Genomic DNA, 72,089 nt, shown 5'->3' on the forward strand with positions numbered 1-72,089 from the left:
CACGGGCTCAGGTGCCACCGAGGCCACCGGACTTTTGGGGGCGGGAAGGAGCATCTGGGCCCACCCTGCGGCTTGTCCCTGGCTCAGGTGTTTGAGCAGCAGGCAGGCAGCAGGTGGCAAGAGTAGATGGAGAATCTGGCCCCGGGCCAGATAGGTGAGGCATGCAAAACTTCTGCCCAGGCAGCACCGGGGCCGTGGAGTTGTGGTGGATTACAGAGCGCTGGCATCTGAGGCCTTGATGATGATGTGGGGGTCTGAGAAGCTGGCTGGGTACGGGATGCGTCTCTCTTGCCTCCGCCTGGCATGGGCTCCACTGCTCCACTTGCGGGGGGAGGGTAGGAGCTGGCCCAGGCGAGCTGCTTGCTGTTTGCCACCCACACAGCTCGTCAGTCCCCTATGGGCTTGGGGGAGGTGACCGGTCGGTCCTTTGGTCATCCTGGTCATGACAGACACTACCTTTTTATATATAGAGATAGCAAGATTAAACAATGAAACACAGAGGCATTCAACTTTTACACAAAGTGGTCAGTTCACAGATTTTTTTGTTTAATGTTAGAAAACATTTTAAAATCATACAATTGTCAAATCACAAACTAAATAAATGACTATTAAGTGAAAAACTACTCCTTTTGTCTTTATTTGTTTATTCATGTAAAATCTATAATTTTTTAAAGAAAGAAAAAAATAGCTATGCATGGTATACAGATTAGATATGATATGTTCCCTTGTGCTTTCTGTATTAATGAGGACATGTTATGATAATCTAAATATACACTCTCATTTTAAAATCTTTATTGTTGAAAGTATTATATATATCCCCTTTCCCTCCATTGACCTCTTCTATTAATACACATTCTTACATACAGGGAGAGCCTCAGTTCTCAAACTTAATTCTGGAAGGCTGTTTGAAAACAGAATCAATTTTTCTCATTAGAAATAAGGTAAATTGGATTAATCCAATCTAGACCCCCAAATGATTCACTGTTTTAACCTTTCCTATATACAGTGCATACCTAATGTACTGGTTAATCTTTAAATAAACACTTAAAAACAAAAAGGACATGAAATGCAAATTTAACAAAAAGGAAATGAAATGTATAGTAAAAATAAAAATTTAATAATAACAAGTAGCAACAAAAGCAAAAAACCACAAAATTATCCACAGCACAATTTCCTGAGATTAACAATGTGAGGTTTAATGGTAAACTGACTCATACTCACACATTCTCTCCTTTGTTTATCCCCTGAGAGATGTGTGACTGATCATATAGGTATCAACATAAAAGGGTTGTCAGATTGAGAATTGTTAGAAATAGGAAATATTCGAGAACCAAGGTTTGACTGTATAACAGAAGGTGTTTATATTTTCAGAATTCTCACATTTCTCTTTATTTACTCCATAATAATACAAATTGCCAATGGCAGGTCATTGAGATCAGTGATGTGTACTTTGATGTCATACGTTTCATCCATAAGTCTTTTATTAATTTCAGACTCCTAATACATGAAAGCATACTTTAGTCCATCCAACGCTATCCCATCCTTAGAGATATATATGGAGCAATGGGCATAGCATCCCGCATACCATTAACACATATGACTAGCAACTTTTGCTGTTAGAGTATGGTTTGCTCATGCATCTTGCAAATCTGGAGAGGAAAAAAAAGGAAACCATCTGCAGAAAAAGAAAAATTTCTTTCTGGAAAAGCACAGCCCGGGGCCCTGGTGATATGTCATCTAATTAGCTGAGTCATTCACACCTTATGATACTCAGACTTACCTACTTAAGTGTTGAATGCATTTGAGAAAATGAGGGCAGTTTTTCTGTACAGCAAAATGAGTAAGATGAGGAAGAAAGTATTTTAGAATCATCACTTGCTAAAATTATCCTTAGCTGCTGAGGAGGATGTAGAAAATAACCAGGTTGTTCAGGTACTGTCTATCTAAAGACTGGCTCAATGAAAAGTCATCTAATGAATACAGATGTCACGTGCTTGTTCTCCTAACATCATAATTGCCTACAAATCTGCATGCTTGCCATTTCACATACATCTTTTTTATTATACTGCATACTGTCTTTCTGACTCCAAATTGCATTTAAATAGACTAGAAATGGAGGTTTCAAAATCCAAAGAGTCTTGGTGTTCCATTAATTGACATTACCAGCAGGATAAGTCTGTGCAAGGAATTTGCTTTTTAACACAATAGCTAACCATCAACTCAAAAACAAAATGTAACTCCCCAAAATGGAATTTGATATGGGAATACCAGCAAATGTCTTTGAAGCTCATTGAAATGCTTTGTACACTCTTAAAAAAAAATAGGACTCATTTTGATGGAGGGCAACATGGTGGGGCAAGAAACAGAGCAGCCCAGGCATTGCCCTGTGTATCTGGCATCCTGCCAGAGTTTCTCTGCAGACTGCCTCCCTCACTAGTGTCCATCTTACCCACAGAAGTTTTAAGAAAAGAAGGGGCCTACTTTCATCAAGTGGTCTGGAGAGGAAACATTTGTGGGTCTTAGTCTACAAGCTACTCCAAGAAACTTTTCTAATTAAATTTACAAGAAGAAAATGTCGGCACTCTGTCCTCACTGGATGCTTGTTAGCAGCTCAGCCAAACCCAAGAAGCACAGAGACTCACTCCTGTCCTTCAGCTTATCAAGGGAAAATATGTGACCTTGAGCGACAGTGACACAGAAGAGCTGGCAGGTGGGACTTGATCCAGGTTGCATGGGAGGGGATGTCTCTCACAGCATGTGACTGCAGGTGCTCCTGGCTAGGGGACCACCATCCAGATTGAGAGGAGGGCGAGGGAATTTCTGGAAGAGGGCATCAGAGACCAGCACTGTGGGGAGTCTCTGGCCAGCCCACTTAGAAGCACAGATAGCAGCCTCTTGGGTCCTATAACCACATGATTTGTTTATCAATGACCTCCTCCATATGCTGGTGTAGGTTTACAAAATATGCAAAGGGGGCAGGCACTGAATGGCCAAAAGTTTGCTTGTTTGGACTAGTTGGAAAATAATTAAATATGTAAAACTTTGACTTTGGAGCCTGGGAGCTTTTGAGCTAACAGGTAGGTACCTACTGAAAGGTTGCATGAAGACAGTACACAGAGGCCATCTTTGGCTCATTCTTATAACAAGCCCCTTTCTCAAAACAATGAGAATGGCAGTCTTTAGTGCCACATCTTGAATTTGAGGACTTTTCCAGAGTGATACAATAAGAATCATAATGAACATCCAAAAGCATGGTATTAATACAAGTCCCAATCAGAGAATCACTAAGAGTCAGTGATTTAAAGAAATTAATTACCTTGTCTTTGACCAAGCATTTCACAGAAAGGTCTCTCATACCTGGTTATTTTTAGCTCATTATCATTGTTCTTAGAGTCACATCTGCCACCTCACACTTACTAAATAACTTACTTGCTTTTCCTTTTATTCTTTCTCTAGGTAGTGTCTCTGGAACAACTTTTCTCTCTCTTACTTCCAGAAGCTGCTCGGCATATATTCTCTTTAACTTTTGTTTCATGAAATCTCCAGAATAGTTTTCCTTTTCCTGCTCATAGTTGTTCAAAAGCTGCTCAGAAGAAGACATTAGAATTTTCTTTCTAATCCTTAAAACACACAGTGACTCTCCTGTGCATCCATTTCCCATCAACTAAATTCATCTTGCTTCATCACCAAACTGATGGCCTTTTCTGAAATTGAAGAGCACATATTAATACTGTGGCTCTTAGCCCTGGCTGGTGTGGCTTAGGTGGTTGAATGTCATCCCATGCACCAAAAGGTAGCTGGTTGGATTCACAGTCAGGGCACATGCCCTGGTTTCGGGCTTAATCCCCAGCAGAGGGCATGCTGGAAGCAGCCAATAGATGTATCTCTTCCATATTAATGTTTCTTTCTCTCTCTCTCTTTTTCTCTCTCTCCCCTCTCCTTTTCTCTCTCACTAAAATCTCTCTATATAAAATCCAGTGACCCAACTGCCATAATGACCAGAATGACTGGTCACTGTGACGCCCACTATGGCCAGCAAACTGGCCAGATCAGGGGGTGGGGCCAACTGACCAGCCTCCCACAGCCCCTCCCCCCAGCTGGCCCCGTCCTGATCAGCCTCTCCCACCCCAATTAAGGGTGGGGTGGCCGGCCAACCCCACCCCGCTCGAGGCCCTTACCCCAGCTGTCTTCGCCCCTGATCCCCCCCTACCCCAATAGGAGGCAGTGCCGGCCAGCCAACCTCCTGCAGCCCCTCCCCCTGGCTGGCCCTGCACCCAATGGGCCCCCACCACCCCAATTGGCCTGCAGCTCCTACCCCCGGCTGGCCCGACCCCTGGTTGCCCCCCCCCCCCATTCTAATAGGGGATGGGGCCAGCGGGCCAACCTCCTGTAGCCCCTCCCTCTACCTGGCCCCACCCCAGATCATCCCTCCCACCCAAGGTCTGCCGGCCAACCACCTGTAGCCCCGAACCCCAGGTGGCCCCATCCCCAATGGGCCCCCACTATGCTTATCGGCCTGCAGCCCCCCCCAGTCAGTTCTGCCCCCTATCAGCCCCCACACACACACACCAATCGGAGTTGGGGCTGGCTAGCCAACTCCCACGGCCCCTCCCCCAGCTGCTGACCCCCAATTGGCCCCCCACCCCAATTGGGGGCAGGGCCCACTGGCCAATCACCCTCAGCCCTTCCCCTGAGCCAGCTTGGCCATGATCTGGCCCTGATCGGGGGTTGGGGGGAGCACTGGCCAGCCAACCCCCCGCTGTCTCCTCCTCCCAACAGACCCAGACCCAATCTGCCTCGATTGGGGCCTGGCTGGCTGGACCCCATCAGTGCATGAATTCATGCACTGGGCCTCTAGTCAATAATAAAAAATATACTCTGGCACTTAGTGAAACACTATAATATACCTAATTTTCCTGAGCATTCCATTTCAGTAAGATGATATATAATAACATATATCATACACCCTTAACAAAGGCCCCAGCAACCTCATTCCTTAATACTTACTCAAATATAATGAAAACCTATAATCAAACAGAACCTCTATGTAAATGATTATAGTGGTTACATTTGTAATTGTTGAGAAAACAGAATACTATTCAGCAATTAAAAGGAATGAACACCAACTCTTGCCAGGTATCTCGGTTGATTAGAGCCTCATTGAGTAATTTAACTTGTACCATAGCACTTTAATTCTTAAGACTGTAAAGAACTTATTCTTAAGCTAAATTCCTAATTCTTCTTCATGTCTCATGAGACATTTTCTCTAACTTCCTTTGTCTTCTCCAGCCCTCCTCCCCACTGAGAGCATGCTGACCACATCTTACCCATCCCTGTGGAGTTTTGCAGAAGCTTAAACTTCACCCCCTGGGATGGCTCCCCTACACATAGGGAGCGAGTCTCTCCAATGTGTTTTATGCTCTGGGCACCCCTTGCTTCTCAAAGTCCTAACATTTACTGGACAGACGGGTAGTTCCATAGCTACTCATCAAAAACCCCCAAACCACATGCTTCATGACCTGTAAATGTTTGTCATCATCATATCCCCAGTACCTGACCCTAATACATAAATAAATAAATGATTTGAGTCTGGATGCAAATATATTAAGCTATTGAGATAAGCACTTCAGTGTTGGGAATCAGTTTGTCATTTTATACTTAGACAGAAAATATTATTAAATTCAGGAATTAATTTTAACCTCAGATACAATTAACTTACAAATGTAATAAATAATTGATTTATGGGGTAAAAAAGAAACTTTTGCAAGATCAGCATCTGACCACAACAATCGATTTGAAAAAGGAGCATTCCGCCCTTATTGAACTTTTCTGAGGCAAACGTATGATGCCATAATCTATAACCTTCTGGGTCCCAAGGCAGTCAGCCTGGACTCAGACTGTGGCTGGGATGGCCAGTAGAGGGGGTGTACAAGTTACCTAGCCTCCGTGCTTCCACTTTCTCTGTAACAGAGTAGAGAAAGTACAGAACAGGCTCATCACAAGAAGTTAAACACTTAGAATGGCACCTGGTACATGGTAAGCTTTCAATAAATGTTATTTATTTTCATTAGTGATATTAAATAGCCTCTGAGTGACAGAATTCTAATAGAGAGATGATGCTTTGTTTTTATTGTAATGCCTTCTAGGCAGTTTCTGAGCAGTTTTAGAATCTGATAATAGAGAGGAAAACTCTAGGTATAACTAGTACAATTAAGCTTTTAAAAGCATTTTAATGCTGTAAACAAACTAACATCTCCATACGTCTCCTAAATTTGTTATTATGAGTTTTCTGGAGGCATCCTTCATGGTAGTTTATAGTTCCCTAGTTCCAAGGTTGGGGATCACAATGAACACCGTGAATCAGCAAATCAAACTTCAAATGAGATTTGGCAAGGAATATTAAATTGTCATTGTAGCAGATTTGGGTTTATGTTTTAGATTTAAAATGCTGTTTTGTTAGATGCAAAATAATGAAACCAACTAACCATATATATTAATGTAAAATGAACCAGCCTTGGCAGATAAAACTTGTTCATTTAGAATGTTTCCTGGAGGAAAACATAAAGCCTCCAGCCCCAATTCCCCAGGTTACACTGTGGTAGAATTTACCACCCATTAGAGTGCTTCTTTTACCAATCAGAGCTTAACTATATCTGAAGTGACGAAGTTTTCAACAAGAATCAAGTTGACTGTGGTATCAATCACGCACATTTGTGATTTCTCTAATCCTGTCATGGTTGCCATTATTTTGCAACCCATCCAATTCCATAATCTATCACAATTGGTCACCACGACCTTCCTCTGCCCTCTATAGTCGCCTCTCTCTGTGATTAAAGATAACCAAAGATTACAAGATAAGATTTGGCTTGATTATTTATATAAGTTCAGCAAGAATGATAATTGACAATTGACAATACAGGCCTTTTTAAGTTTGCTTTGCTGAAACTTTCCTTAAGGAATCTCAGATTAGACTTTTGAAAGCTTATTGAGGCTAAAAAGCCAAGCTGAGAACTCACCACCACACTCAGCTGCAGCACCTATAGATTTGGGTGAATTCTTCTGTCCTTGAGGCCCCCAAGATAGTCTAAGTTTCCAGGGCCTGTCAAGAAGTGACCTTCCTTGACTGGGAACCTCATAAACAAGTTACCTGTAAGGCTGGGAACCTTATAAACCAGATACCAGGTACCAGACTAGTTTTTCCAATAGGTCTTTCTAAGAATTGGCTCCATAAAGACAACCTTAATCCCTTAAAACTGTCTGGTCATAACTGATTGCATGAACATTTCTCTCAAATATGACAGTCCAGTCAAAGCTTTGATTATAGAGCCATTTTTTTTCTAATTATTTCCTGTTATAAGGAGAATATATTCTTTTTTTTTTTTAGGAGAATATATTCTTATTGAAGTTATGTTAATAGTTATGTGGTAGGCAGTTAGACAGACATGAGTAGAGGGAGGATGATGGGCCAGGTACAGAAGGTCATCAGGGCAGAAAGTCCTGGGGGCCTAGCAAAGGACAATTGCAGGATGAGACCTCAGGGTGGCCTCCCCTCCCCTAGCACATCACTGATCATGTGGTTTGGAACCCCCGACCTTTCCTCCCTTGAGATAACATCTGTATCTCAGTTCTCTTTCACCTCCAGGCCCAGAAAAGCAGCAAAACCAGACAAGCAACAACACAACATGCCAGAGCAGACCTCAGAACCAGCTGCATTGAATAATGACCTCTGCCCTGGAGGTGCCAATCAATCAATCAGTGGAGACCCAGACCTTGAAAGGACACACCTGGGAAGCTGCTGAATAGTCTATTGAGATCTTCATCTGGAACCTCCCCTAAACTCTCCACCCTTAAAACCCCAAGAACTGAGGATCCAGCTCACTCTCCCTTCTGAGAACACACTGAAGCCTTTCCCTTCCCACCCACACTCTCCTATCCCCCAGGCAGGCCACTTTGACCTTCCTCACTTCTAAGCTCAAGGGCCCTTCCTTTACTTCTGTAGGTTGTTTCCTAAGCCCATTCCTTCTATGAGTTACTTCTTCCATCTCTGTAATTCTCTAAATAAATGTTCTCTTATAGTTTGAGTCTTGGCTCTGAATTCTTTCCTAGCCAGAACTCAAGTGCCGAGGTTGCTGAGCCCAGGTCAGTCTGCCCCCACAGGTGTAACACCTGATGCTGTTCCTGCTGCCCACAACAGTAGTACTTCATGACTCAGCAATCACACTTCTGGGTATTTATCCAAAGAAACCCAAAACACTCATTTGAAACAATAGATGCACCCCTATGTTCATGGTAGTGTTATTTATAATAGCCAAGATCTGGAAGCAGACAGAATTAGTGCCGTAGCAGTGGAGCATGCAGTCAGTAGGGACTGAGGAGGGGAGTTCAGGCAAGAAACTCCCATGTTCTCAATGAATGATGCTCTGCAAACGAAGAAGCCTGGCACTCTAACCCAGTCTCTGCGCCTTGTGAGTTCTCTCACCCAGTCTCTACATTAGAGACCTCAGCAGAGCCCACCCAAGAATTAAGAAAGTCTCAAAAAGAGCCAAGAAACCTTCCATCTATAAGGGTTCTTGTTCCAACAGTGCCTTGGACACTAAACCAACCTTGAAAATATACTCAGAATCTTAGGACTCAAAACTGTCCATGCTTCAGGGCACTGTATCTAATCCAGAGGACTGGAGTGTCATGTCTTTTTAAACTCACTTAGCAGATTCTTGCTACAATTGGGTTGGGGAAGCTTGAAGACAATGCCCAAGGTCAAGGCCTACTACGGAAAAGGGCTGAGAGAGCCTGCCCAAAGGTTTGTTGAGATAGTGTGACTTTCAAACCACTATATATTTAAAGTATCTATTTAGCTATCTATCATCTTTCTATCTATCCTTCTCATGAGTACATTTAAATCTCCATATGATTACCATCAATATGCTGTGATATATTTGTCCATACATTTATGTCTAATAAACAAAAATTATTTTATTTTCAAAATGTATATTCTTGGAGTAAAAGCTAGTTCATGACGATATGATGCCCTTTCTCAACATATGCAAGCAGGAAAATACCAGAGCCTCCTAGAGGACAGGGATGTAATAGCCTTGGCCCATCACCTTGTGTGCTGAAAGCCAGACAAGATGGGTCATGTACTATTGAGTTATAGGATCTCCTATTTGTTTTCTAATTGAGAAGTGACCACCAGGGTTGGCAAGATAAACTTCTATGATGCCCAGATACTGTCAATAAGCCACATGTTCTTAAAGTAATACCATTATGAAGAAATATTGATTACCAGTACCTTACAAGCCAGTAAGTTTAACTTCATAATATTTCATTTTAAACAAACCATCCTAAATAATTATTAGAAAATGATCAATATCTTTGATTAAAAAAACAAATTTTTAAAATCTAAATTTATTTTATGTACATTTCAGGTTTTGCTTAAATATCTTATTTCACTGAAAAGTTCAACATCCCTATATGTAATTGTTACATTTTTGGCTAATCTACCCTATTTTCTGCTGTAGCAAATAATGAAGGGTATTTTTAAGGCTTGTGATAGAGCCAAGCAAAGAACCCAGACAAATACTATTACAAAAATTTGCACCCACCTTTCTTAAAAAACATAATTTATTTACCCAAGAAGACCAAGTCTCATATTGTAAGTAAGTAAAAGTTGTTAAAGGTACCTTTGCCTTATCTTTTTTAATTGGAATTATACTTTTTTTAATAAAATGTACATTCAGAAAACAACAACAACAAAAAAAAGTAAACCCCCTTCTCTTCTGCTTAAAATATGAAAATATGTACTAGATAAAAATTCTTGGTAAAAAATATAGAAGCAGTAATTTCAAACGTAATCACTTTGCTGTGTCCACAGTCTTTAGGCTAATATGCTTTGAAAAAAAGAGAGGAAACAAAAAATTAGAAAATTATTATCAGACAAAAAAACATATTTGGAAACATCTTTAGTTTGCCTTTTTATTATCTAACTTCAAAAAATGTTTTCCTCTGATTAGAATATATTCAAGACCTTAAATCCAACCAAAGGCCACATACCATCTCTAAAATTTCCCTTTAATTTTAATTTGTTTTAATTTTGCTAATTATGCTTTCAAGGCAAAAGATCTCCCTGTCTCCAGGTTCTAAGAGAGTTCTCTAGCCAGAGGTTAAGCTTAAAGCTTTATAAACAACATTAAGGCAATTTTCTCAATTCAAGCATCACTTATTTTGCTTATTCCTTTCTTATACTTGACTTCTTAGGTTTTACTCTAGAATTCTAAAGAGACAGTGGCCTGTGTCCTTTATAAAATACTAGAGGCCCGGTACATGAAATCTGTGCACATGGAGGGTGGCATGTCCCTCAGCCCAACCTGAACCCTCTCTGATCTGGAACTCCTCAAGGGATGTCTGACTGTCCATTTAGGCCCGATTCCACCAGGATTGGGCCTAAACAGGCAGTCGGACATTCCTCTCACAATCCAGGACTGCTGGCCCCCAACAGCTCTCCTGTCTGCCTGCCTGATTGCCCCTAACCACTTCTGCTTACCAGCCTGATCACCCTCTAACCACTCCCCTGTCATCCTAATCAATGCCTAACTGCTCCCCTGCTGGCCCGATTGCCCCCAACTGCCCTCCCCTGTAGGCCTGGTCGGCCCCAACTGCCCTCTCCTGCAGGCCTTGCCCCTCCTAACTACCCTCCCCTGCAGACCTGATCAAAAGAACTGCCTTCCCCTGCTAGCCATCTTGTGTCTACATGGGGGTGGCCTGGCCATCTTGTGTGTTGGAGTAATGGTCAATTTGCATATTACCTCTATTATATAGGAGATACATTATTGTTGGAAAAAATGCACTATTCATATTTATATGTTTGAGTATTTTGAATTCATCTTTGCAAAGAGATTTGGCAAGAGAAATAAAGAAAAAAATGTTTCCATTATCATTTTCTACATGGGAATGATAACTACACATAGGAACAGCCTGAATATTGGTGTTTCTGGTATAAAAGGGTTAATAAATTTATAACAACAGTTGGCACATTTCTCTTATGATTACAGTAAAGCAGTTTTTTATGTTTGTAGAGTGTGAAGCTAAATTGTACATTTTTTAAACAATACATTAAATGGCAATAACTATGATGCAAACACTTATGACTAATCATAATATATATAGATTTCTTACAAAAGAACAAGGATTTTCACACTTCAGCACTCATTCTGAGATGCAGCTTAAAGCCATAGTTTGGAGAATAGGTTTTGAAGTTAGAAAGTCCAAGATTGGAATCCTATCTCTGGGATCCATATACTATGAGACCTGGACCATGCCATTTAATTGTTTTAAATCATATTCTCACCATCCGTCAAATGGTCAGAATGATAGTGTCAACTTTGCAGTGTTATTGTAATGACTAAATGGAAAGACAATTTTAAAGCACTCAACACTGCCTGGCACATATAAAGCTTGATATATTAAGGTTTTTCATTAATAGCATTCTGCCAATAGGATTCGGAATCTGAAATTTTTTTCCCCATAATTAGGAAGAAAGGACTCCATTTTTCATTGTAATGAAATTTTCATATTATGGCTTCTAGTAATAGACCTTTCGAGCATTATGGGAGATGACACTTGGAAGGACATTCAGCCCATCCTTCGTTGACACTCAGTTTTGTTTATGATTGTGTTTGAAAGCTATTTGAGAAACAAACAATGGAGAAGAAAACTAATATCTTGACTTCAACACATCAAGAAATCTTTCCAAAGTTTTCAAATTTGACAATTATGTCAATTTGCATTTCACAAATAAATAAATAAAGCCCCATTTTTTAAATTTCTATAATTTGAAGTGAGGGAATTCCCAGAGGCCTCTCTCCAGAGCTGTTTTGCATACTAATTACTTAGTGGCTTAAATCACAGCAGCAGCACCATCTATTGGGGAGTTGTTTCGTTTTCCCGAAACAAATGTTTGCAATTCTGCAAGAAAATATCACAACATAAATTGAGATTCATTTCAATTTTCCATTAAGATAAAAAGGAAAGCTTATTTTAATAAATAATTCCTTCTATCAACATACTCAGGAATATTATGTAAAAATTGCCTGCCATTCACTGTTTGGTGCAGCACATTTTGAGACATTTAAAAAAAAGGGAAAATTAAATATCAAAAGCAATGGGCCTTAGGGGAGAATAAGTCTTCCCTAATTATCGTAGTCTGATGTGTGCATGTTGTTTGCCTGCTAAGGACTGGGAGATGTGGCACTTTTCTTTTAAAACCTAGCCCCCTGTCACTCTCTTGTGCCAAGGTAATTCAGATGCAATGGATGAAGAGCAGATTAGGCTGAGATCCACTGATCATGAGTTTCTGTTGGATTTATAGCACCAGATGGCTTAATTATGCTCAACAGTTCTTAGTCTCTGTCTGTAAGGAAGACCAGACGTAATTTCTATCTTCTGGTGAAATAGATTCCTAAGACTGAATACAAGAAATAAAATATAAAGCATAGTCCTGCCAGGTGTGGCCCATTTGGTTGAGTGCCTTCCCAGGCACCCAGAGGTCACAGGTCCATTCAGGTCAGGGCACATACTGGTGTACCAGGCTTGATCCCTTATAGGGAGTATACAGGAGGCAACCTATAGGTCTCTCGCTCTCTCTCTCTCTTTCATCTTTTTCCCTCCATCTCCCTTCCTCTTTCTCTCTAAAATCAATAAAAAACCTATAAAACATAGACCAAATAAGTGAGTAAGAAGTTAGGAGCAATGAGTCAATGTACCTAATCAAAGGTACCTGGGTCCATCACTTTCCTAGTGCATGAGAGCTAGTTTCCAGTGATGGAATGAAAAGAAAATATCTAAATCCTGATCACTAAGGGATAAATTATTTATAAGTAATATAATTTTCTCTTTCCACTGACAGTTTACAATTTCAGAGCAAAACCTGTGCTATGACATCCAGACATGCGCTTGGTAATATGAAAAAAAGACAGGGTCATATTTTGAGGTCCTACATTTTTTGTCAGCAATAGACTGGTCTCTGAAACTATATATATATATAACATGAAAGTTACATGACTGCAAAAAATGTTACCAACTCAAAAATAAATATTAATATTGATTTTAAAGCTAGTAGGAATCTGTTAAGACCCATGTAAAATGTTGCAAATGAGGGGTTTTAGTATTAAGAAGAAATTGCCAAAATTTTCCAGTTAATTTAGTTATATTTTTAGGTATATTCTTAAGTCAGTTCCATAACAACAATGCACTCAGAATAACAATAAATGTCCATTTATAGGACAAAGCCAAGGATTCTCTATAGCCTACAGGAGCTCAAAAGCATAAGAGATTGATATAAGTACTGTAAAGTGAATAAAGTGAGAGCAAACAGACTTAAGCAAAATACTCAGGAGTTCCACATGCCAATGTATTGCCAACCTTTTCCAATAATGTTTCTCACCACCTGCAATGAATTCAGGAGATATCAACATTCTCAGAGAATGTGAAGGAACAAGATAATACAAGCCAAGGCGCTGCCCCTCAGGTTGCAAGGCTGGCTCATTCGTAAATAGCTTCCCTTCTGTGAAGGTAGTTCTAGTGCAAAGCAGCACTCTAACCCCGGGGAGTCCTGCCACAGGCATTCTAAGAGGGAATGAAGATTTCTTTTCCAAATTAAGTTGTCAAGGAGCTCATTTACACTACACAGTGAGTGTATGTGGGCCAGCTGATGAAGATGATGATTTATGAGGCCACAGACCCTGATTCTGGTGATGGAAATCCACAGCAAAATCCACTTAGGAAAATAAAGCAGAGCTCCTGTTATCCGTGGGAGGTAAAAATCACATGGCTTCTGCCCTTAAACTTCAAGTAACCCTACTGGGTTTGGGAATGGAAGGAAAGCTCATTTACTTAGAATTCGGGTTTGGGTATAATGTTATTATACAGACTCACACACATGCCATTTATTAAACAGTTTATATTCATTGAATCTATCTTAAATGATTTTGACAAGGCTTTTTTTGTGGGGGGCAGTATTTGTTTATTTTGAAGGTATAGGTGAGGGTTGGATCTGAACAAATAGATCATGGATTGCTATGTCACATTAACATTTGAAACATCTAAATATGGGTAAATTGTAGTGCTCTACCTGCACAAGCAGGAAATATAGTATTTTGGTGAAATATATCTGCAAAAATGTTTTAAAAGGCTGGGAAAATATGTAAACAGACTTGTTTAATGAATGTGGCCACCATCAGTTACATTCTTCAGAGCATCAGTTAAAAAAAAATTTTAAGCTCGAAAACTGTTAAATGATAAAACCGAGTTTCCAAAATGGAAATTGTATTTTAACTTATTTCCTTGTATTTGCTGTGCTTGCTCCTTAAATGCCAAGAAAATCAATTTTAAGAGTCTTGTAAGAATTTATAGGCTTTGATCTTAAAATGTAAAATATGTTTGCAATATCCCATTTTAGTATCAAAGTGTGAGTCCCAGTGACAATTAACCAGCCACATAAACAAGGCAAAGAGCAAAAAGTCATTGTAGTTCTATGGTTAAGGTAGTTTTATGTTTTGTACATGTGTTTTTTACAGATGACTCAGTAAAACCTATAGAGCGATTTGGTGTAACTGCCTCTGTGAATTCCATCAAGTGTTGGCACTGTCTTAAATGTAACAGAGCATTTTATTCATGTGCATCTATGCATTAGGTTATTATATACATCCTAGGCTGTAGAAAATATAGACACTATTTACTCACAGCTACATTATCTTATGTCATGTTTATTTCCTTGTAAAAGATTGCAAAATTATGGAGACATACATTGATGGGACACTCTGCTCCTTCTGGTATAGGTAGTATATTGGAGCAACCCATAAACAGTGATAAACAGTGATTTATCAACTTTTCCTCTCACATATTTCTAGAGTCCAGGAGAATGTGGCCAATCTATGTATTTTATTTTATGTCTCTATGATAAAAACCACATGTTCAGGTGTTTGCAGGCAAACAATATATATGGAATAGTTACTATGTATGTGACTTGATATCAATCAGTTCCCTTGATAAGATATCAAGGAAATAGTACAAATATTACAAATAAATGTAAGGATACAGCAGAGTTTTCAGTTTGTTTTGTATAACTTTTTAACTTTTCTGATGCTTGATATAATTAGATTTAGCTTAAACATTTTTTTTTCCAAACAAGTAAATATGTAATCTATACAGGGTTCCATGAGTTTTCAGGCCAATATTCAATAGGCTTTTATAGCTTTTGCTCTTAGCGGTCATAATAAGCACAATTTTTAAAATGTAAATGATTTCATTATACATGAGCATGTAAATAAAAAATATTAGGATTCAAAAAGCAAACAAACAAAAAACCCTCAGCAGTTACAATGGTAAACACAGTTTCTCAGGACCTACATAGTTGAATCATCAGGGATGTATTTCAAATTAGAATATATTTTAAGTTAAAAAATTGTTATTTTTTTTTAAAAAGCATTTATAGTTAGTAGGGTTAACCTTTACCAACTAGACCAACTTACTATCATAACGCAAAAAAAAAATTGATAATTCACTATTTACCTGTGCTAAAAATGTTATAACTGTATATTTTTATAAAATATTGGCATTACCTACTAGAACAGAAAGGTGGGCTTGAGCCACAAATGACAGTCAAATAACATAACTGAGTTCATGTGAAAAATGTATAGATTTGCATATGTTCCTATTACCATTCATAAAAATCAGGTGATACTTCAATATAACACCACAGTGTTACCACACTCTTTGAGAAAATGGAAATTCACATAAAAATATCCTCCTGTCAGATATTTTAAATGTTTTTCATAAACTGCATGTTGAAAAGTCTGACTTTCCAGAAACGCCCTCCACACCATTGGCACCGCCTGCCATCAAGGTGCATGACAGTCCTCAGGTCTCAGTGTGGCCCTTACAATAGTCTGGTAAGCTGGGGGGAGGGGGGTCACAGGGGTCATGGTCCTCGTGCAAAAGGTGGGGAAACTGAGGCTCAGAGATGGGGCTGCTCTAATTGGGCGGCAAATATCACGCCTGCCTCTTTTTTCTAATTGAAGGAAAATCAATTTCAAAGTTTGCTCTGACCTATATATTTTTGTAGACCATACACAGGAGCTTCATCACAGGACCCGGGCAGACGTGACAGTGAGTTATAACAACTGCAGAAACACCAGTGTCACCACTTCTTTCTAATGTAGTCTTTGGCATCAGCTCAAAAAAAAAAAAAAAAAAGAGTGTAATAAACAGAATGAAGCATTTTACCTAACAAAATAAACTCCTGAAATATACTTATTTTTAGATCAGTCAATTTAATAACTTATTTATTAGACAGTATAGCCAAATGACAGCCTCTATGTAATAAAGTTGTAAATACAAAGAAATGCGTGTATTCCATATTTGTAAGCAATAAAAATAACAAGTACTCATATATCTTTCACTCTCTGAAGTGCTGTATTATCTTCGAATGAGGTTTGCTGTTTGTTTTAAATTGAACAGAAGGTTAAGGAAATGAGAGAAAGAGGACTAAAGGCAATAAAATACAGAGAAAACATATTAGCCAGCATCCTGCTGTTTATGTTATCAGCATTCATAAACAATGCTTTCGCTCAGAAGTATCTCTACTGACCACAGAGCCAAAACACCCCAAGTGTCTTTGGGTTGATGTTTCCTGATATTTCCCCCATCTTCACAACATGTAACAGCATTTTAATTCAAATTAAATTTATTCTGCACCCTATCATGCTCTTCACGTAAGGCCAGTGAAACTCAGACCCTTACTCAAACTATAGTTTTTCATTTATATAGTCCCCACTGCATCTCTTTTTGGGAAATGAAAGCCAATGCCGTTCCAATCTCTCACATGCCTTAGAAACAACTGACTCCCTCTTCAAATGTCCGTTTCTTTTAATCACTGGTCTCTGATTGGAACAGGGACTACATCAATGATTACATGTGACAAAAGCAGACTGCCTATCCGCAACATCTTTTGAATGCTGTCTTTTTAATGTATCTCTTCAAAAATTGTCCTGTGTGAAAAATATTATGTACTAATTAAAATGTATTTTATGTGTAAATTCCATCTGACCCATTACTAGATCAGTGTGTGTGTGTGTGTGTGTGTGTGTGTGTGTGTGTGTTTAAACAGGCAGAGTATGGATTTACTTTTGGTAAGTCCCCGACCCTTGGCTGATACTTACACACAATTTGGGAGTTGGGAGACAATGGGAAGGGAGAAGAGCAAGCCAGACATCAAACCCATTTATTCTGAATCTTAAATTATGACTTCTTTATCATCAATATTTTGGTTACATTGTTACACAAAGGACAAATTAACATCCGGTTTGAGGTCGCTTCTTTGACTGCTTTGGGATTAGTGACATCTCCTTGGCATAGGAATTCTGTACTCATCAACGCTCAGCTGGATTTTAATAATATTGTTGTACAAGGTGCCAAAACAGGAAGGATTTGAGAAACCGCTCCTAGGGTGCCTCTGCCAATAGCTTTAACCACTGGGACTCCAGCCTGGCTTCCTGCCAGTGCACGCAGGGGAGTGTCCACACCCCTCTTTCTTGGGCAGATCAGAAGGGGATCCCTGGAGAGTGGCTGGTCTGCTGCCTTTGAAGCACCTGGTCCCAGGTGTGCTCACGCAGAGTGAATCCCAGTAAGTGAAGCATGCTGCTGCAAAGACCCAGGTCACTCCACAGAGAAGCCATATACTCGGGAGACTCGGTCACACAGCACCTGCTCTCATCTTACATGATCCAGGCCACCCAGGAACGCCAGGTTCTTAAAGTACTCCGAAGCGTTAAAAAAAATATCCTGGTTGTTCATTCTCATGGTGCATCTGAGAGAATCTCTTTAAAAGAATCCAAGGAATTGTCCATTTGTCATTTTCACTTTGATATACAGGTACCTTTTGTTTGGTTGGGTCTCATCCAGGAATTCAACATACATTTCTCTCCTTCAGCCCAACATGACGAATAAAAGCAGGGGTGAGGAGGGAGAGCCGAGCGTAGAAAGCAAAGTAAAGCTTTTCGAGGACACACACACACACACACACACACACACACACACACACACACACAGTACAGAACAAAAGTCCAGTCCGATCGTGCAAAACTCGCATCTCCAGATAAAGCACTTCGACAGGATCACAATGCCCCTTCCCCTCCCCAGTCCTCCCATTCTCCCAGGGAAACACACAGAATGAAAGCCAAGCCATCCTTTTTCTTAAGGCTGAACAGACACACAGAGAACACATTTCACGGACTGGCCAGTGGGCGGTGACCTGCAGGGCTCTTGCTTTGAGTGCAGCCAGCCCCCTGCAATCCATCCTGAGGTCTGGGCACTCCTCACTCCGGACAACAATACAGCGTCCATACAAAAGAAGAAATCGCAGTGGTCCCAACAGTAAAATCCCAGATCGACGTTACAATCACAGGTACAAATTGCTCAGGTCCATAGTGTCATTTCTCCTGAAGACCTTATCGTCTAAAACTAATTAGAGGCCAGGTTCCCGAGGAATGGTCAATAGTCAAAGAAAACACTGGAGATTTGGAAGGAAATCATTCTTCTACCTCGACAGTCAGACGGAGCTTGGAAACAAGTTGTCCTGTTCTGCCAAGTTCAGGGGGTTAGGGAGGGCGGATTCCTGGGTCCCGATTACAACTTCCCCGCCACCCCAGGCTCGGCGTTTATAGGGGAAACACCAAGAAGCCAGAGAAGGTGGAGTACTTCCAGCCTCCCATGAGGTTGCCCCGCTCCAGTTTGAGGTGCACCTTGTCCTCCCTCTCCATCAGCAGCAGGACCCCATTGCTGGCTGCTTCTCTGGTCACGTCCTGGTCTCCTGCGAATGCTGAGATCACTGGATAGCCGTTCTGCATTAAACTGACCTACAATGCAGAGGGTAGAGCTCAGCAGGCCAAGCAGGGTCCACTGTTCTCACACACCTGCCCTCTCCTTCCCCCAGCCCTTCCCCCACCCTTTCCATGGAGCCCTACTTCCCCAGGGACCTGACCCAGAGGACTCAGCTGGCTCCCAGCCCCACCCCCTGCTTCACAGAAGGGCTGATAGGGTCTGCAGTAATGGGGAATGGTAACCCAAAGTTCAAAGGGTCCCATTTCCAAAGCTACCCACCTGGATGGTCTGTCTGTTGTACACTTTGACCACGTGGAAGCTGAAGCTATAAATCCCTTTTCTCGGAGCTACAAATATACTGGAGGCAAGATCGAAATGGTTGCCAATATTTACTAACACCTGAAAAAGAGGAACACACAGAGACATAGCAAGCCCCTCCTTGGCACACAGGGTGAGCAGACTGGCACAGCAGTGACCCAGGTCCACTAGGGCCGCTCAGGCTGCCCACCCATGGGGGAGGCACTGCTGGAGTTAAAATTTCCCACAGTGGGAAGTGATTTCAGAGGTATTTCAAGGGATAGCGATTCATAAAGATGTTTAAATTGATATTCATTTATGAGTTGAAAAAGTGGGTGCTAATTTTGTGCATTGGGGGCAGAACAGAGAGAAAGGAAGGAAGGCAATGAGGTCAGTAAACACCCGGATGTTGAGTCTGTTCTGAGGAATGATGGGACTTCAGCATGGAGCTTTGACAAAAATTACTGGACCACACTGAGTGGGTAGAGAACGGGCTATGGGGCAAGAAGCCAATTAAGTGAGATCAGTTCCCTCAGATGAAGCTTCCCACCTAACTTCCTGTATGTGCTCCAGGGCAGAACAGACTGTGTCAGGTCCTGGTCTCTGTGTTCCTGCAGCCCCGGAACATGCCCTGGCAGCACACAGTAGGTGCTCAATAATGGCTGCTGAGTGCAAGATCTCAGTCCATAAACACCTGTGGTGCCTGCTTCCTTCATTTTCCTCTGAGAGATGTTTGCTTCCTTGGATGAGCTATGACATCATGCAATGTGCTTGAATAAATAGCTGGAGAGTCCACACAGCAGCTTGGACACCCTTGGCTCAATCCCGGGAATTCCATCAGGTGCAAGAATAATGACTAATCCAGCCATGGGATACGAGCTCACTTGGCCCTGCAAGTGGGTTTCCTCAGATCAGAGGGGATGGGAGCATGACATCATAAGTAGAAACTGAAGACAAGAGGGCCCCCCATCACAACCCAAATCTTTTTTAGAAGCTGAAGACAGAATTTGGCCACTCTGCCTGAATCCCATCCCCACTCCTACTCACACACAAATGCACAACTCGATTAAGATACTAGAATGGCTTGCCTGGTGTTCTCAGCTTCTAAGACAAACATCCAGCAACAACAACACAGGCCTGGATGAAAGAGCCTGTCATCTGTTCAGAAAATAAATGTCAACTGAATACGTTTTGCGGTGATTTCTTAGGCACTCATTATAGATGAATAACAAGCAATTCCCAGAGCCATGTCAACTGCTGCTCAACCACAGCTGCAGGATGGTTCGGAAGGCAGCCCGCACCGGAGCTGGGGGCACCACCTCCGCCCCCCCTAGTCTATGGGGTTCATATAGACATGAGGGCTCTATGCTTAGGGGTGGTGTGCCCTACTGTTCTGTGCCTCCCCAGGGCTATACTCTCAGTGGGTAGAATGATGTTTTCACGAAGAATAAAGCATTCTCCACTCAAGCTCTTGGAGCTGCTTCTTCCAACTCTTTACCTCAACTCTTTCACCTCAATTTTAAATTCAGGAAACTGGCAGATTTGGAGCCCTGCTGTAGAGGAAAGATCTCCCAACCAGCTCAGAAAAGCAGGCTGTTTCTCCCTAACCAGGAACCAGTGGCGCACCATCCAGCCTGCCCTGCCACAGGTTCCTCATCCATAAAATGAGAACCCTGCTGCCCCTTACCCTGCCCCACATCACCGTTTTCTTGACCCAAATGAACGATGGACGTAAAAAGGTGTTGAAACTATTTGTAGGACATGGGAAGGTAAATTGTAGTAACTCATAATGGAGGACTTATTAATCCAGTAAATAGTTACCTATTTCTTCTTGTCTCCTTTCTTTGAACATAAAGTAAATATTATTATGTCTTATAAATAAAAACAGATTGAAGGCAGACTCCCTCCCATCACCACCCCCAAATCCCACAAAACTTCATGAATGTACAGACTCCCTAACAACAAGGAAAACAAATGAACACACTGGCCTAAAATGAGTCAAGGGTGTGTGTGCAGGTTTATCGATACTCAGGAGTGAGAGTGGGTTTATGCAGAGGGGAGGTCTCAGTGTGGACAGCTGAAGAGGGTTCCGTTTGTGGAAGGCTTAGGCTCCTAAGGAATGGACTGATGCCTTCAAGTTTGGAAAGCACTATTATGTTTCAATTTGTTTCTGAAAAACAACAGAACCAAGGGGGGAGGGATCCAAGAGGAAGGTCATGACCTCTAATCCTGAGCAGCCACACCAGAGAGGGGGTTGCCAAGGTAGGATCCTATTCACAACCCTTTGGCTTTGGCCTCAGCGGGAAAAGTTAAGTGGATAAGGGCAACAGAAGTCATCGATCCTTTTTATTATTATTATTATTCCCATAACCACACTGCATATTGATATCGTGATATATTGTATTTGTAGATTGTCTTATATATTGTTTTCACTACACATTGCAATTATATAAGAAGCTATTTCGTTTTGTATTTATATAACCATCCTGCTATTTCCCTCACACACTTGCTCACTTATTTTTCTTGAAAATAAATATCCTCTTCCCAGTCCTTTCCAAAATAAGCAATAGGCACCTCTTTTCTGAGCGTCTGGGCCTCCTGAGGACCCTCCTTGAGCTGGAGAGTTTACAATGCTCAGTCTCTGCGTTGGCCACATGGGTGAGAACGGCCCATCTACCACAAATGACAGCCCCCACCCCCGGGCAAAAAGTAAACCATACAGTTCCCTTTTGGGAAATAGCTTTCTGAGCTCTTAGCTTGATGGGCTTCTCAGTCACCAAAGTGCCACCTGAGCGGACAGGTACAAGGAAGCTATAACGCGATAAGGAGGAAATGTCAAGGAGAGCGCACTAGAAACAGGAGAGAGAAGGAAGAGGCGCAGGGCAGGACAGGGCAGAGGAGGGAAGAACCTGGAACTGCAGGTCCCTGACGCGGGAAGCCCCAGCCCCAGCGCCCAGGCTCCCGCCCTGTTCTCCTGGGCAAGAGGCACCGTGCGCAAACCGGCCAGCTGACCTGGTCGAAGTAGATGGTCATGGTGCGGTTGCTCATCTCCGACGGCTCGTGGTTGGTGCTCCGAGTGGCGGAGAAGGCCACTTTGGCGCTGCCAGAGCGCACGGAGATGCCAAGGGAGGAGGTGACAGCACCGTCCGCCGATGGGCTGGAGTCGCACACCACCAGGCACTTGCCCTCCAGCACGATGGGCTCCGTGTCGTTCTGCGCCCGCACCGGGCAGCCGGCGGGCAGCAGCAGCAGCAGCAGGGCCAGCGCCGCCCCGAGGCAGGAGCCGCAGCCCATCGGCTCGCGCAGCGCCCCCCGGAGCCCGGGCATGGTCAGCGGCGGCCTGCGGGGGCCCTGGCCAGGCGCCGGCATCCGGGCTGGGGGGGGCGGCGCGCTTGGGACAGCGGCAGAGGCGGGAGGAGCGCGGGCGGTCGAGCAACGTGCGGGGCCAGGGATAGCCTCCTCTGGCCTGGGTCCCCTGCTCTGATGGTTAAGGCCAGGATCGTCCTCACAAGAAAAGCGCCAGCGGACCTGTCAGGGCAAAGAACCCACACCCTTAGACTGGGAGGTGAAGCAGTTCGGGAGGGGGCGCGGGGAGCAGGTGCCTGAGGCGCTTGGGCCCCTCACTGGAGGCCACCCTCTTGCTCCCGCGCACAGCCGCCCCCCTCCCGCACAACAGGTCCCGAGAAACGCACGGCGCCCTGGGCAGGGCATCCCTGAAGGCTCCGGGGTGGCGCGCGACAGAGGTGCAGTCAGGTCAGGGGCCGCGATTCTGCAGGATCTCAGCACTAAGACAGGATCGGGCCCCCTCGGGGACTCCGTCAGCGCCACCCCACACCCCCTTCTAGCCTAAGGCGGGGGGGAGCTCAGGACGCGGCAAAGGAAAGCCCACTCATGCTGTATCGCCTTCATTTCAGCGGCATTTTCCTCAACACACTACGAACCCTTTCCCCTTTCTCTGCTTCCCCTTTCATCCTGTCTTTTCCCATCCTCGACATTTTTTTAAAGCAGTCCATCCAAAGACCAAACCTCCAGGAATCCTTGGGATGAATTAGAGAAAAAGAAAAAAAGAGACTCAAAAGCAGACACCCACTTCCACCGCGTCCCCTCAGCCAGCAGCGAGCGCCTTTGGAGAGTCCCTGGGATCCCTCTGGCACAGGCGGGGATGCCGGCGCCCTGAGCCCTGAGCCCTGAGCTGGCCTGATGGTGCAGCTTTTGTTTCCAGACTCCGGGCTCCCGTTTGCTGAGCTGGGAGGCGGCCCCGAGACTCTCTGCTAACTTAACCCCTTTCTCCGGCCCCCTCCGATCCCCCTAAACCAGACAGGTCATTTCCACACCCAGCCCATAAACAAAAAAGCCAGAAGCCTCTCCCCGCGCCGCCCACGGCCTCTGAACAACTCCTCTAATAGTCTAAGAAGAGAGAAGTTGTTTCTCCACGAGTAGCCTCTGTCCTCAGCCCCAGACAAAATCATGTCCTTCTTCTCGGTCGCTTCTCCCGACGCCCGGACGCAGACTCGCGACGGTCCCCGTTGAAATACACGCATGAAATGCAGTTAACGCGCGGATCGCGGAGCGCAGGGCTGGGTTGGTTACCTGGAACAGCCATGACGAGCGAGCACCGCCGTCAGCCAAGTTCTGCTTAAAGAGGGTGAGCCGAGCTGGCGGGAGGAGACACCGGGCGCAATCCGCTCCCCGCGCCTGGCCAATGCAGCTCCGCCCCGCCCTGCCCCTCTGCCTCGCCGGCCCGCGCCTGCTCCCAGCGCACTGCACGGGTCCAGACCCGCACGCCCCGCGCCCCAAACCGGACAGCACCCCACTCCGCGCCCTGCACCTCTTACGCCCTCGCTTCGCACTGGTGCGCTACGCGCACCGCAACGCACCCGGCCGGCACGCGTTCCGCACCGGGTCTGCACCGCTCCTGCGCCCGCTGCGCGGCTCTCTCCTCCCACCCCAGCCCCACAGCCCCAGCCTTCCCCTGTCTCCAGGCGGCTCAGCCAAACGCCACGAGGTCTCCGAGCACTCAAGGCGCCCTCCGGGCTCAGCACTCGCTCCCGCACCCCCGCCGCACCCTCCACCACCTAGATTCGGCTCTCACCCTAACACCCAGAGCGAAATCCTCCCTGACGCCTCTTTCAAAAATTAGGCACCGTCAAAAGCACTGGTCGCACCTCTGATTTTTGATTCTTTCTTTTCTTTTCCAAATTCCCTCCAAATCTTAATCCTGAGCAGCGTGACCACTTTCATAATTGAAAAGGGGTTGAGAGGAGGAAGCAGTTTTATTGAGAGAGAAAGGGGGGGGGGAGAGAGAGAGAGAGAGAGAGAGAGAGAGAGAGAGAGAGAGAGAGAGAGAGAGAGAGAGAAGAAACAGAAGAAAAGAATGGAGAGGAAAAGGCTTGGGATTTGAATGGTTTAGGGCAGCTGTGGTTCCGGAGTCTCCAGTTTGGGAAATGTCAGGATTTGGCAGGGATTAAGGAGGCGCCTCCGCCGGGGTTTCTGTGCTGCTCCTCCGATCCTCCGGGCTCCCGGAGCGCGTTGGCACTCGCGCTTATTTATTAAAATGCCTGCTCTGAGCTCTAAGGACTTGGGGAGACGCGCGGGGTTTCCGAGCTGCGCCCAGAGCGCGGCGACCGCAAGCACGGACGTGGGGCGCCACCTACGGGCGCTGGGGTCTCCCTGCCGCGGGCTCCGGAGGCGCGGGGGAGCCCCTCGGGACAAGGATGGGGTTTGCTGAGTCCTCTTTAACCCTCAAAAGCACTCCTGGCCTCTGCAAAAATACAAAAATAAATGATCTTTCTTTGCACCCTCGCCCCTGATCTTTGCTCTCACAAACATCTCTGCTAAAATGATAAATGCTGCAATCAGGTTCTCCCAGCATCATTGTCTGCTGAACCCTGGGCTGTATACTCCATGCCTCCTGTAAACAAAGGCAGTAAGTATGTAGCTGTGCATTCACTTTTAAAAACATCTTTAAAAAATACTTAATCCTTTGACTTGCACAGTATCTCTTTGCTGATAGGCTGATCAAAATAAATTGGCCAATGCTACACATAAGAACAGAGCAAAACAAAAGTATTTCTTATTCCTCCGCACTTAGCACCTAACCCTCTTTCTTATGGAGATTTCAGCCAGGGTTCTGGTTCTACCCTATATGGGTCTTTTCAGGTAGGATGTATTCAAGCCTCATTCCCCACAGACTCTCACAAGACTCTTCTCCCCATCAGAACCCTCGGCACAGAAGAACTCCAAATCAGTTCAACCTAAATGGATGTGGAAGAAGACAGGGTAAGGTGGAAACAATCCCATTGTATTACCTGAGATCATTATAGTGTAGGGTTGTAAAAATCCGATGAAAAGAACTGTCCAGCCAAATGTTTTCTACTTCACGTGCAAAATAGCACAAAATATAAAATAGCCCCCAAATCTATTATCCTCCTAAGATATTTGCTGAAAATCAAGTGTTTTGCTTTAACATTTTTAAAATGTACTGGTCAGATGCACTGGACTTTGCCAGGAAACTTCTCCAAAGCCATTATATTTTGCTACCATTTTTATGAGGTTAACACAATGGAAATTGTTAATTCTTATTTTCAGATAGTTACATTAGTCCAATATTGCATCAATTTTACAATCTCTTATTGCCACAATAAGCACAGCACTAGCATTCCATCATAGAGAGTTCTGATTTGAATGCAAGCACAAATAACAAAGGACGCTGGGTCTCTGGAGGAAATGTGAGGCACAGACTGAAAATCAGACCAAGTGGGAATGCTAATGAAGTAGCAATACCTCTCACACATCTATACATCTTTAAATAACAGCTCTGTTAAGCAACTGCCTTAAAGGTTGCATTATAAGCATTTCTTCTAACTAATACGAATGCAAACACACGTGAACCAGATTATTATCATCACCTTTTGGATAATAAAAGCAAAACTTTTTCAGGTGTCAAAAACATGTTTAAATTCTATAAATAAACTGTTCATCTGCATGGTAAACTCAATCACAGAATTAGAGCCGTAAGCATTTTATATGGGAAAAACAGGTTTGGTTTAAATATAGGCTTGAGGCTATTTTTAGAAGGAACTTGGTAATGGTGAAAACTAGCAGATTGATAGAGATGGAACATTATTTATCTACTGATGAATTGATTGTTCTAGCTGTAAGGAGACATTTAAGTCGTGATAGATTTAAGTCCATAAACATGCTTAGAAAATTTTTAGAATGTCACTAGATTTAAAAGTGAAAATGTTTTCTAGTTATCACAGAGATTACTTTTTTCTGCCCCATTTCCATGTTATTAGTAATTGTTACGATTAGTAGAACAGTAATAGTAGACTCTATTCAGTGTAGGTACATCCCCATAGACAATCACAATGTCAACCATTTATTGAGCATCCATTGCATGTTGGATATTATCTAGGATGTAACACACAGTTTAACACCCATCATCACCCTGCAGCTGACAGATGGTCACACAGAGCTTAAGAGGAAAGTATTCTAATTTTTTTTAAGTGGGAAAAGGAGGCTGAGATAATTCAAGTTCCCTTCCTTCCATTTGTCCTAAGTATTGATCTCTAATAGAACATAAATATATTTCCCTGGGATAAAACACACCACTGGAATACATCTTCAGTGTGCATGGTAGCCTTTTCTTGCTGTTTTAAACTAATATACCATATTTATGATTTTATTCCAGGTATATGATAAATATGATCTGCTACATATTTTATTCTCTAAGATGTGAACATCATATGTGTACTTTTAAACACAAACATGAAAGCATTAATAAGCAGAGATGATTTTCTTTTAATTTTAACTTTATTGGAAAATACTTGACAACTATAATTATATATATTTAAAGTATACATGCATTGTGATGACTGGATAGACATACACAATGTAGAATGATTCCCAAGAGCAAGACAATGAATACATCTATCACCTCACATATTTCACAGTTAACTTTTTTTAATTTATGTGGTGAGAATGTTTAAAATTTACTTTCAGCAACTTTTAAGCATACGATACCATCTGACTGACTATAGTCACCATGCGCTACATTAGACCCTAAGTACTTCTTACAACTGAAAATGTGTACCTTTGACCTACATCACCCACGTCCCTCTCACCCCAACCCCTGGCAACCTCCATTCAATTCTGTTTCTATGATATTACCTTTTTATTTTTTTTAAGATTCCTCATGTAAGTGAGTTTATACAATATCTTTCCTTCTTTGGCTTATTTCACTTAGCACTAGCATCCTACCTTTCAGATTCATCCATTTTGTCACAAATGGCAGGATTTCCTTCTTTTTAATGGCTGAATAGTCGATTGTATATACGTACCACACTTTCTTTATCCAGTCATCTGTTGAGGGACATGTAGGTTGTTTACATACCTTGGCTATTGTAAATAGTGCTGCAATTGACATAGGGGTGCAGATAATTTTGAGATCCTGATTTCATGTCCTTCGGATACAATACCCAGGAGTGGGATTGATTAATCACAAGGTACTTTCATGTTTACTTTAGTAGAAATATAACTTTTTGAAACTGTATTTCCAAGGTGATATAATACTATTCTAGAGGGTTTGTAAGATGTGGAAAATAATAATTCTAAACATTGCATACCGTTAAGTTATACATGCTAAATTGTTACCTATGCATGCTTATATTTCTCACTATAATAAAAACATATGGAAGTGCATATTAAAATTTTATAATAGCAATAAAGAGAATAAATACTCAATGCTCTTTGGACACTTTACTGAGTTAGCAATATAAGAAAAAAATCTTTAAAGATTGTAACCAGTTCAAATTCAGTTCAACAGAAAGAACAGGAAAAGTGTGTCTATATAAGCAACAAGTTTGTAATTGTTGAATGAAATTACTAAGTAATCAAAATAATCTGGTCAAAACAGGTAAACATTTGTGACTAGTTAATAATAGGATAGCCGAATTTGAGTCAATAAGACTGTTTGCATTGTGTGGTCATATAACACAAAACAAATTACCTCTGTCACTCACAGAGCATACTGAACTATTTTTAAAGACCATGTACAGTAAAACTTGATATAATGGACTAATTCGGGCATGAGGGTGTCCATTATAGCCAAAAGTCCATTACAGATTGAAGTAGGTTTTCTGAATTCCTATGTTAAAAAAATCGACAAATCACTTAGCTTACCTGTTTTTAGTTATGTAGATACATTTGTATAATTAAAATTAAGTGTTTATGAAAAGTTTAATTTCACAGAAAAGTTTTTATATGTATTACAGTGATTTTAAATTTATACTGACTGGGTCTAGTAAATGCATGCATGCATTCACCACTGTGAGTAAACAAATGCTCAGAGCTGGGTGTGGCTTAGTGCACATGGGAACATCAGCTGGCACATGTTAAAACTACTGCAGAAAGTCATGCCATTTGACAAAGAACCAATTAACCAATTATCACTCGTGATGCTTTGTGATCACATGCTAATCATTTGCAGAACATAGTTTACCAGTGGTGACTCTTGGATTTAAATATGTAGACTGTAGTTGTACTAGTAGATATGTAATATTTATTTATGTCTGCAAAATTACTACAGTGTTTTTTCTAATATACAGACTATTCACTAAAATTTGTTAAAAATAACAATGAATTAATAACAAAAAAATAACTTGTTAGTTTAATTATAAGAAAACCTTGGTTGAAAGCATTTTAACATTAACAGGGTGCTAATGTTCACATATAACATATGGACCAAAAATTTTGTCCCTCAAAATTGAGGTCTGAAAAATTGATTATTTACTGTACTAGCTATTTTTTTTCTCTGACATACATTTCAACATTTAATAAATATTATTTACAAATATGATTTTTAATTTAGTTTTTATTAGCAAATTGATAAAATAGAGAGCAACCTTGGACTAACAATGTGATATCATTTCTACAGTATTACAAAATGAACATATTACATTATAAAAAAATCACTTTTGTTGTTCTAGAATGCCATTTACACTTAAAAAATATGTATAAGTACAGTTACATATTGTAGATAAGTATTAGGGCTAATGAGACTGTATTAGTCAAGGTATTGCAAACATTCAAAGTGACCTATTTTCTTGGTACTTCAATGTCTCCTGCTACTTGATTCTTATTAAGGCATATCTTAAAATTAGTGAAAAAGAAAAATTAGTAACTTAATGGACTTATAACATTTGAAATATTATATGCCTGCAGACATGGAAACCATTATTTGGGAAAAGAAACAATTCATCTTTGTTCTTTTCAGCTATGTCTTATTGTCTTACATAATCCTAATATTTAATTTCTTCTATTTTATGGTAGGCAATGTCTCTATTGCTTTACCAAATTGGGTCAAGTGCCTAATGTTAGTCATTTTAATGCTATCAAAACAAAAGTTTTTATGAACTAGGGTGCCATTTGTCAACTCTTATTTCTCAATAAAGGATAGATGATGATATTGCAAAATGAAAGTTCCTTCTGCAAGCTCTTGCTAAAAGAATTCTAGCGGCCCAGAAGGGAGTAAGGATTCATTTAGTATGAAGCTAAAGCATTTCCTAAATTTTTACTTAAATATTATTTCTTATAATCTAATTGTGTAAGTTTCTGGAATATCCACAGCCACATGTATGTTTTCAACAATCATATTCAGAATATTTTGAATACATATATGTATATGAAGTAAAAACATGCATAATTTAAGATAAAACAAAACTGCTAGTTTTGTGCTTTCAGAAATATTCCAGGAAGTTACAGGTCAATGTGTATTTCCCTCTCAAATGTTCCCCTGTAAGAATAAATTACAATGGTACCAGAGGCCCAGTGCACGAAATTCATGCATGGGTAGGGTCCCTAGGCATGGCCAGCGATCAGGGCTGGTCAGGGCCTTCCTTCCCCAGCTGCTAGCTGCCAGCCGGGGCCTTCCTCTGTTTGCGGCCTTCTTCCATTCAGCGCCGCCCTCTGGTGATCAGCACACATCATAGCAAGGGGTCAAACTCCCGAGGGGACAATTTGCATATTAGCCTTTTATTATATAGGATGTTGAATTTGCAATTGTTGGGTAATGCTTTAATTCCAAAACTTTTGGAGCTAAACTTAAGCACTTCTAAGAATACTATTTATTCTTACCAGGGGACATACCTACATCCTCAAAAAGCAACATATCCACAGGATATGATGGGATTAAAGTTGAGAGTTTAGGGAAAAGCCATCTGGAAGGTTCTATGATTCAAGCAAGAGTGAGGTCTGGATGTGGGTCCAGTCTCTGGTACTGGTGAGGGGGAGGAATCACCCGATTTCTTAGTGAGCTCCTTGTCACCATCTCCTGGCTGAGTCTGGCAAAGCTCCACCTCCCACAGCCTTAGTGACCTGGAATCTGAGGTATTTCTGTCATGTTGCTAGAGCAAACCGTACTGTGAAAGGATATTTTAGTCCAACACAGACTAAATGTAATTCAAGCATTGTTGAGATCTGAACACAATCTTTTTGTTGACATTCTGAAGCCATAACTAATTATTTCATGCTTGATATTAATGATTTATCTTGAAACTATTTTGGAAACAGAGCCTCCTAATGGAGCATTAAGTAAGCATTCACAGGACTGCTATGTTTTTAATACTGAGAAATCTGAAGGCTTGCGTTTTAGAGTTGCACCCTGCACAGGCTGAGAACAGCTGCTTATCCCATAGGAATCATTCTTCTGATCTAACCCATTGCAAAAGCCATTTTACCCTGATCAGAAGTTTTTAAGAGAAATATGGCCATTCTCCGCACAGAGATCAGAGTGCAGGAACAAATATATTTAAGGAATGTTTCTCTACCTGAGAGGGAAGGATGTGCTGCCTGGCTGTTTGAGCAAGCAGTGAGCTGAATCCATGTGCCACACCTCCTCATCTGCTGTTTTACCCTAACTCACCCAGACTACAGTGAATTTACTGAGGAAAGGAAGGGGGACTTTATGTGCCAAGGACTCCCAAACTGTAATGAACACTCGAATCACCTGGAAGCCCCCCTACAAAAGTATTTTCTGAATCAGTAAGCGTGGGGTGAGACCTGAAATTCTACATTTCTGACAAGCTCATAGCTGAGGACAGTCCTCCTGGTCTTCAGGCTCCACTTTGAGTAGCAAAATCTATTCTATTCTTATGGGGAATTAAACTATACTGGAAATATTAGAAGGTTTATTATTAAGACACTAGTAGTCCAGTGCATGAAATTCGTGCACATTAAAAGGGAATTAATTGCCCTAACCGGTTTGGCTCAGTGTATAGAGCATCAGCCTGCGAACTCAAGGGTCCCAGGTTCGATTCTGGTCAAGGGCATATACTTTGGTTGCGGGCACATCCCCAGGGGGGAGTGTGCAGGAGGCAGCTGATTGATGTTTCTCTCTCATCGATGTTTCTAACTCTCTATCCCTCTCCCTTCCTCTCTGTAAAAAATCAATAAAATATATTTTTTTAAAAAAGAAATTAATTAGCAGAGATATTTTAGTATTGCTATTTGCCCTTTCTCTATAATAAAAGTGTGAGAGATGAAAGGAAATTAGTAAAATGTATATGAAAATAATATATAAATTTATTAATAAATAAACAGTAACAAAAGGATATAACAACAACAGAGGCATGATATAAAAACGACAAAAACATGGTATGAAAACAACAAACCATGATATGAAAACAACAAAAACATGATATAAAAACAACAGTGATGCAAACAATGACTGATAAAGTGATTAAACTTATTCTAATATATCCCTGTACACCACATTAAGAGTGAAAACACTTTCAGAGTGCTTGACTAATTTCCCTTGTGATGAAATATTTAGAACTTTAACTGTAACATCATATGCTCTTCAAACTCGAGAGAAAGCAACATATAACTGACCATGTGCAAAAATGGATTCAGGTAGGAATATGCCTACTTTGTCTAGACTTTGTCCTTGTGATTTATCAATAGTCATCACAGATACTGGCATCACGGGAAACCATCATCGAATCAATTTAAGTGGGAGGCCAGTGTCAGATGGGGACAAATTAATTCTTGGAATCGAACAGCCTCTCCCTCTGCAGATCCTGTTAATACTTCAGCTTCGATAATGTTAGGTCGTAATCTTTTGATAATAAATCTGGTACCATTACAAAGACCCCATTTACTATTGAGATTTCTCAATAGCATGATGATTGCACCCACTTTCAATTTTAATTTATGACACAGCATTCCCAAAGGAGTAATATTATTAAGAAATTCCATAGGAAAATTTTCCTTTTCAGCATCATCTGTGGAAACACTAAAATATGTGTGAAAATCTCCATGGAGTATATACAAAATTTCTTCATTTAATTGTTGAACATGCTTATTTTTTGGACAAAGAATTGCACGTTTAGATATATTTTTAATATTATCTATAGCAGTGGTTCTCAACATTGGCTGCACATTAGAATCACCTGGGAATCTTTTTAAAATCCTGATTCCTAGACCTCATCCTCCAGAAATTGTTTCTTTGTTATGGGTAGGGCCACAACATTAGTAACAAAGAAACAGAATTTCCGGATCTGAAAACAGAACCACTGATCTTTAGATATAGTATTTCCAAAGGTAGCCTCAATAATAGATCCATCACAAATCATTTCACTTCCATGCTCCGCTCCGAGGGCAGGTTCCTGCCTGAAACCTCACCCTCCAGGAAACAGCTGGGGGAGGGCGCAGCCATTTCCAAGAGGACCCATGCAGGACTGACTTCCTTCCGGTTGGTCACGGTTCTGGCCATGATGTTACACCCAGGGTTTTTATAGATTAGATTTATGAGGAGAGCATGCTTAAATAAAGGAAGTGAAACTCACATCAGAAAATGGCCTGGTGATCATAGAGTAAACATGGAAGCCAATATCCAATAATATGATTTCACAGCAGTTGTTTCCTTACTGCCCACCCAGGCTATTTTCTCAAGTTTAACTTGTTATGTTCTATAGACATTATTTCCGAAAGAAATCACTTTTGTGTTCAAATCTTACACAAAATGGAATTTATTTTTATTTTTTTATTTTTGCCTTTCTGAAAGCTCAAATTTGACAAGACAAATTAAGGAAAACTGAGGGACAGCTTCCTAAATGCTTCTGTAATTGACACCTCAGGACAGTTTCTTATCTGTGTACAACTTTTCTATCAGGAGTTACAACATAAATGTCCGGAAAGGGGTTCAGTTCCTTTGCATATCACTGGGCAAACACTACCTGGGGCTGAAGTGTGGTGGTGTGTTTCTGTGAAATGTCTCCTGAATCAGAAGGTGTCGTGTGTCCCAGCAGCCCCGGGGAAGGGGATCATGGCATCGATACTTGGATCTGTAATCACACACAAGAGCACAAATTCTGGCTGTCGTATCAGATTATTCTTCTTTACATAAAACTTGGGCTTTGTATACCCACTACCTGAGTACCTGCAAGTTAAAAATTAACTTTGAAATGAGCAAACTTCGGAACCTGGGCAGGTTGACTGGATTTTTGTTTGAAAAATGATGGCTTTGCTCTGTCATAATGATCTACAAGGAAGTGTCCAGATGTCCCTGCAGGATTCTCTTCATTGCCAATAAGCATAAGTGTTTGTGAAGTTTCTAATATATCTGAGGCACACATTGTATTGTATCATGAGTTCTCTGGAGGAGAAGCCAGCCACACGATAGCTAAGGAAGATACTTAATGAGTCAGAATGCAGCAAGTCAGGGAGGTGCTGAGAAGTCAGAGGATCTGCAGACAGTTAAGTTTGAGAGCTGACCCTGGGGTCATGGGGAAGACAGGCTTTGAGTAAAGAAAGACAAGCAGTTTCATTAGCGAAGGCAGATTCCCTTTCAAATTCCTGGACTCTGAACCCTAAGCAATGAGACATATTTTTACCCAGCTTTCAAAAATACTGAAACCAAAAGCTCATATCATGAAATATAGCAGAACATGGATGGCCTTACTTGTCAGGGAAGTTTTTGTTTTAAGTAATTTTAAAAAAATCCTCTATGTGTCCTTAGGAAGCTTTCAGTGAACATTAAGAATTAGATTAAGTTTTGTTTTACTTCATAATGTTATTTAAGATGTTCGGCACAGAATAGTTTTTAAATGTTAGACTCATACTAAAATGTTCCTTGATTTATTTCTATGCATTAAATAGTTCCCTAAAATGATATATGGTTACATTTATATCATCTTGTTTACCTCTCCATTATGGTGTGTATGGTGAACCCAAGGCGCTAGCATTTTTTATACAAATACTTCGCTTATCCACAAACTATACTTTTTTGCAAACAGGTCCCATGACTTTTTGCTTCGCTATTTTCAACACATCCAACATGCACCTTTGACTTACGTTTGCATATTGATAAACTCAATCTGTCACTCATTAATTCATAATTTTAAGTAATTCTATTATATGTCTTCATGCATACTTTCACAAATACATAATGAGAACAAAATGATTTAAATAAGTAAAAAGTGATTCAGAACTTAAGATAAAAAATTTTATTAGCCCATTGAGAAAAATTGGATTGAAGAGATTTGTTTGTTTGTTTGTTTGTTTGTTTGTTTGTTTATATTTTCCTGTGCACCAGGAGATACTCACAGCTTAAAGACCCAACCTGGTTCAATCCATTGCTTCCAATTGTTAGCATTTATATTTCTGAGTGGTCCAACTCTTGCTTGAGATAGGATTGAGTAAAAGATAGCAGAAGAGGCAGATTGAAAATTTTCTCAAAGCCTTCACAAATGGGAGATCTACCCTTCCGTATGCACTTCGAGTGCAGGCCATCACTAACTTCCATACATCTTCATAGAACAGGGCTGATGTTTGGGTCTCTATCCATACACATGTGTGGCTTAGTTTCCTTGGAAAAAGAAAACAAAATGTCTATTAATCAAACTGAGGTTTTTTTCAGATATGTTTATGGCATGAAATTGCATGAGTTCCATTATATATAAAATCTATTAAACACATAGTTTACTTTTATAATATCAATATCATAGTTTAATATTAACTAATACAGCTCTTTAGTGCATGAAAGAAATATATTGTCCTAACCTCACTGACTCACCTTAGACAGTGTGGGAACTGAAAATTCAACCTTAAAAGTGCAACTTGCCGAAACCGGTTTGGCTCAGTGGATAGAGCGTCGGCCTGCGGACTGAGGGGTCCCAGGTTCGATTCCGGTCAAGGGCATGTACCTGGGTTGCGGGCACATCCCCAGTAGGAGATGTGCAGGAGGCAGCTGATCGATGTTTCTCTCCCATCGATGTTTCTGACTCTCTATCTCTCTCCTTTCCTCTCTGTAAAAAATCAATAAAATATATTTAAAAAAAAAAAGTGCAACTTTCTCTTTTATGATTTTGTGACTGTACAATTGTGCTGACCTTTCATATAAAAAAAGCAAACCATTGCTATTGGGTTTTTTGTTGTTTTGTAAATCCTCACCTGAGATACTGGAGGATGCTCCAACCTACTGAGCCATACTGGTCAGGGCGGTGTTTGGGTTTTTTAGTGAGCCTGTTACCCAGTGCCCCAGTTCTTGTAACCTTTTGTTTCCCTTTTTTCTACCAGGTCCTTCAGTGGGTGATTTCTGCATCCCATTCACACATGCATCAGAGAGAGGGATTTTTAAAAATATAATACAAATATTTAAATTAAGCTATCATAGACATACCTAATGTTTTATATTTCTTTTTGAAGAAATGTATAGAAAAGAAACCAACTCCTTCTTCAATGCATGGTTGGAAACTTTTATAATATGAAGTGAATGGCTCGATAGTGGGAAATGAAAGTGGGACTCACAGAATGTGGAGGGGAGCCAGTGACATGTATGGTCATTGTCCTAAAAGATGTTCAAGTGCTCACTAAAATTATGGGGGTGGGGAAACCCCACAGCATTTTCAAGTATATTGGCCCAGATAATAAAATGAAAAATAATATATTCCTGTTGGTAGTGAAAGGAGAAATTCAGGAGGCTAGTGTTATTGAGCTAAACTCCCATCTTTCAACTAGGAAATCAATACATTGAATAAAGTTGATAAGTATATGAATAGACCTAAAATAATAATATCATTTAGACTGGGAAATAGTAGAAGAAGAAGAAAACAAAAAGAAATTAAAAAAAAAAGATTACTACAGGCATTAAGAAGATATTAGGCAAAAATCCATTATCAGTATGATTAAACCTATATGTTTCTGTATTTTTAAATTTATTACTGTATTTAAATTTGTGACTATTATTTTGGAAATCATTTTCATTAAAAAAACATGAAATATATTTTCTTTTTTTTTTGCATTGAATAAGGACCAATTTTTTTATTGTTTTATTGCTTAAAGTATTACAAAGGGTATTACATATGTGCCCCTTTTTTTTCCCCCCGCCTTTGACTTTTCTTAATATATTATCTTCTAAACTAAGTGCAGAGTGGTGGCAAGGAGAAGGGATTGGATTTAGAGTTAGGAAGGGGAAGGGAGGGCTCCCATCAGAGGACCACTGAGGAGAAGGGTGTCTCTGGCCTGCATGTTCCTTTAGAAAAGACCAAGCTGGATCTCAGGGTTTTGGGAAATATAACTCCAAGGGCAAGTGCAAAGTAGGTATCCCTCACTTCCTCAGGGGGTTCAAAACTGAAACAAGTAAATGAAAGAAGAAACTACAAATTTCTTTTTATTGTCATACTGGGCAAATAGAAAGTATAGCCCCAGTCAAATAATAAGGGATCCCAACAGGCAAGTTTTAGTAAATGAACTTGCAATTTGCAATACCCGTGTGTGTGTGTGTGTGTGTGTGTGTGTGTGTGTGTGTGTGTGTGTGTGTAACACATTTTGATGATAGAAACCTCAAACATTTGGATAATTTAGGTAACAACAGCTAATTTACAACTTGGGTGGATATATAATTTCACTGCCAGAAAACTACCTGATCCAGGTCATAGAATTTGGGATATGATGATAATCAAAAGAGGACAAGATTACAGTCCACAATTCAATCTAGAAATCTTACCCCCCCCCAAATAAATGTAAATTTATTTTTAAAAACTCACTATTAATTCTGATAAGAGGTCTGGGCTAAGATAAATTTGAAATATTTGGCTAAAATGAGATTTGAAGACAACTGTCAGATTCATTTTTCAGCTTTCTGCCTATCCTTCATTACCAGGTCTCAGTGCGAATTGATTATATTACTGGGGAAGCAGCCCATATTTCTATAATGAAGAAATATTATAGCATCCTTTGGTTCTCAATCTGCAGGGAAAGAATTAATAACTAATCACATAATCTCCCCTATAATTTATCCTTCATAATCCTTAGCTCATGGAATGACTAATAATGTGAAAGGAAGTGAAAACTTAAGACTATTAATATTTGTTGTTTTCATTACACCCTTCTTATTAGGGTTTGACTGTGGTGAAGGCAGTCCATTTGAAATGTATTATAAGAAATGAAATCTATTATGCCTGATTTACCTTGTGGATGTTCAGGAGAAAGTGACAGGAATGACTTTGAAAAGAAAAATAAACTCATTGCCAGCCATTTGGGCTTCTTCCAAAGCAATAAAGAATGTACAGAAAAAAAAGGTTGAAATGATGATTTCTAAAGTTCCTGTAAGTGGTAACATTGTCCTCTTTCCTTCCAAGTTTTGGGTAAGGGAATTAAATTCCTGAGTTTGGAATTACTACTGAAGAGCACTACATAGTACATAGCTGTTCCCATTAATTTGGGTCTAATCAAGAACAAGATTGGCATCAGGCACTATAGAGCTTAAATAAGTCACCAACTAAGCAAAATTAAATGCCTTCAAAGGAAAAAAAAAAAGGAAGGAAATTCAGTGACGAAAGAATTTCCGTGACAAAACATTAACTATGTTCTCTCAATACTCTAAGCCAGTGATGGCGAACCTTTTGAGCTCGGCGTGTCAGCATTTTGAAAAACCCTAACTTTGTTGCCGTGTCACAAATAGAAATTTTTTGATATTTGCAACCATACTAAAACAAAGATATTTTTGATATGTATTTTATATATTTAAATGCCATTTAACAAAGAAAAATCAACCAAAAAATGAGTTCACATGTCACCTCTGACACGCGTGTCATAGGTTCGCCATCACTGCTCTAAGCCAATATTCAGGCAAAGTCCAGAATAAAGGTTAAATTGAAAAAGAATAGGAGTTTCTCTCTACCAAACCCCCCCTCCATATTAATTAAAAAGAGAAAAGATAAAAGGGGGCATTTTTTTTCCTGTAACCTGCATTTTTAGGTATGCAAAGAGCTGAAGGCACAGTGCTGTGTTTAAAATGGGGAGATACTTTGCTCTGAATATACCCTCTGTTAGGAGGCTGCTGGCCTTGGGCAATTCACAGGAAGCCACACAAGCATTTTAAGTTGTCTTCCAATGCAGCACCTCTCCTTGTTTGCAAGCATACATACAACAAATGCAGTGCATGCACTTTATCTTGCTTTCATTTCATTTTGATTTTTAAATATAACATATTTTGGTTTTCTCATAAAATAAATTTAAACCAAATAAAAATGATAGGAAAAGTAAGAACAAGAATCAGACTGGCTAGTTAAGGGTAAAGCAATGGCAAAAGGCACAGTTTGCAAGACATATGCCAGTGAAGGATGCCCCGAGGAGGAGTGACAAAGAAGTTGACCTACAGGACTCCCCTAATGGATGTAGGATCTCCCACAATTTCTAGGATCCTCACAGAGAAGAGGAATGCTAACAGCGTGCTCCATGGCAGGGGCCTTGGGCCATGTGATATCAGCTTGACCTGTGGAGCCACTGGAAACCGTGGTCAGCCACATAGGTGCTCAGCCATGTCTACATGACCAACCCCCCCAGCCCCCCATAAAGTCTTTGCACACCAAGGGGTAGGTGAGTGTCCCTGGTTGGCGGTACTCCATGAATGTTGTCACACATTGTTGCTAGGAGACTTACAACCACTATTCATGTAACTCCCCTGGGGGAGGACAGTTGGGATCTCCTTGCCTGGCCTCCCCTGACCCTGCCCTTGGCAACTTTTCCCGCTGCTGATTATAATCCACCTCCCTTAACTGTATCAAATTCTAAGTAGCAACAGAACAGCTTAGCCAAGTTTTGGATCCTCTAGTGCAGGGGTGGGCAACCCCTGGCACACGTGCCAAACATGGCACGCCAGTAACTTGTGCTGGCACGCGAAACCCTCTCTTATAATCTTCCATTTACAATTTTTTTCTTAATATCGACTTTTTTACTTTTCAGATAAATTCAGTGTAGGTGCATCTTAGATAAATAAATAATTTTACATAACAAGTTATCTTAAAGACCATAGACATGGATTGACGAGAAAGAGGAAGAGCAATTTCTATGCCTCTGCCTTAACTCTCCCTGTCTTCCTAGATCCGACCAGTGTTTTGGTTTCATCCACATACACTTGTGAATCTTTGTTCTCAGTGATGAATTTTGTTAAATCTCATAATAGGAGTAGCCTGACGGATGAAAGTAGTAGCTTGTGCATATCTCTGAAGGTCACGAAATATAAACCTGATGTAAAATCTCTGTCATCAGTGATGCAGCAGCAAAAGTCCCACTGATAATATCAAACGGAGTCATAAAGTTTTCTGTCGGACTATCAGTGTACATGTATACATTAAAAAATAAATGTATGTTTCATCATCATATACTGTGTTTTTGTCACTTGGATGAATTTTATTATTTCTTCAAGGTTCTTCACATATGTACATCTTAAGAGATATCAAGTAGGTGTAACATGTTCTCAAAAAATTAGGGTTGGAATGCAGAAGAATTTTGAGTCAGAGATTTTGCTGGTTTTGGCACGCACTCACAAAAAGGTTGCCCACCCCTGCTCTAGTGAATCTGTGGACCTGAGTTACCTTGGGAAACTCCCAAACTCAAAGTTCTCCAGGGAGAGTGGGGAGGATGCTGCCTCCTGTACTCCAGCAGCTGGTCCTATGGTTTCACTACCTTACATGCAACAGACAGCTACTTGAGGCACACAAAGGAGAGGCATGCATCCAAGCAAAGGGCAGGTACAAGGAGCATGGACCACTCCAGAGTTAGAAATCAATTTATAGATGATAATTTTATAAATATTTTCTCTGTATTATATATATGTAAAGATTTAATATATAAATATTTACTATAGGCAATCTTATAAACATTATATGTATACATATATATATGTATCTACACTAATAAAAGACAAACATGCAAAGTGACCATACCTTTGCTATGCCTTAAGCCACTCCCACCAGCCAATCAGAGCAACTGTATGCAAATTAACCCAACCAAGATGGTGGCCTGGCAGCCATGGAGCTGGAGTGAGCAGGAGGCTTGGTTGCCCCAGTGATGGAGGAAGCCAAGCTTCCTGCCTGCAGCCAGCTCTGAGCTTCACTCAAGGCAAAAAAGTTTCAATTATAGAAGATAAATAAACTCCAGATACCTGCTTCCTGCCCTGCCGTAGCCAGCTCTGAGATCCACTCAAGGCTACAAAGTTTAAATTATAGAAGGTAAATAAATCCCAGAATAAAAAGAAAAAAAGGAGAGGCTGGGAGCTTCTGTCGCCAGGGGTAGGGGCTTGGCCAGCCTGAAAACAGCCCTCAGCCCCTCACTCAGGCTGGCCAGGCACCCCAGTGGGGACCCCCACCCTGAAGGGGGTGTGACCAGCTGCATGCAGCCATCAGCCCCTCACGCAGGCTGGCCAGGCACCCCAGCAGGACCCCACCCTGATCCGGGACACATTTCAGGGCAAACCAGCCGGCCCCCACCCGTGCACCAGGCCTCTATCCTATATAATAAAAGGGTAATATGCAAATTGACCCTAACAGCAGAACGACTGGGAATGACTGGTCACTGACACACACTGACCACCAGGGGGCAGATGCTCAATGCAGGAGCTGTCCCTTGGTGGTCAGTGCATTCCCACAGGGGGAGCTCTGCTCAGCCACAAGCCAGGCTGATGGTTGCCAGCACAGCGGTGGTGGTGGGAGCCTCTCCCACCTCCTCAGCAGCACTAAGGATGTCCGACTGCAGCTTAGGTCTGCTCCCTGCTGGTAAGTGGACATCCCACGAGGGCTGCCGGGCTGCCAGAGGGATGTCTGACTGCCAGCTTGGGCCCGATCCCCCAGGGAGCAGGCCTAAGCCAGCAGGTGGACATCCTCTGAGGGGTCCCAGACTGCAAGAGGGCATAGGCCAGGCTGAGGGTCGCCCCCCCGCCCAAGTGCACAAATTTTTTTGCACCGGGCCTCTAGTATATATACATATATTATATAAATTATATAGTTATATATTATATAACTTTAAAACATCATGGAAGAAAGATGTGAAGTACCGTCTGAGGTGGTGGCCACCCCCATTGCACCAGGACTCACTGGGCAGGCACCACTAAGTGTCTTGGATGGCATTGCTGGGTGCCCATGCAGCAACACATTCTATATTTTGTAAGCCCAATGCCATCTGCAGTGGGCACCAACAATTTCTCATGGCAGTGTGCATGTGTACTTTCATAGGTGGAAAGGACAATTTTGCACAGTCCACATGGCCCGGGGAGAAGCGTGCTCACCAAGTCTGAGGAGCCTAGGAAAGCCTGCTGGGCCCACACACCTGGGGCTGCCGTTTTGGATTGGACAGTGTTTATGCATTTATGGTTGGTTCTCATTTAACATAAAACACAATTCAGTGTCAAATATTTAAATGAACAAAACTTCACTGATCATCACAGCAGAGTATGACATGAACGACTCCTACATGAAGCATCCTGGAGAACACGGGGCTGGTGTGTCGGAAAAGTGGAGAAGGCACCTGCCATTACCAGCCGCCAACCTGGATTCTAATTGGCATCCATCACTCACAGGTCCATCTGACTTTCTGGAGGAGAATGCAAAGCTGGGTGACACACAGACACAGGTGACATTATTTTGCTTAGATTTTTAAAGGGCACTTCCTGTGGCAGAGGAGATGAAAAGCTATGCTGAAGTGCAGTCTCATGGGGCTGCTGAAATCAAACATGGAGCATTGAGAAGTGCTTGGAAGAAAGATGAAAGGCACCTTCATTATGTGGCCAGAGGCACTCTCTCTGGTGGCATTTGTTAATTTTTTATATATGCATTGATCAATTCTCTATTGTTTTGATCCTTTTTCTCCAGGGGGATAATAGTATTGACTCTCTTTGCCCTGAGCCCAGGACTGAGCTCATTGAACAGGGCGGAGCACAGGAGAGGTGCAGTCTCCCCAGTTCCCTATGCACACACCTTTGTGGTGTTCATGGCAGGACCTAACAACACTATTGCTCTTCAGAAGCAAATGGGATGTGGGCACCTGCACTCAGCTTCCCCCCACCCCACCCCTCCTGTTGTAAAGAGGATGATGAGGGGCAATGGGGTACCTCCAGCTCTCTGGATGCAGACTGCCATGGAGACAGACCACCCGGGCAGACGGGCAAGGCCTGCGTCTGTGGAATGGGCACACCAGCAGTCCACACGCACCAGGAAAAGAATGGGGCTGCCCTTACGCCTCTGAAGTCAAACACACTAGATGCTGTTTCAGCCAGTGGATAGTTTCAAAGCTTCCAAAACATGTTACATTAACCTGGGGGATTACAGGGGAAAATTGGGATGAACTTTGGGTTTGAGTTAAGTTTTTCTTAGGATTAGAAAAGGCACATTATGACCCAGACATCAAAACACGGTCACCCTGGTTTGTGTATGTCCTGTCCTCTGACATCATTATAGCAGCAGATGCAAGTAGCGGTGACAGAGCCAAGAAGGCTGCCAAGCCTGAGATACTGACTATCTGGTCCTTAATAGAAAAGTTTGCTGATCCTTGTATGTAGACGTGTATACCTACATGAAGGTTCATACTGCTATGAGAGTTTAAAGAATAAAATACAGTTACTGTGTATAACATTGTGATAGATGTAAGTGCTTTTGAGATAAAGGATAGAGACAGATATGGATATTTATATCACTTATATAATAGTTTATGTTTCCATTAAGTAAAAACAAACAAACAAATAATACCACAGTAAACTAGAAGTCACTCCCAGAAAACAAACTAACAAACAACAAAAAACTGATTTTTGTTATTAACTTTCACAAACTTATGTGGAGTGTGAGAAATTAATTTTTAAACTGGAGTGGGAATAAAAGACAACATTATATGAAAATATTTAAGGCTGGCAACCAGATTTACTGACTACTTAAAATGCATTCATTTTACTTCTTACAGTAGAAATAGCATCCACTATAAACACATCTTTAGTTTTCTTCTTCTCTCTCTCTCTCCCCTTCTCCCCCCACTCACTCAAATGCAATATAGCACTTCTCTGCTGCTATGGCACAATCTCCCTCTCTAACAGGAACTTAAGATTGTGGATCTATTAGCAGTGCATACATTACTTATTAACTTGCATCAGGAGAATTTTGCAATTGGCAAGCTTCAGAAAGCTGCAGAAAATTATCATAGCGCCACCACTGTGTGTACTGTTCCTTAGCAGCCCGTGACAGATAAACATTTCCGTCTGTTGGAAATGGAAAGCATCCTAAATTGCTTGTTTCATTCACCATTTCCCCTCAGTCCATGCAGCAGTGACCTGAGCAGTAGGATGAAGGCTTAAAAGTACATACACAATAATTTCAAAATGCTCTGGAGGCTCCTAGGAATTCTAACTACACGTCAGTCTGGGGACTAAAAGGTGTTCTAAGACAACAGCTTGTATTTGCGTCGGCTTTGGCAGGTAGGTCTGCAAGGTGAAGTCACAGAAGCATCGTCAGGTTACACAGTTCCTTTTGCCTGTGACAACAGATTAGCAACAGACATAACTCACAGCCCTGTACCTACAAATGCATTACTTGTTTTATGTGCCTCTACTACCCTGTAGGGAGCAGTCAGCAGTGCTCACGTTTGGGATGTCATTTACAACAGATGACAGCTACCTAAAACAAGCTATGTACCAGATGAATTGAGTGTGGGTGTGTGTGTGATAGGTGAAGATTGATATGGTGTAAGTGTTGCATGGCTGGACAGAAAATGCAATTAGGAGACATAGGGACAAAAATATAATTGAGAGATGGTTGAAAAGAAGAGAGTATATCTCTAGCTGAGGAATGCAATCTTACAGGCAGAGAAATAAAGCATTTGAATTTGTATAGAATAAATTTTTCCCCGGGGATGAAGCATGGTCCAACATTTCCATCTAATCATAATTTCTCAGTCTATCATTTATTTAATTAAAATGGCAGGAATACAGTTGATCTAATTTGACTGATATTTGTGGGCACCTCTCCTTGACTAGTTTGGAACAAAAACAGTGAAAGATTTCTTTGAATCTCACTATTTTGTTTTGCTTTTATTTGCAGTTTAAAAAGAAACCGATACAGCACAAATATTGAATGTATATTTAGAGCCTTTGGAAACAGACAATAGCTGAAAATGAGTCCTACTTCAAGGAGGCAATTTGAAATTTTAGTCTTCCAAGTATCATTTAGGTTTGACATCATGTGAAAATGCCTTCATGATTCAAAGGCTTTTAGAAACTCATTACCTTAGTGCTTTTACTAGTATGCCTCTCTCTGATACTGTCTGACAGTTGAAGTGCGTTTGCTTACACCGGCCGGCAGTCGCTAGTTTTAACCACAGAAAACTGAAAGCAAGTTGCTTCTAGGACATTGAACTTAGAATTTCTTTCCTATTTTGGCAAATGATGCTCACATAAGATAAATGTAAGGTTTTTGTCTTAATATTTAGAGAAGCCTCACATTAAAATCAGCCCTTTTACAGATAGTTACATACATTTAGATATAGATAAACATAGACCTACACACACACACACACACACACACACACACACACACACACACAGAGCTTTAGAAAATAACACAACTTGTACTATGGATCCAGAGACTAAATTACAATAGAATAAAACCAGATTTACATTATGAAAGGAAAAACCCAAAAGGTGTAATAAACACATATTACATTTCCACAATTAAATGAAAGGCAATCTTCTGAATGGCCCAAGTGTCATCAAACCAGGCCAATGTAATGAGTCATTCACATTTGCATTACTTATTTATATCAGGCCCGAAAGATGAGCAGAAGATTCTCCTAAACCAAGGTGCTAAGGCCTGAATATTTAAGGCCCCCACAAATTTATATATGAAATACTAATGCCCAGTGTGCTGGTATGATATTAGGAGGTGGTGCCTTTGAGGGTGCTTAATTATGAGCAGGATTAGTTCCCTATAAAGAGGCTCCATGGAACTCTGCAGTCCCTTCTACTGTGAGAAGTTGAAGAGAGAAGGCACCTTCTATGAACCTAGAAGCCCTCTCTGAACACCAGATCTGCTTGTGCCCCAATCCTGGAGTCCAACCTCCAGAGCTTGGAAAAACAAATAGTTGTTTATAAGCCACCTGCTCTGTGGTATTTAGCAGCTGAAATGGCCTAAGACATGAGGGATATCAAGAATGTGGCTTTATTTTAACTGGGGGTGGGGAGGGGAGTGCAGGTGGAAGAGGTTATAGGGGAGATAAATGATGATGAAAAAAAAGAAAATAAAAAGAAATTAGAAGATTATATATATATATATATATATATATATATATATATATATATACACACACACACACACACACATATATATATCCTATATAATAAAAGGGCTATATGCAAATCAACCAAACGGTGGAATAACAGGTTGCTATGACATGCACTGACCACCAGGGGCCAGACACTCAATGCAGGAGCTGCCCCCTGGTGGTCAGTGCGCTCCCAGAGGGGGAGCACTGCTCAGTCAGAAGCCAGGCTGACAGCTGGAGAGTGCAGCAGTGGTAGCGGGAGCCTCTCCAGCCTCCTGAGGGTTTCCGGACTGCAAAAGGGTGCAGGTCGTGCTGAGGGACACCCTCCCCCACTGCCCTGAGTGCACAAATGTCATGCACAGGGCCTCTAGCATATCTATAAAATATATAACACCAGAGTACTTCTAATTTTTTTAAATACATGAAGTGCAAAACCTGTTTTCTAGGACCTTGTTTATCTAAAATAACACAGACAACACAGGATTTTAGAGACTGCAGTATCAATACTTCAAAAACATTTTTGAGCACAAATTTTAAGAAGGAAACTGTAATACATGAGCACAATGAAACAATTGACCATCCATTATATTAAGTTTAGAGAAAGTGCAACGTGATTGGTTGGCTCTTCATCAAAATTAAGGCCTATGTTCACGGGCTGAAAATGGGCTCCAAGGAGAGCTGATTGGTGATAAATCCTGGAAATGTGGTGAAACCCAGAAAAAAAAGGGGGAAAGAAATTGGAGAAGTAGCATAGAAGGTTATAGGCATCAAGAAGGAACAAAAGTGTTGAAAAGAAATGGAGAAATCGATGAAGTAAGTAAAAAATCACCCCCTTAAAAGCAACAGAAGAAACTACAAGGACGGAAAATGTGTGGAAGTATCAACACATTGGCAATTAGCTGTATGTCTTTCAATACAACCGTGAGGTTTTATTCTGATAAGAGAAAGTACATCAACGACTTGATTCCAAAGCTTTCTTGTGAAGATTACACATAGAAAGAGCAAATTAAACCATAAATTCTAATAGCTTTTTCATTGATACATAGAGAAATATCAAGACAGAAGAAAGTGTATTATACGTAGCAGAATATCAACCACATAGATTTTTCCAGTAAATGCAAAGAGAAAGAAACATGGAAAAACCATGTCCAGCATAGCAGATAAAATTGATCTCTTAATTAAAAGGACTGAAAGTATTTTTAAAATATTTTATTAATTGAATATGAGTAACAGGACCACAAAGTATCAATACCAGAAACTATCTTCCATATCAAAGAAGATAAATTTCTCACACTTTTTGATCATACAATCAGGTAATCTGACTTGCTAAAATCACGCATTTAAGGCTCCTTCATGCCTTTTCATGCTAACTTTAATATTAGAGGTTGCTCCCTAAATCTTGTTTTAGATGCTTTTGCACTGACTTATATGTAGAACCAACCATCTATGTTGTAGTGTCCCAGACATAGAAACATCAGCAGGTTCTCCACCCCCCCCCCATATTTTGCATCACTAGTATATGTTCATTTGCCTTTGCTAGTTGCTATATGGTGCACATGGTGCAACTGAGATGGCCTCATTTATGAGAACCAAAGATGCATTGAAAATAAAATTTCAACAGTTTTACGCACAAATATGACTATATTTTCAGGATATTTTAAAGTCATGATGCAGTAAGGGATGACTAGTAGAACATTTTAAAGTACAATTAGGGAACTACAACATTGAAAAATAATTTGGGATTGCATTAGGCAAAGTATTTTTGACCATAGTGTAAATCTTCTTCAAAGAGTTTTAAATGGTAATGTATCTATTCTGCTTCCTGAATGATTGCTAAATGTGCCTGGGGCAGTGATCAATGGATTCATGATAACCTGAGTTAAAATAGCTTTGCTGTTTTTATTGAAGTAAGTCTAATAAATCCCATTTTAAAAAGCACTTGGTTATTAAAATATCATTAGCATAGAGTTTTTGAATTTAGCAAATTTTACACAGTTCTTATAAAACAAAAGCATACATTATATCACCTGTTAATTATGTGCAAAAATTAAAAGTGAAATAAATTTTCTGAATGTAGAGTGGTCTTTGGCAATCACAAAATTTACATGTAACAATATGAGTGATTTTTAATTTGTTCCAGTTTTTCTGTTCACAATATAGTATGAAAGTTTTGTGTAAAAACTTCCATGGGATGCTAGATCTAGCTTTCATATTCTCCAGAGTATATTTGATTTTGTTAGAGAATGATGCCTTAGTCAGGTCAATACCTCTAATAAAGAAACTCCAAAATACCTCATGGCATCAGCATGACCAAAGTTTATTTCTCTCTCATATAAAGTTTGAAACAGATGTTCTTGATCAGTGAAGTTTTCCTGCAAGAGGTAATTCAAAAACACAGACGCTTTCTATCTTGTAGCTTTGTGATCTCCAACAAAGTTGCCACACTTGTCTTCAATAAACCATTGAAGATGAAAGCAAAGGAGAGAGCAAGGCTGTCTTAGCCATCCAGGGCACTCACACTGCTTCTGCTCAGATTCCATCCTTAAAAGCCACTTGAATGGGTCTTCATAGTTGCAAGAGCAGTTGGGAACTGTAATCCAAGTTTGCTTGCTGGGATCTAGCAAAACATCAATATTATTTAAAAGAACTATTTTGGGGGGAAGATGGGTGATCTTCCAAAAATGAAATGTAAACTTTCAAAACTTAAACCTGATATCCCATTAAAAGTGATTAAGAAAAAATATACAATAGAATATTTTCACTGCCCTGGAAATTCTCTGTGTTCTGCCTATTTATCCCTTCCGCTCCCCCAACCTTAGTCACCACAAATCTTTTTACTGTCTCCATAGTTTTGTCTTTTCCAGAATGTCATATAGTTGTAGCTTTTTCAGGTTGGCTTCTTTTACTTAGTAACATGCATTTAAAGTTCCTTCATGCCTTCTTATAGCTTGATAGCTCATTTCTTTTTAGCACATAATAGTATTTCATTGTCTGGTGTGCGTTTCCACCAGCAGTGAATTCCTATTGCTCCACACATTTAGTGTTGTCAGTGTTGTGGACTTTGGCCATTCTAATAGGTTTGTGGTGGTATCCTATTTTAATTTTCATTTTCCTGATGACATAGGTTGTGGAGCATCTTTTCATATTATTTCCCATCTGCATATTTTGTTTGGTGAGGAGTCTATTTAGGTCTTTTGCCTGTTTTTAGATTGGGCTGCTTGTTTTCTTACTGTTGAATTTTAAGAGTTCTTTGTATATTTTGGATAACAGTCCTTTATCCTATATGTCTTTTATAAATATTTTCTCCCAGTCTGTGGCTTGTCTTCTCATTCTCTTGAATGTGTTTTTACAGTAGAAGTTTTTAATTTTAATGAATTCTCATGGGTCATGCCTTTGGTGTAGTATCTAAAAAAGTCATCATTAAACTTGAAGTCATCTGGACTTTCCTCCATGTTATCACTTAGAATCTTAGTATTTTAGACACTTCTTGGGATAATTTGTGCTACTAAAGGAGCAAAGAAATGAGGTGGTAGCTGGAGAGGGATGAGTGAGGCCAAGAACAAAATAATTAAAGTGATAATGTCGAAAGCAGGGATTGCTGAAGTATCTCCCTGTGCTTGTGGGAGGTGATGGAATCTGGTAGACAGATGGAGGGGACGGCCTTAGATAGGATCACTGTTTGTTCTTCTATGTGAACAGCAGGAATACAGAGTACGTGGGTGCAGATGCCGCAAAGTGAGGAGGTGTGGTAGTGGGAGTTTGCAATTTCTATTCTGAAGTTTGATTTCCTCAATGAGTAGAAAACTAAGAATAACAATGGGAAAAATGGTGTTTGGGGTTTGAGGAAAGTGTAGAAGAGAACAAGAAGGTAAATGAAAGAGAAAAGTTGCCATGATTGCCATGAATCATTAAAGGCCAGTTTGTAGTTCTCAGTGAGGAATTTAAAGGGTGAGTTCAGTGTGAGATGGCTGTTCTCATTTCTTTAGTTAGGTTCACTGCAGAAATGCAATCAAGGAATCAAGGGGGTGAAGTTAACTCAGATCATGGAAGTCTCAAGTCAATAATAAAGCAAAAGTCAGAGCAGGGAAGTTGAGAGTGTATGCATGGAAGTGATGGAATTGAGTAATCATGGGACTTCAGCTAGGTAGTTCAGGAAAGGTCATGGGGATATAGGATCAACAGAATCCAATCTGGTGGGGTTAAAGATGGTTGGAGCTGAACTACTAAAGTGATTGAAAGTGATGGTCAGGAATGCAATGCATAGGGCTGAGATAACAGAGGGTCTGCCTTTGATGATGCCATGGGAGTGAGTCACCTTGGTAGGGAGCATGTTCAGAGCATTAGAAGAGAGGATTTCAAATAACTTGAGGCTGGAGTGCTGGAAAGATCATCTGCATGAACATTCAAATTGCTACAAATATAAGACAGGGATATTTTGGACAGAATGGCAGTGAGTCAGTGACTAAAACTTTAAGAAATGAGGGGGACTCTCCAGGGTATATGGGGATGACAGCAGCAGGGAGGAATGGCGGTCAATATCACCTGCTGAAATGTGATTCAAAGCTGAAGTATGATGTGGAAGCAGCAGTGAAGAGACAGGATGTCCACTCCCCTGATCCCCCAGTGAAAGCTGCAGGGGAGGCAGAGGCCAGGAGAGTTAGGAGGAGAAGGGTCAAGGTGACCTTGCTGACGATGGACTGGGTTTTCCAGAGGGCCAGGGGCAGGCTTTGGGGTTTGGGGCTGTAAGAGAAGGATAGAGGACAGGAAATATGCAGTGACTGGTGACCTAAGTCATCCAACCATTTAATTTGAAAGCAGGCCACTGAATACCAACAAGTGAGCTGAGTCAGAAAGAAACCAGTCTTCCTGAATGATAGCTTGCACTAGCCCTTATCACCCAAGCTGAATCAGGCCCTTCCATTTTATTGGTTGTCAGTCACGTATTCATCCAACAATATTTATTGAGAACATATGATCAGCCAGGAACTGGTTATCTGCTGGAGAACAAAGTCGACACAAATGTGTCAAAACTTAAACTAGACTGAAACTAAGACTTAAAACTAACTCAGTTGGCACTATCATGGAGAATTTATACACAGCCTCTTGTGTCTGTACTTTCTTATTAATGGGAAATTTGCCCCCCCACTCTTTTTAGAATGTGAGTGCCCTGCTGTGTACCAGACTATGGAGGAGGCAATGGCTATGTGAGCACATGTGCTTTGCGCAGATGCATACTGCATCTACAGCCTAAGTTATGACTTAGGGGGAAAGAAACATAAATACTGTTGTTTTTTCCTGAAGGAGCTCAAGAGTTTTTAAGATAATTTTTTCTGAACACTCAATAACTTTATATCTAATAAAACTACTAGGGTGTTATTAAAATGATATAACATAGGCATACAATTATTTTCACTCTAGAATGATATATAAAAATTTATAAATGGGAATAAGAGAAATAAATTGCTTTGGCATATTATGGTAAATCTATAACATGATAATCATTAAAAATTACATTAAAAAATGTTGATGGCAGTGGAAATGTTTATTATAAAATATTGACTGAAAACATTGTTTCAATATCATATAAACTTATGGAAATATATGTGGAAGAATAAAAACAAATGTACTAATATGTTAGCAACTATTTCTAGAGCATCTTGACTTTTTACATATGCTTTCTCTTTTACAAAGGTACTCTACAATTGTCATAATTTAGTTTTATAATCGTAACAACCCTACATTTTTAAAAGTGCAAAGGTAAGGAGAGAAGCTTTCTTATCAGTATATCATTTAACTCTAACTTTGTGTACACTTTTATTGTATTGGGTATCATTCTTATGACTTCCGCAGAAGAAACTATGCTAGCTGAGTAAAATCATAGTCTAAATCATTAGTTAGTCCACACTGATCTATTTTTACCATCATGAAACCTCCCATTTGAGTCTGAGCTTCAGTAACAGGGAAAAAATTGCATTAATATCCAATATCTAAGTGACTCTATCATATTTTATTAAGTTAGCTCTTTGGAGTTTCTCAAACACATTGGCCAATGGAATGGTGGGGAACTTCGGGTATGAAATGTCCCAGGCAGCCTGTGGCTGGTTCCTTAGGTTTTCATCTTATTTCTGAGGTGCCTTGCTGTAAAGACACAGACAAATTCATCGCAATGGATCCCATTTCCATCTCAAAAGTTCACATTTAAAAAACATTAAGACACAATGTCATTCTCTGAGTACAATGGATACTTTTAACAGATGTGTGCTAAGAATAATCCTGTGAGAATCACTGTTGTGGCACAATAAAGTGAACAAAGCCAATTAAGAGCATTTTCAAATCCAGTTCTGATCATTGATTAATAATGATGTGTTGTGCTTCATAAATTGTGGCACTGCAGTTCTGTAGTTAGCATCCGGCTTTGCCTTCCAACAGTCTGGGTGCTGGGTCTGCTCTGTATCTTCCGTGCTGAGTGACTTAGCAAGGTGGGTAACCTCTTGGAGCTTTAATTCACTCATGTGAAAAATGAGACTTCAATACCTACAGTATCGTTACAAAGACACACCTGGTACAGTGTGACCTTGAAGTGTTTAAAATGTGAATATCATATGTGTTACTATGTTAAAATTCATATAACCCCACTGAGCCAGGGTTTCATTTGCTCTTCACAGATATTTGCAAAGGAATTACCACTAAGTGTTTAAAGACACTGAAATTTTATTCAAGGATGGCATGATGTATAGATGCAACATATTCTCCCTTTACATTGAGGTGCTGAGGACTCCACTGAGCTCCTATGAGGAGAATGGCTAAGGTCATTTTGTGAGGCACAGAGAAGTGTGAGAACAACTTCCTACCCTGTTAGAGACCATGCTTCCTCATGCTGGGGATACTTCTGTCCCCTCCTTCTTCTGCTAACCATGCTTGTAACGTTAGTTTTTGAGAAACCTTCTAGTTTACTCTTCTTTCCCGATGTTTTCTATTTAAACAATTGTGATTTTTAATTTTTAAAAGCCTTAATATCAAGCTACTGGGGTTTGTGGTATTTAATATACTGTCATGTATAAGACTCAATCCATAGATTCCCATTCTCTCTCCTACAGAAATTATTATTTAAAAATTGTAGTGAAATATATACATAGGAAACAATTAGAAAAAAATAATAGAGAGGATACTATAATTAATGATATCTCTGAAATGTATATGAAAAATGACTGGTAAAGTGTCTTTTAAAGATAGCAGAAAACTCAATTTTAAAAATTAGACTTATTAAAAATGCTTAAAATACATCTGAATAGATTTTTAAACTCTTTTCATTATTCAATATAAACTGCAGAGAAGTGCCGGGAGGAAAAGCATTCAGCTTGCTGAGCTATTACATAGCAAGCACATATATAACCATCACCTGAAGAAAAGACTAGAATATTGCCAGGAAACCAGCACATACCACAGGTTTGTTTCAATCACAGCCTCCTTCTCATCTCCTAAAAGCAAGTACTTAACTGAATATTATGCCATCAAGTCATTGCTTTGCTTTTTATCATCTAAGTTTACATCCCTAAATACTGCAGAATAGCTTTGCCTGCTTTTTAATTTTATATAAATGGAAACATACATATGTATTCATTTTTACCTGCCACCATTTGCTCACATTAACTGCTAGACGTTTAAGATTCATGTGTTTTTTTCTTGTGTAACTATAGGTCATTCATTTCAAAGTATAAAGTATTGTGTTGTGTGAATATATCACAATTTATTTACTCTGCTACCAGTGATTGACATTTAAGTTGTTTGGGAATTTGGAAATTTTAAAAAAACAACAACGATGCTATGAAGCACATCTCTCTCTTCTGGTGCATATACACACAGGTTTTTGTTGAGTATGGCAAACATTCCCCCGTGACCGGAATTTAGTTCGGCTCCTCTGAGTCTTCTGCTCCTCTGGGTTTTGAGCTCAGCCCCCTCCTGTCCTCAGCCTGCCTACTCCAGTCTTAGCAAGAACCTACTCATCAGTTTAGCAAGAATCCCCCTCCTTTCATGATTCAATCACCCTTAATATCTAATAAGGTTCCTCAACCCCCTCCTTTGATGTGCGAGTCTTTGGCCTGGTTTTAAGCAAGAATCCTGTAAAATCAGGTCAGCAAGCAAGAGTCGCCTTACCCTTGATGTCCCCTCTTGGTAACTGATCCTCTCACTCTGCTAGTTGGTTATTAATCCCCAGCTGTCTTTAATGTACTGGTAGTCTAGTCTGATCTCTTTTCCCTGTTGCAATAATTATGAATAAAGTCTTCCTTAAAGCTTAGCACTTGTTCCACAGTATGCTCCAAAGAATGAATTGCTTAGGTCATCAGGCATCAGCATCTCCAACTTAATCAGTCTTTTCTTATTTATTTCCTGGAATGGATATAAGAATTTACACTTCTACCATCAATATACAAGAGTTTCTGTGGCCCCCATTTGTGCCATCTCCTGGTTGCTTGAGTTTTAGTCATTCACATGGATAGATAGTGAATGTTACTATTGTTTCATTGATATTTCCCTGGTCATTCATGGGATAAGCACCTTGCCACATGTATGCCAACCATTCGCATCATTTGTATGGGTCCCTTTATGTGGTTTATGTTTGCTTATGCTTGCTCATTACTTTAGCCTATTTTCTCATGAGTTTTCTGTCTTTCCAATGAAATGTAGGATTTCTCTGTGTATTCTCAAAATAGCACTTTGTAATTACTTGTGTTGCAAATAATATCTTCTGTACTCTTTTAATGCTGAATTTTGATGAATAAAAATATTATGTTTAGATCATTTTTCTGTATGGTAAATATGTTTTATTCTGTGTAAATATTATTCTCTTTTAAAATCATATAGGTATTCTATTAATTGAATTAAGTTTATTTGTTTATTTCGTTGGTTAGCTGGTACTTATGCATTTGTGTGTATGTTATAACTATAGTTACAATCCCTGTGGAATTATTTTGTGTGAATGATATGCAGTAGGGTTCAATTTTTTTATCTTTGAGTCAGTGTCCTATACCATCTCCTCCACTGCTCTGATGTGCCATTTCTGTCCTAAGTCAAGTGTTCCTATACATGGGGCTATTTGAAGGCTACTTTTTTTCTGTCTCTGTCTACCCTTGCGTCAGAACCATATGCTTAAGAATTTTGCTTTATATATAGTAGTTCAAGTCCTCCCACAATCTTTTCCTTCAAGAGTGCTTTGGTTATTTTTGAATCTTTGCATTTCCATGTAAATTTTAGAAACATCTTGCTAAGGTCCATTTAAAATGTTATTTTGATGGTGATCTTATTAACTATATAGACAACTGTGATGATCTTACATTTTTGCAATGTTGGCTCCCACAATACATGAGCATACTATATAGCTCAAATTGCTAAACCTATTTTAAATTTCTTAATATTGTTTTAAATTTTTCTGACATCTTTGCTGGACACATTTGTGCATACACTTGATTTTCATTACTGCCAGCAGTTATGTTCTAAAAAGTCGCCACAGACATTGAACTAGCAAATAAGGAACATTGGTCCTAGGTTCCTGTGGGCCTCTGGTCATGACTTGATGGTTAACTGATCAATACATAGTCTTGCTTTATGTGTGTTTCTGTCTAAAGACGCTTGTTTAATACGGTGGTTAAGGCTTCATGTGTGTAAATGCCATGGGGTCCTCTGGCTTTTGCTTCTCTGACACCTGACTGAGTCTTAGCCTTTGAGGCAGCTTTGGTGTTGGAGCAAGTTCTCCTGGGTGCTGCTGCTCCCCCCCAGGCTCCGTGCTGTCTGTCCATGTGCCACCGCCTTCTGGAAGGTCAACTAAGAGACACCAAATGACTTCTGCCCTCAAATCAAATCCTCCACTCGCCCCTCTCTGTTCAATCTCTCACGTCTTGCTCATCTCTATGCTGTGCTTTTGAGCATCTGCACGAATACTCTACATTTCCCTAGGTCTTTCAGAAATCCTTTTGTTAATATATTTGCCTAAATGTCAAGTTGGTCAATGCAGTTAAACAGGTACAGCATTTCAGAATCTTTTAAATTATTCCTATTTTGTTTTATGTGTATATTTGTGTCTTGACTTTTTAAAAAAATCTCTAAATCTTTTTAAGGTTTAGTTGTTGTTTTTTTCTTTTATCTTATTGTTGACACTATACAGATGGGTCTTAAGGTTTTGAAAAAATAGAAAATATAGTCTAAATAAATAAGTGGAAGAATGAAATAACTTTAAAAACGCATGATGTTGGATTAATATCCACTATCCTTATTCTTTTCAAAATAGAAAATCAAGAAGAAGCTCTTGCCATTTGTAACAGCCTGGATGGACTTGGAGAGTATTATACTAAGCAAAATAAGCCAACCATGATCTCAATTATATGTGGAACCTAATGAACACAATAAACTGATGAACAAAATAGATCTAGAAACATAGAAGCATGGAACAGATTGACAAATCTCAGAGGGAAGGGGGGCGTGATAGGTGGAGAGTGGTTAACAGGGGAACTTATATGCATATATGGACACAAACAATAGAGTGGTGAAGGCCTGGGAGGGGTGGAATCGAGGTGGAGGGGGTCAATGGGAGAAGATAAATAAACAAACAAAGGAGACATCTATAATACTTTCAATAATAAAGAAAATAAAAATATAGTCATAATAAAATCTAACGAAATATTTATCAGTGTGGCTGCATATCTGAATCCTGTTCCAACCCATCCCTCAGCAGTCTGTTGTCATCTCTGGGGGGAGACTCAGGCCCTTTGCAAAGTTTCTGGGAGACTTCATTGCACAGTCAGAGCTAAACCACTGGCCTCGTGTTTACTAAGCTCCTGCTCTGTGTGGACTGCTCTGCTCAGCCCCGGGAACAGGAATGAATTTTCTTGTTGGTTTAAGGAACTCTTCATAGTCTTGTAACGTTGACCTGCAGGCCCAGTGTTTGTGGCTCCTGCCAAGTTCACTGACCTTCTGTTTGTCCCACCAGTTCTCCAGAAACTCTGGCTTCTGATCATTCAAACACAAGTTCTGATTTAAGAACTTGGATCCGTGTTCCCTGTGCCACTTTCCTGCACTTGTGTGTGCGTGCACACACACACACAAACACATACACACAGACATACACACAGTGGCTGCTCCATTCTCATTCAGGTCTTGGCTCAAACACCTCCTCCTCATGTAGAACTTTCTGACCCCTAACCAGTCCTCCCTCTCCAATCTCTCTTCATCAGAGTCCCTTTTGCTTCACAGTGCCCACCTTGTAAGTCATCTTGTTTATTTACATAAGTGTATACTGCTTATATACCCCTTTATAATGAGAGGACTAATGCTATCTGTCTTATTTGCTGCTTTATCCCCAGTAGGAAAAAAAGAAGAAAAGAAAGAAAAGACTGATTGGGATAGAGTAAGTCTTAAAGTATTCTGGGGTTTTTTTCCCCTCTCCACTTTCATTGTCTCATTATTTCTTTATGTTATAATTGTGGCTGGCTTCTTCCTTTTTCTATCATTTAATAGTAGTTGGAGCATTTGAGCTCAATAACTACAGGTGGGAAATACTGCCATGGGTTTCTTTACCAACATTCCTATTTCCATAACTTCCCAGATGGCACTGACAGAGGGCAGAGCAGAGGAACCCTCCTGCCAAATGCGAGGCCAGTCATCCCAAAGAGGCACTGAAATAAAATGAAAGTGCCGACCTGGTATTCACTAGTATTCTCTCATCTCATTTTAATTCATGAACTGTTAAGCATTCAGCTTAAGCCAAACTTGAACATTTTATTGATCTGCCCAGCACTATTCATGAAGATCATTTGTACCCACACAGGACGTTAATGACTGCTGTTATCAGGTAAAAATGGAATGGAGCAGAAAGGAGAAAAAGTAGACCTATATTGGAGAGCAATTACCATACAAATAGACATTAACTATCTAAGAGCGTTCGCTAACATAAAGTAAGTGAAGCAGGTCTTTGGGGTGTTATTTCTGAGATTTTAAGTTGAAATGGTATTTCAACACTATTTTATTTGCACTACCAGAAGAAAAGAGAACGCTAAATGAGAGGTTAACATTTTTAAATGTCCAAACTGTAGCTGCAAAATATTTATATGAACATGCTGTCCAGTTACAATGTGTGTAAAGATACAAAAATAAATATAGACATTTTTTCATATGGAAATGGCAATAGCATCCCATCAGCATTAAAGCTCACATAGCACATATATAATGAAAATTTAATAAAGGTGTGTGGACTCAAAAATACTCAAGGCTTTAATTTATTTCTGTGTCATTTTTTAAATTTGTAGAGGCATTCCCTAAATCAGTTTGATGTGAAGTGGAGATATTTTCAAGATAAATAAAAAAATATGAAAGAAAAATAAAGCTTAACTATTAATTTCATATGGAAGTTAACATACTTATATTAATTTACTTTGCTGTTCACTTACTATGTAACTTGAGTTATAAATCACATCTTCCTTTTATTCATCTAAAAAGTGAATTAGCCCCAGGAGGTTTATTTCAGTGGATAGAGCATTGGCCTGTGGACTGAAGGGTCCGGGGTTTGATTCTAGTCAAGGGCATATGCCTGGGAAGTGGGCTTGATCCCTGGTGGGGGGCATGCAGGAGGCAGCCAATCAATGATTCTCTCTCATCATTGACATTTCTATCTCTCTCTCCCTCTCCCTTCTTCTCTGCAATCAGGAAATATATATATATATATATATATATATATATATATATATATATATATATATATATTTTTAAGTGAATTAATTTTCTTACCACAATAAAATAACATGTAAAAGAAAATGAAGACAGGATAATTATAGCAGTTACATTTGACTCTATTTATGTGGGTGCACAAATACTAGTACACTTATTCTGTAGCCAACAAAAGTGAATTAAGGATATCTAACTCTGAATATAGCTGGTTAAAAGACTATAAAATTATTTATGAAAGTTTTTTCTTTCTTTTATTTCTAATTTCTGTTGTTTATATTTTACAAATCACATGATTTTTGTATATAATTGTTGAAAATACAGGCAACTATCACTTTGTCTTCTGTGACAATGGTTATTTGCATGTGACTAGTGCTTCACATTTTACAAATTGTTTTAGGAAACCTAGTAACTCTATGAAGAAACTAAAGCTCAGTGGGCTGTGCCTCGTGGTTATAGTCCTAGGCTTAAATGAAAGGCATTGCAGAGACTCAAAGCTAAGTTTTTGGGCTTCAACACCTGTGTTCTCACCACTATACCAAGCTGCCTCTGAAATAATGTAACTGATACCTGTTTAAATTAATGAATTATGTTTTGCATGCAGGTATATATGTCATCTAACATAATATACAGAATCCATGACTATTAGTGAAGACAATGTTTGCCCTTACCCAATATTCCTATAATCATCATTATAAAGATTACATTGTATTTGAATGGGACTTTAGAATTTATAAATTGTGATTTAAGTATAAGCAAATGTATGCCTTAGTCATTCCCTACATTACCTTACCCACACAAATTCACATAGGAAATTCCCCATCTTATCATTATGCAGAGCTAAGATTTGCAAGGAAGTCTGTTACCACTGTCTGTGTGAGCAGGTTATGGGTTTTCTGCCACAGACCCTACCTACACTGAATCAGTTGATTCTGACCTCTAAAACGCTTCAATGTCTTTCTGAATTAAAGTTTAATTCAATTATTGAATCTATATGTTTCAAATGCAGTTATAAAAAAGTATATTTTCCTTTATTATTAAAGTGAAATTCACAGAACATAAATTTAACCACTGTAAAGTGAACAATTCAGTGCAAAGAGTTGAGACATGAATTTTAGGTAAAGAGGTAGAGGCAAGATATAACCCAATGGTCTTGGAAACCATGACTGAGATAGGAAGAAGACATAAATAAAAAGCCACTGTGAAATACAGAAAGCCATGCCTAATTTGGACACTTATTCTTTAAAAATTTCAGTAGTATTTGTCATGGCAAATGACTAGAAAAATGCAAAATACACCATCAACAAATATATGAAATTGTATTTGAGTGGAATTGACTATAATATTGACTGGATTTTTAAAATATACAAAAAACTAAAGCAAATAACAGTGACAATGATAAAATCTCCTGGCTTTAGAAAGAGGGCATTGGAGCATAGATTTTGATTTATGACAGGAAGTTCATGATCGTGAAGTAACTGAAATTCCATAAATTTCCCATACATTTATTACCCAGTCAAGTCGCCTGTAGTATAATAATAAATCAGTGATTCCTATAGTTGAGTAATAATTTAAAGTCCTTTCTCATTTCTAATTGGCTAAACAGTTGCAAAAGCAAATCATGAAGACCAAATAAAATAAAATATAAAAACAAGCATGTGAACAATACTCCAATAGATCAGAGTTTGTCATATTTATTCTGTATAATTAAAATTATTTTTCTACAGAATATGACTTTATCATTTATCACTCTGTCGTTGTCGCTTGCCAACGACAAAGAGCTGTGTTGTGTTTGATAGCTTTTTGATAAATTTGGCCAATTTTTAGCTGGAAGGATGTGTGTTCTGAATTGAACCATCAACATGCCAAGAGTCAGTGACATAGGCCTTTGATATTTAGCAGAGTTTGTAGGAAAAGAGGGAGTAAAATAAATTTTCATCCTGTAATTGACACACTGATTACCTGGCTAGACAAGAGTTTTAAAACACTAAGTACAGAGGCTAACTGTTTTACACATCTTACTCTAATTTGATTAATTCAAAATGATAAATGTTACATTGTAGAAAGAACAAAGGGTAAAAAGGAAATAGCCAAAAACCTATCGGGATCATTATCAATATACTATGACCCAGTGCATGGATTTGTGCACACTGAAAGAAAATTAATTAGGTGGCTGGCGGTGCAGGACTGGGCAAGACGGGCCAGGCACGCCTTGGAGCCAACCTCCTGCATCCCCTCTCCAACATATGGAGAGTTAGCGGGGTCCCTCTGGCAGGTGGGATCCCTTGGCCTGGCCTGCGGGGATCAGGCCGAAGCCAGCTCTCAGACAAAGTTGCTGTCATACAGGGTGTGGAACGCAAATGCAAGTGTGTAGTAAACCAGATTTGGGGCCGACAGTGCCCCAGCAACAACATAACCCACAGCCGAAGGTGGAATCGCAAGGACCCATGAGGAATCCGGCTCCCTCCTCTCTGGTTTCGGGGTACATCACTCGAGAACTGCCACTGCCAAGTCACTGCAGCTCAGTAGCTCATGCATTGAACCTCTGCCCCCTGCTGGTCAGTGTACGTCATAGCAACTGGTCAGATAGTCACTTAGCATATTAGCCTTTTATATATGTAGATTATTGCTTTGCATTACTTTCTTTTTGAAACTCAAAGCTATCTGGGAATATGCTGTGGTGATATTATTGAGTTCTTGTCATTAATTCCTATTTTTTAATGAAATGTGTTTATTTTTATGGATTTCTCCCTTAAGATTTATGTTATTGTATGAAAGAAAAATTGCTCTAAGTTAAATTTATCTTTAAAACATTTAAAAAGCATTATTGGACAAGAATGGTGTAAGGATAACCTAACCAAAAAATTCATGGGGCTGATTAAAAGGGTGTCAATCATGATATTGATCTATGATTTTTACTAATACAGATCATGACAGGGAGAACTCTATTTTTAACTTAAAAATGTTAAATGTATGTTATATAAAGGATACCATCTTTGATGTATCTAATTTTAATTTACATTTAAACTTTTCACTTCTATTTATATGAAGACTTGTATTTCTTTTCTAGAAGTATATTATTTGCTCATTAATCAAATCAGATACTCACATATGGAAAAAAAATCAACAACAAAAACAAATCAAATTCTTGTGGTTCACGTGGGCATCCACTTGATTGCCCATTTGAATAAGGCTGTCATACAAGGTGTGGAACACAAATCTGGTTTACTAGTAGAAAATACTAGTAGGGCAGTCGAAGGTAGAAAGATAGAGAGCTGGAGAAAGACTAATGGCTAAGTCAAGGTCCCTGAAACAATCTGAGGAGAAAGGATTGAGGGCACTAATGAGGGTTTGGCTTTCAATCCCTATAGGGACACATGGCTTCCCAGGAGTGACAGGAACTGCTCTGGGCTATGGTCTGAGGGTGGAGGGTTTCCTCCTCAACCCTCATTTTCTGTGGGGGTCAGGTGGCCTGCAGGGCAGAGGCTCAGGGAGCTACCCGGGGTGGAGAATTAGAAGTAGGAAAGGGTATGGCTGTGGCTGCTCCTGAGGGGCCTGAGCTGTGCGGGGGACTAGGCAAGGCCAGCGCAGTCCACTTGTCCTGCCTGAATGCTCATGGCTACCCTCTCCTCCAGGATTGCACAGAAGCCCTGAATTCAAAATTGCCATGAGTTAGTCACTTGGTAACATGAGTATTTCTTTTAATGCTTGAGTACATAGATCATTTAGAATTATAAAGTTTAGCCACCAAAATGACTCAAAGACAGGGAGAAAGGAGGTTATAAACTGTATCCTGAATGTGGGGTGTAAGGTGCTGGTCTAGGAGGGAAAGGGATTTAGGATGGGGGAGGAGAGAATTCCATTACTTAATGTGGGATCCAAATGGTGGGGAGGGTGAAGGAAGTGGAGGGGCGGGTGTGGAGATTCTGGGAGACATAAGAGTAGATACCAGAGGGATTTGGAATTAAGAGAATGACAAGACCAAGTGATAGACTAAGTGTAGGTTATTAGAGTTCAAAGTTACAAAAATAAAAGGTTTCCACAGGCAGACCAAGTCCAGGGCTTGGTGGTGAGAGGCTGTGAAGACAAGAATGTTTGGTTAGAGAAAGATAAATATCACATGATCTCAATCATTTATGGAATATAATGAACAACATAAACTGATAAACAAAAACAGATCCAGAGACAGAAAAGCATTGATCAGATCCTCAAACCTCAGAGGGAAGGTAGGGGAGGGTGGGGGAAAGGGGGAGAGATCAACCAAAGGACTTATAAGCAAGCATATAGGCCTAACCAATGGACACAGACAACAGGAGGCTGAGGGCATGAGTAATGTGGGGATAAGGACACATATGTAATAACTTAATCAATAAAGAAATTTTTTTTTTTAAAAAAAGAATGCTTGGTTAGGAGGGCAGGGAGCCTGAAGGTGAGAATTTGCACAAACCTCCTGTATGGGTGGGACTCCATGGTGACGTCAGCACTCTGGGCTCTGGGCAGTCTGGATAGACTTCCTCCTCCAGAAGGCAGGCTTCTCCCAGGTGAGTGGGAAGGTTGAGTGAGAGAACAATGCAGGCGGTTCAATGAATAGGGGGCATTTTGGGAAGAACATGGATACCCCTTAGGGTAAGAGTAAGCTTGATGCAGAGGAGAAGGTTTCCCAGTTGAGAGCAGTTAAGATGGGGAAGCACTGTGCTCAGCCAACACTCTGACTCTTCCTCCTGTTTCACTCCTGTGTGACTATTCACTTTAAAGCTTGTCAGCAGCTTCCATGCCCTCACTCTATGTTCCAGAGAGCGTGGAGGGCCCTACAAACAGGTAACCTATAACTTCCCAGGTCTTTATTCTTTGGAAGATATAACACTTGCTGACTGCAACGGATTTATTTAATTCCATTCTAAGAGAAAGAGCATTTGGCATCTTTTTCAGGAGCCCCACCCCCAATATTAACTAGGGTTCTCCAGAAAATCAGAATCAATAGGAGATACAGATATAGATAACAGAGATATAGATATAATTACAGATAATATGGATAGATATAGCTACAGATAGATGAAGTGATTTATGGTAGAATCAGCTCACACAATCCTGGAAGCTGAGATAGGACACAATCTGCCATCTGAAAGCTAGGGAACTAAGAAGCTGGTTAATTCAGTCCAGGTCTAAAGGTCTGAGAACCAGGAGATCTGATGTCTGAGGGGAGGAGACAATGGACATTCCAGCGCAGGGAGAGAGAGACTATGCCTTTCCTTTGCTTTCCTGTTCCATTCAGGTCCTCAAGGGATTGTATGATGCCCTTCCACTTTAGAAAAGGCCATCTTGCTTTGCTGACTCCACTAATCTACACTAATAAAAGACAAACATGCAAATTGACCATACCTTTGCTATGCCTTAAGCCACGCCCACCAGCCAATCAGAGCGACTATATGCAAATTAACCCAACCAAGATGGCGGCCAGCAGCCTCGGAGCTGGAGCAAGCAGGAGGCTTGGTTGCCCCAATGATGGAGGAAGCCAAGCTTCCCACCTGCCGCAGCCAGCTCTGAGCTCCACTCAAAGCAACTAAGTTTCAATTATAGAAGGTAAATAAACCCCACATACCTACTTTCAGCCAGCCATGGCCATGGAGCTGGAGCAAGCAGGAGGCTTGGGTTGCCCCTGGCAATGGAGAAAGCCAAGCTTCCCTCCTGCCCGCCCTGGCCCGCTCTGAGCTCCACTCAAGGCTACAAAGTTTCAATTATAGAAGGTAAATAAATCCCAGAATAAAAAAAAAAGAGAAAAGGAGAGGCTGGGAGCTTCCGTCGTCAGAAGGGCTTGGCCAGCCTGAAAACGGCCCTAAGCCCCTCACCCAGACTGGCCAGGCACCCCAGTGGGGACCCCCCATCCTAAAGGGGGTGTGGCCAGCCTGAAAACAGCCATCAGCCCCTCACCCAGGCTGGCCAGGCACCCCAGCAGGACCCCACCCTGATCTGGGACACTCTTCAGGGCAAACCAGCCAGCCCCCACCCATGCACCAGGCCTCTATCCTATATAAAAAAGGGTAATATGCAAATTGACCCTAACAGCAGAATGACTGGGAATAACTGGTCACTATGACACACACTGACCACCAGGGGGCAGATGCTCAATGCCGGAGCTGTCCCCTGGTGGTCAGTGCACTCCCACAGGGGGAGCTCTGCTCAGCCACAAGCCAGGCTAATGGCTGCCAGCACAGCAGTGGTGGTGGGAGCCTCTCCCGCCTCCTCAGCAGCACTAAGGATGTCCGACTGCAGCTTATGTCTGCTCCCTGCTGGTAAGTGGACATCCCCCAAGGGCTGCTGGGCTGCCAGAGAGATGTCTGACTGCCAGCTTGGGCCTGATCCCCCAGCGAGCAGGCCTAAGCCAGCGGGTGGACATCCTCTGAGGGGTCCCAGACTGCGAGAGGACACAGGCCGGGCTGACGGTGACAAATTTTTGTACACCGGGCCTCTAGTTCAGATATAACCTCCTCTGGAAACACTCTTAAAGACACACCCAGAAATATCATTAAGCAGTTACCTGGGCATCCTTTAGGCCAGTCAAGTTTACCCATTAATTAACCATCACACCCGCCTGAAAAGGAGTAAGTCCAACTTAAAGAATTTTGTTCAGATCTCATGAAATATTATTCATTTCATTGTTCAGAGGACTTCTACCATCAAATACATCCCAGGATGGATCAGGTCACTGACAAGATAAGGATTCAGATTATCAGGCTCATTGCCCAAGTGGCTGCTTTCTGAGTCTGGAAGGGAAGAAGTCTTTCTTCCCAGCATCCCCCTCCTTTTGCTATGCCTTGTTTATCCCATTCCAATAACATTTTCACATTTCCCCCAACTCTTTCTATTTTTTTCAATATTCTTTTATCTTTTTTTCTACCTCTATTTCAAGTTTTTACTAAGAATCCTTTTTACCTGTGAGCTCCTCCCCACTCATATCTCCACATTCAAACATACCATGATGGTTAATTTTATGCCTCAACTTATGTTAGCTACAGACCCCAATCAATCAGTCAAACAGTAATCTAGGTGCAGCTGTGAAGCGTTTGTAGATATAACTAAAGCCCGTAATCAGCTGACTTCAGGTGAGAGAGGTAATCCTAGATCAGTGATGGCGAACCTTTTGAGCTCGGCGTGTCAGCATTTTGAAAAACCCTAACTTAACTCTGGTGCCGTGTCACATATAGAAATTTTTTGCTATTTGCAACCATAGTAAAACAAAGACATATTTTTTTATATTTATTTTATATATTTAAATGCCATTTAACAAAGAAAAATCAACCAAAAAAATGAGTTCGTGTGTCACCTCTGACACTCGTGTCATAGGTTCGCCATCACTGCTCTAGATCATCTGGGAGGGCCTCCTGCAATCAGCTGAAACACCTTAATGGAGAGCTTGGCTCTCCCAGAAGCAGAGCTTCTGCCTGTGGTCAGCTTCACCTCCTGCAGGGAGTCCCCAGACTGTCTTTCCTGGCAGCCTGCCCTGTGGATTTCGGACTTGCCTACACAGCCTCTCCATCACGTCAACCCATTTCTTGCAGTAAATCTCTTAATATATGTCTCTTGTTGCTCTCTTTCTCTGGTTGAACCCTGACTGGTACACATACTTTCTCTGTTCCCCTCCTAGCAAAAAAGGCCCCCAAAGGGAACAGACTTCATTTTATTTTTATTTTTTAAAGTATCACAGTGAGGACCAGTGAGGCTAGATTCTTCAATAATGTAAACACTATCCTAATAGATCACTGTTTTATTATATTTACCTTGCATGATCCAAACTCTTTATTTTGTTTGTCTACCTAGCTGGGTAGCTAGCTTTGTAAGGTGGAAATGCATTTTCAGGGACAAAGAATCAATCAGTCCTATTCTGTCCTTAGAAGTCTTTGTTGTCTAGCTACACTGAGAAGCAGGGCAAATGCAAGGCTAAAATGGTATTTTTTTTTAGGCCTATGCCTGCCATAGAAGAAAAGAATTTGGAATATTAAAGAAAATTTCTAGGAGAATGCTACCCCATTTTGTATCTAATTAGGTCCTGTCACATCTAAATACTTGACCCCACCTTTCACAATGAATTAACAATGTTTCCTTCTTCCTTTCTCAAAAGATCTTTCTAATTGAAATTAATTCACAGTCAAGGAAAATATAATTGCTTCACCCACATTCTCCTGTGCACATCGTTCCTCGTTCTGTAAAGTGACATTCCAACGTAGTATAGAAATACAGGTGTCTCTGTATTTAATTTATGAATCTGCACTCTACACTTTTGCCTTTCCCCTCTTGGTAGAGACATTTCAGATTTCTGATCAATCCCCGTAGAAGTGAATAACTGCCCTCCTTATGCTAGCAATGCCAAGCGGGTTCAAAAACTGCACCCAGCCGAAACTGGTTTGGCTCAGTGGATAGAGCGTCGGCCTGCGGACTGAGGGGTCCCAGGTTCGATTCTGGTCAAGGGCATGTGCCTGGGTTGCGGGCATATCCCCAGTGGGAGATGTGCAGGTGGCAGCTGATCGATGTTTCTCTGTCATCGATGTTTCTAACTCTCTATCTCTCTCCCTTCCTCTCTGTAAAAAATCAATAAAATATATTAAAAAAACAAAAAACAACAACAAAAAAAAACTGCACCCAACTGGCTTCTACCAGTTTTTCTTTTTCGCTTCTCATAGAAAATGCACAGAAATAATACAACAAATAGTTTAAAATATAAATAATATATTTTTATTAATAGATATTTCTAACTTTTAAAAAAGTGGTTTTTACTATGTGCTAATGATGCCATTTCTATTGTTACTGCTCAGTGACAATAAAAAAGCCAAATACAAGAATTTAGAGGATGTTTCCCAGAGTCCCTTAAATACATAGATGATACATATATACCTGGGGCTACTTCAAATTCATTCCATGTGTGGGTGTGACAAGGCCTATGCATCCATGGAGTTTTCTAACTTATTAGAGTCACTACCAAGAAAACCATAAAGCAAGGGCCCCTTAAAGAGATGCCTCACAGTCTGGTTTTCCTTCTTACTCTGCTTTTCAGGGTTGCTTTTACCTCTGCCTTATCTACACATCAGTGCACACAGACTAGTTGGTTGTACAATGACACACTTCAATGACACAACAACTCTGTGACTACAGGGTGGTTATATTTGAAGGATATCCAAGTCTCATTCTGTTCGGATTAAGTTTCAAGCAGTCCATCATCCCAGAGTGAATGCCGGTGGCTGCGTGGACTTAACCAACTGGTCCTTCCGGAATGAAGCTGCCCATCATTTTCCCTCTGTGTCCTTGAGACTCTTCTACAGGTGAAAGCTATGCATGTTCTCAGGATACCTTTAGACAGGGAAAGGATCTTCTACCTTTTTCTCTGGAAAATTTTTAAAGCCCCCATCCAATACAATCCTAATACTTTTAATTGACCACTTTTTATTTTCATAACCATTGTACCATTTTAACACAAAAGTCTGCAGGAGCCACTGTTATCAATTCTATGAATTTCCTTATTCATTAATGCAGATTAACCACAATATCCTACATAATAAAAGCCTAATATGCTAAGTGTCCCATCCAGTCAGCTATTCAACCAATCAAAGCATAATATGCTAATGATATGCTAAGGCCGCTCAACCACTCGCTATGACATCACTGACCACCAGGGGGCAGACAGTTGACCGACTAACCAGTCACTATGACATGCACTGACCACCAGGGGGCAGATGCTCCGACCAGTAGGTTAGCTTACTGCTGGGGTCTGGCTGATCAGGACTAGCGACACCCTGGAGCCCTCCCCAGCTGGCCAACTTCCCGCATCCCTGCCCAGCCGCAGTTGTGCACCAGTGGGGTCCCTCGGCCTGGCCTGCACCTTCTCACAATACAGGACCCCTAGGGGGATGTCAGATAGGTGGTTTTGGCCCAATCCCACAGGCCAGGCTGAGGGACCCTACTGGTGCATGAATTCGTGCAGCGGGCCTTTAGTTAAGCTATAGAAAGATATACTTTTCTTATCTATTCATCTGTTGTATTTTTCTTTGGGAGACATGACAGTCACCTGTATACACACCTATGGGTGTTCTAAGACACAGATAGAGTTGGGCATGACTGGGGCACAGGTGGAATATATTGAAAGTGGTGATTCTGAGCTCCTTTGGACACATCTGAGTCTGAAATCTAAAATCTCTTGGAGAAATTAGAATCAAAGGCAGTGGGGCTTTTCGTCTATTTCTCAGTGGATATGAGTGACTTCCTATTTAAGCACAGAAGGAACTTAGCAGCCTGAGAAATAGGCCACAGCAGACCACCCGTGGATTGAGAAGACAGGGCTCAGGCAGGCATGTGGGAAGCACTGTCCAGGCCTCAGTGAGGATGGGCAGGACACTGTGGCCCCAGCAGGGCTGCCTCACAGAACATGTGGCATCAGCCATTACACAGGGAGTCAGAGGTGTTGAGGTAGAGTCAGTAGATTCCACAGATGAAGAAATGGACTATGTTCTTTAATGCACACGCATGTCTCCCTGCTATGGGTGGAATCCTTTCCCCACCCTAATTCACATATTGAAATCCTGACCCCTAGGACCTTAGAATGTAACCTTATTGGGAACTAGTCTTCACAGAGATAACCAAGTTAAAATGAGTTCATTCGTCCCATGTTGGGCCCACATCCAATACAGCTGGTGTCCTTATCAAGAAGGGAGTTTGGACACAGGCGCATTTACAGGGAGAATGCCGTGTGGACATGAAGATGACCATCTATGAACAAAGGGGTGAACCTGGAAAAGATTTCTCCCACGTGGCTCTCAGGAAGAACCAACCCTGCCAACACCATGACTTTGGACTCTGGCTCCAGATGGTAAGAGTTTCTGTGGTTTAAGCTGCCCAGGCCTTGGACCTCTGTTATAGCAACCCCAGCAAGCTGACACAACCCTGTGGGCATGTCCTGGCTTTACAGCCTTGGGAAGACAGCTCCCTCCCCGGGAAATGCCCACATTTTCATTTTTCATTCAGCAGGTAGTGAGCATCCTTCGGAGGAGAAAGAGTAGCCAGTGACCCCTTTCTGCTGGGGATGGGCTGTGCCTGCCTCCTTTCCTTCAAGCCCCTACGAGACAGAGAGTCTAAAGGCTCTTCCCTTTTACTCCCACACACCCCCAAACTCAGATTCCACAACCTCCTTCCTGACATGCCACCCTCTACTCTTTATCCTATGACATTAAGCAGGAGAGTCTCCAAAGCAAAATATTAGCCAAACCAACACTTACAGGAGCCACGTGGATTCCCTTCTTCGCTCTAAATTGCAAGTCTGAGTGGGTGATGAGTCTCTTCCTTTGGATTCAGGTTTTGATTCTGTCATTTTTGTCCATTCCCTTTTCAGCCTCCCATTCCCTATTCATACTGTGACTTTTATTGGGAGCATTAAACATATTACTAGCTTTTTTCAAGCCATGTAGAGCAGTAGTTTAATCAATACCTTTCTGGCAGCTCTTTGATTTCCAAAGAGAATAATATTTAGCACTAGCGCATGTGGAGGCATATTCCCTGAATGCTTTCAACAGGCTGGGAGCTTCTTATCTAAGAATTTTCACCAAAATGAGCCATCCATAGATCCGTAATTCTCTCCTCTCTGAGGCTAATAGGACCGTACACATATCTTAGAATTCTTCTTGGTGACTATATAATCACCATTCCCACAATACCTTTCATCGGGCAGCTGCTTCATTCCTTGTACACAAAAATCTGGGAAAGAGAAGCCCTGCCTGTGAATCCTTTCTTTTCTTTGGTAGCTTTTGAAACGCCAAATACATCTACATTTTAACCTCTCATTAACCGTCCCCCCAGGAGCTGAATGCAGGAGAATGATGGAGCCCACCTTTTCCATTGCCCTTGCATATTTTCCCCTTCTCTCTTTCTGCCCTCCCTTTGGGGCCCCCGTGCACCCAGCCCCTCTCTGAAGCCCTCACCTGCCGGCTGCCCTCCTGTCCCTGGGGCTGATGCTCAGCAGGCACCAGGCTGCAGCCAGACCTACAGGGACCCGCTCTTGCTCTTACATGTCCTGAGCTTGTGGGTCTCCCATTTCTCCAGATGCCTGATTGATGTGCTGATGACGAGCAGCAAATTGATGCTGAAAGTGAGTTCAATGAGCCTGTGCATCTGGTGCAAGGACGTGGTCCTTGTCCCCCATGTCCCTGGGTAAGAGGCCTGTGCACCATGGATGCTGTGATGAGGCTTTGTTCACATGTGTCAGGGACACAGCAGTGGGGACACCAGGAGGATCGGGAAAGAGGGATAGAAGGTTCTGTGGCTGAGCACAGGCCCAGAGGGAAGTGCTAAGTGTTACAACACTAATGCATTTTCATAAATAGAAAATGTTATGTGCCGAATTGTGCTCCCCCAAATTCATGTGTTGAAGTCCTAGCCTTCCCCCCCACAGTACTCCAGATGGTTCCTTATTTGAAAATAGTGTTTTTAAAGGTGTAATTAAGGTAAAAACGAGCTCATATGGTGGGCACAAATCTAATTTGACTGATGTCTTTGTAAGAAGAGTTTAGGAAGGAAGACACACACATGCAAGGAAGACCATGTGAGAACACAGGAAGGAAGTGCCCAACTACAAACCAAGGAGAGAGGACCTAGAAGAAATCAAGCCTGCTGACACCTTGTTCCTGGACTTTGACCCCGTTTGCCTTACTAATTAGCCAGATTTAATTACCCAGGACTTGAGACAATACATTTCTTTTGTTTAAGCCCCTAGTTTGTGGTCCTTGGCAGGAGCAAGCTGATTCAGAAAGCCTCTTACAGTCTTTACATGCAACTAAGAGGACCTGCAAAATAGCACTGTTGCTGTATCATTCATGGGTCAGTTTCATAGCAGAAGTTCTAAGTTCCCTCCCTGTAAACTAGATGGAGACAAGAAGACATTGACTTAAGCCCTTTGCAGAGCAAACTTGGGGTATGCTGATGTTTCAATTGTCTTCCCATTACCAGGCTATCCTTGTTAGGAGCTGGTGTACACATTTCATGTACATTATGGAATTCTCTTGGCATTGTACCTTTGGGAGCGAGGGGAAGGAGCAAAACTGGACAGAGTGAGAAACTGAGAAGCCATCCAGAACCACCCCTAGTCCTAGTGACCCCACAGGGAGCTCAGGAACTGGAATGACCGTTCAGAAAGGTGCAGAGTTGAACCAAAATGACCATGCCCTTATCTCTCCTTCCATTTTAATAATCAGTTCTTGGATCTGGACTGCCCCCTGGAGGTGTGAGATGTGGGTGGGGTTACTCTCTTCATTGATACAATATTTGAAGGGATGGAAAGCCAAAACTCTGTGTCAACAGCATTCACAGCATTCAGACCTGTCATTAATGGGGATGTGGGCAGCACACAACCTTGTCCCTGCGGTCCTCTATGTTTGAACAGACCCTTGATCTCCTGAGACACATGGGTAGCAGCCTCAGACATCTTCTTGGAACTAGAAAGCATCTAGTGTTCACTGTTAAATCTCTTCCCAATCATGATCTCCCAATTTTTGTTCCTTGTGATGAGTTTTTATAGCTCCATCCATCAAGGCTAATAGAAGTGGAATTGAACCCATGACCTTGACCTAATTAATACGCCTCTTAGACCAAGAAAA

General features: G+C 40.9%; 1 protein-coding gene across 3 annotated transcripts; it reads right to left on the bottom strand.

Moving 5' to 3' along the window:
- Positions 1–17,258: 17,258 nt before the first annotated feature.
- On the bottom strand, positions 17,259–24,666 carry CBLN2 (cerebellin 2 precursor). Of its 3 annotated transcripts, none has more exons than XM_059706365.1 (4): positions 24,336–24,666; positions 22,183–22,698; positions 19,153–19,272; positions 17,259–18,908 (listed from the first exon to the last, which is right to left on the bottom strand). In XM_059706365.1, exons 2-4 carry the CDS (start codon positions 22,537–22,539, stop codon positions 18,711–18,713), a joined length of 675 nt encoding a protein of 224 aa, XP_059562348.1. In that variant the 5' UTR covers positions 22,540–22,698; positions 24,336–24,666; the 3' UTR covers positions 17,259–18,710. The 3 variants fall into 3 exon arrangements, with proteins under 3 accessions (XP_059562348.1, XP_059562349.1, XP_059562347.1); XM_059706366.1 differs by lacking the exon at positions 24,336–24,666 and adding an exon at positions 23,761–23,962; XM_059706364.1 differs by lacking the exon at positions 24,336–24,666 and adding an exon at positions 23,261–23,465.
- Between the last annotated feature and the right edge of the window lie 47,423 nt (positions 24,667–72,089).

The sequence above is a fragment of the Myotis daubentonii genome, chromosome 8 (genome assembly GCF_963259705.1).
Source record: "Myotis daubentonii chromosome 8, mMyoDau2.1, whole genome shotgun sequence".
NCBI classification, from domain to species: Eukaryota; Metazoa; Chordata; class Mammalia; order Chiroptera; family Vespertilionidae; genus Myotis; species Myotis daubentonii.

Bases quoted from the DNA above. Each gene is read 5' to 3' on its own strand.
- CBLN2 (XM_059706365.1), bottom strand. From the start codon at position 22,539: ATGCCGGCGCCTGGCCAGGGCCCCCGCAGGCCGCCGCTGACCATGCCC. The intron at 19,273-22,182 runs GTCAGCTGGCCG...CCTCTTTTTCAG, and splicing joins TGACCATCTACTTCGACCAG to GTGTTAGTAAATATTGGCAA. The intron at 18,909-19,152 runs GTGGGTAGCTTT...TCTGCATTGTAG, and splicing joins ACAACAGACAGACCATCCAG to GTCAGTTTAATGCAGAACGG.